General features: G+C 46.8%; 4 protein-coding genes across 8 annotated transcripts; all 4 read right to left on the bottom strand.

Moving 5' to 3' along the window:
* Positions 1-27126: 27126 nt before the first annotated feature.
* On the bottom strand, positions 27127-32201 carry LOC149912902 (uncharacterized). Of its 2 annotated transcripts, XM_090132103.1 has the most exons (4): positions 31786-31928; positions 31316-31444; positions 30130-30993; positions 27127-29789 (listed from the first exon to the last, which is right to left on the bottom strand). In XM_090132103.1, the coding sequence occupies exons 1-4, from the start codon at positions 31855-31857 to the stop codon at positions 29025-29027; spliced, it is 1830 nt and encodes a 609-aa protein (XP_089988229.1). In that variant the 5' UTR covers positions 31858-31928; the 3' UTR covers positions 27127-29024. The 2 variants fall into 2 exon arrangements, with proteins under 2 accessions (XP_089988229.1, XP_089988227.1); XM_090132101.1 differs by having other exon boundaries at positions 31316-32201.
* Positions 32202-35245: 3044 nt separating this feature from the next.
* On the bottom strand, positions 35246-43132 carry LOC149912901 (uncharacterized). Of its 2 annotated transcripts, XM_090131820.1 has the most exons (4): positions 42488-42630; positions 42018-42146; positions 40832-41695; positions 35246-40491 (listed from the first exon to the last, which is right to left on the bottom strand). In XM_090131820.1, exons 1-4 carry the CDS (start codon positions 42557-42559, stop codon positions 39727-39729), a joined length of 1830 nt encoding a protein of 609 aa, XP_089987946.1. In that variant the 5' UTR covers positions 42560-42630; the 3' UTR covers positions 35246-39726. The 2 variants fall into 2 exon arrangements, with proteins under 2 accessions (XP_089987946.1, XP_089987945.1); XM_090131819.1 differs by having other exon boundaries at positions 42018-43132.
* A 3862-nt stretch (positions 43133-46994) lies between these two features.
* LOC149912900 (uncharacterized) lies at positions 46995-54045 on the bottom strand. Of its 2 annotated transcripts, XM_090131985.1 has the most exons (4): positions 53282-53442; positions 52812-52940; positions 51626-52489; positions 46995-51285 (listed from the first exon to the last, which is right to left on the bottom strand). In XM_090131985.1, the coding sequence occupies exons 1-4, from the start codon at positions 53351-53353 to the stop codon at positions 50521-50523; spliced, it is 1830 nt and encodes a 609-aa protein (XP_089988111.1). In that variant the 5' UTR covers positions 53354-53442; the 3' UTR covers positions 46995-50520. The 2 variants fall into 2 exon arrangements, with proteins under 2 accessions (XP_089988111.1, XP_089988110.1); XM_090131984.1 differs by having other exon boundaries at positions 52812-54045.
* Positions 54046-59069: 5024 nt separating this feature from the next.
* On the bottom strand, positions 59070-64514 carry LOC116234647 (uncharacterized). 2 transcript variants are annotated; one of them, XM_090132054.1, is made up of 4 exons: positions 63865-64025; positions 63395-63523; positions 62209-63072; positions 59070-61868 (listed from the first exon to the last, which is right to left on the bottom strand). In XM_090132054.1, the coding sequence occupies exons 1-4, from the start codon at positions 63934-63936 to the stop codon at positions 61104-61106; spliced, it is 1830 nt and encodes a 609-aa protein (XP_089988180.1). In that variant the 5' UTR covers positions 63937-64025; the 3' UTR covers positions 59070-61103. The 2 variants fall into 2 exon arrangements, with proteins under 2 accessions (XP_089988180.1, XP_089988179.1); XM_090132053.1 differs by having other exon boundaries at positions 63395-64514.
* Positions 64515-69336: the final 4822 nt, after the last annotated feature.

The raw sequence follows: 69336 nt of genomic DNA, 5'->3' as shown, positions 1-69336 counted from the left end.
TAGAAGTATGTTTTGTTGAGTTACTGAAAAATAAAAGTGATTTCAAAGAGGAGTTGTGAAACTTTTCTTATGAAAAAAGGCTGAAGCAGCTGGGGATGTTTAGTCTTGAGAAAAGAAGACTTCGGGGAGACCTCATTATTGACTTTCAATGCTCAAGTGCAAGACAGATTTTTTTAGTACCATAGAATCAAAGAATGTTTTGAGTTGGATGTGACCTTTTAAAGGTCATGTAGTCCAGCTCCCCAGCAAAGAACAGGGACACCTCAGCTAGAACAGGGTGCTCAGGGCTTGATCATGTCTGACCTTGAATGTCTCCAGGGATAAGGCAGCTCCATACCTCTGAGGAACCTGTGCCATTGCTTCATGACCCCCATCATAATGAACTTGTTTCTTATATCCAATTAATTTCCCTTCTTCTATTTGAAACCATTTCCCCTTGTCCTAAGACAACAAAGCTAGCTAAAGTGTCCATCCCCTTCTTTTTCTAAGTCTCCCTTTAGATGCTGAAAAGCCACTGTCAGGTCTCCTTGGAGTCCTCTCTAGGCTGAACAGCCCCAGCTCTCTCACCTGACCTCAAAGAGGAGGTGTTCCATCCCCATGATCATTTTTGTGTCCCGCCTCTGGACATGCTACAACAGCATAACTCTTTTGTACTTGAGGACTCTACATCTGGATGCAGTATCCAAGTGAGGTCTCACCAGGGCATAGTAGAGGGGCAGGATCACCTCCCTTACCCTCCTAGGTATGCTGTGTTTGATGCAGCCCAGGATACGGTTGGCTTTTTGGGCTGTAAGAGCAATTGCTGGCCCATGTCCATGACCACCAATACTCCCAACACTTTTGGCAGTGATATGCTTTATCCTTACATCCCCCAGCTTGTACTGATAGTGGGGGTTCCCTCAACCCATGTGCAAGACCACGAGGCTTTGGTAAACCTCAGAGTTTACCAAAATGGGCCCATTGCTTAAGCCTATCCAGGTCTCTCTGGCATCCCATCTCTCAGGCATTCAACCATACCCCACAGGTTGATGTCATATAAAAACTTGCAGAGGGTGCACTTGATAGCAATGACAGTGTCAGTGATGAAGCTCAGTACTGACCCCTGAGAGACACCACTCATCACTGATCTCTAGCCAGACATTGAGCCATTGACCACAACTCTCTGAGTACAATCTTGTAACCAGATTCTTGTTTATCAAACAGTCCACCCATTAAATCTTCTTAAGTCACCTCCACTTCTTCCATGTGCATTACCATAGTTTTCAGAAGGACCTGTTTCATGATCTTCTGTAGAAGTATAGCATAGAGGTGAAGTCTAACAGATTGGTAGTTCCCTGTGTCGTTCTCACTATCCTTCTTATGAAGAGATGTAACATGAGGCAGATAAAACAAGGGGGGAATGGTTTTAAACTAAAACAGGGGATATTCAGATTAAACAAAAAAAATTCACTCAGAGAATGCTGAGGCACTCCAGCAGATTTCCCAGAAAAGCTGCGGATGCCCTGGAGGAGTTCAAGATCAAGATGGTAGGGTCTGGGGCAACCTGATTTTCTGTTGACAACCCTGTCCACAGCAGGAAGACTGAAAGTAGAGGCTCTTTAAGGACCATTCCAAACCAAGCTATTCTATAACCTGAGATGGGATTAACATTATTGCCTGCAGACAGGTCTCCTTCAAAATGGAAGTTCAGACTTGCTTGTCCTCCCACACATTACGGAAAAGGCATGCTCTAGTATAAACTACAAAATTCCCATAGCCTTTTTATTTGTTATCAGTCTTCATCAACGAGAATACCATGGTTTTCATTGTATAAGCATCCACTGTAGAATCCTAGCTGACTACAATATGCTAATTTTAAGCTACTGGGTACTTCTAGCTAACATGGTAGATTTTCCAATGGTTATGAACTGTGAAAGACAAGCAATGAAGATTTCATGGACTGCAGTGGTGCGACCCACACCACAATCTTCTCTGGTGTTACTGGAGATAACTTAGTGTCAGAGGAAGAGCAGAAGGAGATCTAGGAGACTCTGAATATTGTAGTTCTCTCAAAGTTTTCCTTTATGGCAGTTCAACTATCAAAAGCTTTGCTTGAGGCCCACAGAGCTCAATTCAAGCGTGTGTAGTTCAAAGCTTACTAAATTCCAATTATGATATTACACAGCTGTAAACTTATTTAGCATGCATGATACTAACACAGCTGCTTTAGAGTGAAAAACTATAATTAAAACCTCTATCCACTGTCAACGAAAAAAAAAAGAAAAAAAAAGAATCATTTAATATTTTTGGTTTCATCTCAGAAAAAAAAAAAAAAAAAAAAAAAAAAGCCATTGTTCTTCTCCAAGCCACAGCTAATACACAGACTGGGGAAGTCTTTTGTGTTTGGTTTTCTTACAGTTAATAAAAAGGGCAAAAAAAAAACATTTATAAATCAAAATTTCTCTAATACTTTCAGACTCAGAAATGATTACAAGAGGAAATGACATTTTTCATATATACACTACATAAAATCATTGGTCAAATTACTTAAAATCACATTACCTTTACATTCATTTACTGCATCAATGCAGAACTGTCCAAGTGGTTTTGAGGTGGTTTGTGCTTCAGTTGTGATCCCAAATTTTATGCCAATAACACACAAAAAGCTCTGGTGGTAGAAAAATGACAGAATGACAGGCAGATTTCATAATTTAATAGAACTAGTCTGGACCTGACTCAAGCACCAGTTTGATGAGGATAAACAAGCATGGCACAGTCTTATTTGATAACTGTAACAAGGATCAAAACACAGCTTCGTATTTATAGCAATGAGAAAAAGACACTGCCTGCTTCTCTTTGGTTTCTACACTGAGTCCAAGGGCAGTCATAATAGCCAGCTCAAAAATTAATTTGCCATGGTAATTGCTTTGTCACTAATGTTTGATTTACAATAATGCAAGCTCAAAGATTTTAATAGGTATTTTTTGCTATCTCTGTGCTAAACATATATGTTTGTCCTTTTGCTACTCTGTTCAGAAAGTTTGATTTTCTGTGCCTTATCAGCTGGGGAAATCACTATCTGATGTGGGAAAATCTCTTTTCAATTTACAATTAATTATTATCAGTGATCCTTCAAACACATCAGGACACATTCTGTTCTTAGTTTTTCTGGTCTGATCCAGCAGCAATCTGAGCAGAGTGACAGTGGTTCCACACACATGTACCCAAATGCAGAGCACAATGCTTCACAGTCCATCCATCCAAAGAGACTCACCATCATGGTTCAGATGTTTTAATAAACTAAGCTTCAAGAGCAGAACCACATCGCACACAGTATGGATTTTTCCTAAACAGGATAGGAACAGCTTTATGGATTGAGATTTATACTGAAAGACTTTGCTCTGAAATTGTTGTGCTATGAGTTACTAGTGCTACCAGTCTCTCTGGTCCCCTCAGCTCTCCCCTCCCAAATGTGTTACCAGCTCGAGAAAATTTAACTTCATCACTGCAAGCTAAGTGGATTCTGATCTGCCTCTTTTGGGCAAACTTCACTCAGCATTCCTAAACAGCAAGGGTGCCAGGCTGTATTTGAAGGAAGACTTAGGATTCAGAAAATCCTAGAAAGAAAAAGGAGACATATTCCTGAGTACACAGGATGCCATACCTCCTACCTTGTTCTTTTGGATTTCTTTTTATGTTTCTATAATTCTATTTATTTATTCATTCATTTATGTATTTTGGAAAGGCTCCCCCAGACTGTAGCAAATGAATGTTAAGTATTACACTGTGTTTCATTCTAGCTGTAGTGAATATTTCAAAGAAAAATACCTACATCTATTATACCTCAAAATGTCTCTGCTACTTATCTAGCATTTTGTAGGCAATTGTATCTAGCAGTCATTTCCACCTGAGTTATAGTCCTAGTGCTTGTGACACATCACATTAGACCACAGAATAGCCTATTATTGGGAATACAGTGTCTTTCCCTATATTGGAAAACAAAACAAAACAAACTCACAGAAGTATTCAACTTGAAATTAGATTTCAGAATTATTCTAAGTGTTCTTAGCTGGTATTAAGGATCAAAACCGTTTTTGTTTGTTTTTCTTTGCTTCCCTTGTCCAATGTTTTTATAGTAATATTAATATTTCTAATAAAGCATATTCCCTTTTCTTACTGACATTTTATCACTTATTTCCTCGTCACAGCTACAAACATCCACTGTCATATGAAGTATAACCAAAGAAAACTGGTCAATTTTCAGTCCATCACAGCTGTATCAAAGAAACAACAAAACTCATTACCTCTTTTCTGTCAATATGGAGCACCACATCATTGCTGGAGAACTCAGCAAAGAGGCAGAATTACATCAGGTCCCTGGGTTGGGCCAAATAGGGGAGCAGTTCTCTGCTCCCACTTGGAAAGCAAATGTCCCTTTCTGCTAGAGGCAGAGTGACTCTCTTGAGTTTAACACAGCAGATGTAAGTACACCTACAGATCTCAAAACTTTCCCTTTTTTCACTCATATAAAGACTGCCTGTGGCTGCTCACTCTTGAGTTGATGACACTTTATTTCGCCTGGTCTGTTAGAGTAGCTTGTTTACTGTAATACCACAAGAGGTTGACTGAAGCATTACAGAACAGTTACATTACAAGCATTTAACACTGTTATCAGTGCATCATTTCTCCCTTGATGATTATAATCTTCCAGTTATTGAACTTTATTTAACATTGCTAGCAATAAATTTAGGAATGTGAACTGTTTGCTGAGGTTATCATAAAAATAACAGAATATGTCCATTTTAAATGACTCATAAGTGGACACCAATAGCAATGAAAAATAAAGCTAGCAATATGTGAGTTAATAGCACGCACAAGGGAGTATTATGTATTTCATCCTTCCACTGGGTTTTCCCCAGTCCCTTTCAATATTGCAACAAATGTGAAACAGCAATTCTGAATTGTGGAAGACATTTTTTAATCATGTGTGGGAAAATGAAGAAGGGGAAAGGGAAGGAAAAGGGAAAGAGGAGAGGGGAAAGAGAAAAAGGGAAGAGGAAGAGGAAAGACAACGGAAAGGGGAAGGTAAGAGGAAGAGGAAAGGGGAAGGGGAAAGGAAGGGGGAGGGGAGGGAGGCTTTCTGTCCCAAAGAAGCAGCCACAAAAGAAAGAGAAAACAAAGTTTTACAGAAAACTTCTGGACTGAAGAAATGAAAGAAATTAAAGAGTTATTCCTATTTTAAAACTGATTTTAAGGAAGAATTATGGGCAGCTTATTATTATTATGCCTAATAATACAGAAAGTAGGAAATGTGTTTCAACACTGAAAATTAAATTGTATTGACCTGTGCCAATTTCATACCTATCTCAAAATCTCACACAATTTTACTGAGCTGCTGAATAGGATTGTTTTGCTACAATCCATTTGTTTCCATGGATACAATCAAATATGTTGATAGCATCATGTAATCTTCCATTGATGAAATTAACTAAAGTCTGTAAATCAGTTTTGCTTATAAGTGACCTCTAAATAAAAGGAGAAAATTTCTGATATATATGGATATATGGGATACTTGTGTCAGAAAATATTAGTGCGACAATTGTTACTCAAATGCAAAGAGATTTTTCTTGTGCTTACAACTGAAGAGACTAATTTAAAGATTAATAAAAAGAAGAGAGGAGGAGAGGAGAGGAAGAAGGGAGAGGGGACACAAGGATATACGAAGGAAGCATTTTCACTTAAGTACCACATTTCCTCTGACAGTACGCAAGAAGGAACAACAGCATTCATCAAGAGAAGAGTCTGCACATTATACATGCTCCTGATGTATCAGGAACAAGCAGAATGATATATGTGTTAAGAAAGAGACTATCACAGCTTCTTTTGAAGTTTCTTCATCTAAACCTAGAACACTGCTTACGTTTCCAGATAAGAAGACTTGAATTTAAACCAAAAGTATTCTGAAGGTAACTAGACAAACTGCCTGATAATTTTTTCAAATTACATACAGAATAATATATTTTCCCAGCTCTTCTTAATTTATCTTTAATGAAATGTACAGGAGAGAAAGATAAAGATCAAAGTTTTTCCTAGAAATCTTTATTCTTCTTATTTTCATCACTATCTCAAGTTCCATGTAAAAGTGTTTTGGAGGTGTTGCAGTGCAATATATCAACATTGATTCTCTTTCTCTTTGCTTAGTTTAGAAAGAGCAATTATAGCACAAATGCATTCATTAAGACTTCCTCCAAAATACTTGCTAATAATGATAATAACAACAGCAGAAGCAGGTAAAAGCCTTCTGAAATGTAGGAAACTTTCAAGTGTTTTTGACATTACTGGGGAAATATGCTTATTTTTTCAGCCAATCATGTTAAACATTATTCCTAACTACACATTAAATAAAATTTTTCCTCACTTATTCTTGAAAACTGATAAACGTTCTTTCTGCAACTTTGTTTCCTAGATTCCTTGAACATTAATGGCCAATTATAAAAAACAACAGCAAAAAAAATTAAAAAAATCATAATTTAGAAGACAATGTTTCCAAAGATTTCAGATTTTAATATTTTGCAGTAATGAGTCATAATTCCATGGAAACAATTTTGTCTGGGTAAGGAAAATTCTCCTCATATTTTAAATGTTAATTTTACACCCTCTTTTTAAATCCACTGTAGAGAAATGTTTATCAAAACAGATTAGAAAAATACATAGAAAAATATTTAGAAAAATAAATAGAAAAAAATCTGAAATTTTGCTATCTAACTGTGTATTACACTTTTAAAAATAATTTTCTCAAAGTACTATTCAACTTATGCTTATATAAACTAGGTATTGTACACTGCATATTTGAAATAAAAAATAAGATGGAATAGTTTGAGCGAACAGAAAACTTTTTTCCTACCAATTTATTTCCATTTCTACTTATTTCATTTTACTAATGATCAGCTTCAGTGTAATTTTATAAAAGAGCTTTGAAAAAAAACAAACAACCCTGGTTTGTTTATAAAATAACTTTGGAAAATAAACAAACAAAGAAAAACAACTACTAGTATGCCTCTGACACTTATCACATTTATCTAAACAAAAATAAAATACAGCCACCAGAAAAACATAAAGCTTCTCCTACTCTATGACATGGTGGTTTTTGTATGTATTATGCAGAGCTCATGTCTGGCTTGAAAATCTGTAAGATGAGCAGACACCAAAATCATACGTGAATGTTTAGTTCCAGTTCTGCTCTGTGGTTATTTTTTCTCCCCTAAAATTGGCTACAATTTAGTTGTTACTGAATTTTCAGCTGGAAACTTCAATAGCCTTTCCCGGGCTTTTAATTACCATTAAAAAAAACAAACCAACCAACCAACCAAACAAAAAACAACAACAACAAAAAAAACCAACCATGATTTTATTGGAGTTAATTGTAATTTTACTTCAAATCCAGGAGTTTTCTTATTTACATGCATCACAAGCAGGTAAGTTGCACGGCTGTCCACCCAGAACAACACAGAAGTTAACCTGGAATGGCCACAGCATGTTTCAGTGTGTCACATCTGGAAGAGAATACAAATTTTGGCAAGTCGGAGACTAGATATATTTGAATATCCTCACAGGTTATCTTCATTCTCTATATTTGTTTTTTATATATCTGTTTTTTTTTTTTTGCCTCCTATATATGCTTTTTTAAAAATTTCTGTACTCCTTTCCTCAAGGAAGACAATTTTTTTCCCATCAAGCATATTTATATAAAAATTTTTGTTCACCAGACTGCATAACAGGAACATTCTTTGATTGACAATTACATATTTTTTTATCAAAATTGTAATCCAACAGATTGCTAGGGAAGGCTGAAAACCTGAAAACCTGATGCTAAGTAATGCTAATTTGATTCTTTCCAGTCATATAACCACTACAGTGAGAACCTCAAAATTCTGATGATGGACTCCAAGGAATTAATTTATGGAAATAAGAACTCACTTTTCTTTTTGCTTCTCTCATAATTTTGTGGGTTTTGAAAACAATCACTGAGTGTTAGCTTTCTCACATCAGTTCTTTCAAGAAGCCTTACATAATCCTGAAATATAGTGTTGCACTTTTCTTGCGACAGTATTCAAACCTCAGAAACTAGGAAGATCTTTACTTCTTTTCTTTACAAATAAGAGTATTGATTACTCAGTACGACACATTAATCTGGGTATTTCTTCTCTTGCTGGTAATATACTCCCTCCTAAGTATGGAATAAACCATCCATCTGTACCACATTACCTTTTTCAAAGTATGTCTGAGGTATTTCCTTATTGTGTAAACTAGTTATCTAGAAAATTGCCATTATTTTAGCAAAGAGTGATTTTTTTCAAATTATCTAAGGCTTACATGCTCTTAAGGGTACTTTGAAAATGGCAGCTTTTCCAAAATAGTCTTAAAAGCATTTACAGGAGTAAAAAGAAAAAAGAAAAAAAAAGAAAAAAGAAAAAAGAAAAAAGAAAAAAGAAAAAAGAAAAAAAAAAAGCAGAAGGTAGGAATGCTTTCAGTAAGGAAAAAAAAAAAAAAAAAAAAAAAACCCGCTCTCTTTGATAATGTTAAATATGTATCAGAAATTACTGTCTTTACTGCTTCTCTCTGTAACCACATTTTTTGTTGGTCATTTTCATTTCCATTCCCATAAACAACCTTCCTTAGATTGTAGTGTAATTTTGATTGCTATAATTGAGTGTGTTACTAATTAGAAACAGTAAAAGAATGTGTAAAGAGAAAAAGAGAAAACTGTATGGAAAGGAAAAATGGCAGTCTCAATAGGAATTTGAATCAATGATGCCTTTAATAATCTGCTATGATTAAAACATTGCAATCACATTATCTATGAAAGCACCTTCAGAAAAGAGGATAAAATTGCTACATTGCAAAGAGCTAACTGTTTCTATGTGGAAATGAATAGCTTTGCTTTCTCAAACTTTATGTCTGCATCCAAAAACAGATCAGGAAATCCAAGCAAGTACTGACACAGACGGAGTCATAAATGAAAATTAAAAGGTTCTGAAGGTTCCTGTGAGACCTGCAATATGGCTGCCAAATACTAGAAGAGACAAAGCTGATTTTCTCTCCTAAAACCCTTTCAAAATCATATTAATAATTAGGTCTCAGGTCTCAGCAGTGGGTTTGTATGGGTTTGGTTTTTATACCTGGGACTCTTAAAGCAGATGGTGAGCATTAACAATAAACCATGATTTGTTAATCTATTTTATTTTTAAAAATCTGGAGACATTTTAGAAACACTTTGTCATTTTTTTAAACTGCTGCTTTTCATACACAATCTCCACATATAACCCTGCATTACAGCAATTTAGCTAGTTGTTGAATGGGAGTAAAATGATTATTAAACTACTTATTAAATGGAGGAATGTATTTCTGTATCCACAGGGTAAACAGAAAAGTAACCCGTAGCAGGAAAGGGGCTTTGGATAAGTTGTTTTTATCTCAGCTCTGTATTTTACAAATGCTTAAGCAGAAATCACTAATGTATTTTGAGATGAGGATGTAAGAGCTCCATATCATTTTATGTAATGTCTCCAAATGAGTGCCTGCCATAAAATGATGAGTACTGAGTACTTTTAAATTACTATTAAAATTGCCTGAAGGCAGTTTAAACATGGCTGGTGCCAGGAAAGCTATGCCATCCAACTCAGATAATCACTTTTTTTTTTTTTTAAGTGTGCTCATTCCATCATAAATATTTAATCCAGTCTTAGCAAATGTACATATTACTTGAGCTTTTGTTGTTTTTCATTTCTGAGAATCAATTCTCTCCTTTCTCCATCTCCCCCACTGTTTTTATTACAGTCAAATTCTATGTAATCATTTTCCCTCAGAAAATAAGCAATGACGCCAGCCATATTCATGACACAGCTCACAGTAAATTTGTGAGAAAAAACAAGATTTTGATGGTATCCTATGAATTAGATTTAACTAATTAATAAAAAGCCTAAAGTGCCTTGAAATTTTTAAAAATATTGTGCTTAGACATTATAACTCGAAGAGGATGCTTTAAAACAGTAGTGTTTTCAGCTAAATATGGAAGATCAGATTTCTAAATATTTCTGAAGTAAGAGTATTCTAAGACAACATTAGCAGGTTTACTGATTTCTTTTCCCTGGATTAATGTCTTTATTTTGTTCTGTGATCTGCCATTTCAACCTTCAAATAGTATCAGATAGAATACTCATTTAACCATAAATTCTAGAGGGTGAACTCTTCAAAAATCTATTGAAGTAATATGCTATTATGCTAATCTGAGTTAAATATAAATCTATGTTGGTAAGTTTCAACAACTCTTTCTTGTTATTTCAAGAGTCAAGTGCTTGTTTTAACTATTTAGAAAGTAATCTATACACATCACTAAGTGAATCAATATAAGACTAGTATTATTTACTTCTAATCCTTTTAAGTCCATTAATTTCTCCAAGCGTATATTTATGAGAAAGGGCTTTGCATGTAGATAAATGGGTTCTAGATTCAGGTCCATTGTACATGAGCTCTTTAGTAGACTTTCTATCTGCTACACTGCAATAAATAAACAAACAAACAAATAAATAAGTGGGATTATCAGTATTTAAAGACTCAAAATCTTTTGCAGACTTTTAAATATGCTAATATCATAGAATCAAAGAATCATAGAATGGTCCTGGGAAAAGGACCACAATGGTCATCTAGTTCCAACCCCCTGCTATGTGCAGGGTCACCAAACACCAGACCAGGCTGCCCAGAGCCACATCCAGCCTGGCCTTGAATGCCTCCAGGGATGCGGCATCCACAACCTCCTTGGGCAACTGTCACGCTCCAATTTATAGGAGGGAGCTGAGGTTCTTTTAATAGCTGTATACCCGGTGTGAGATTAAGAAACAACGGTTCATATGTTAGTCCAACCAGTTTATTATAAGTCTAATTAGGGAGACGGGGAAGGGAAGGAGTGCGATAGAAAAGCTAGGAAAAAGCAAGAATGCCGTGAAGCGGGGGTAGTCACCACCAGGATCCAGCGGCGGTCCCGTTGCACGACGTTCCGAAGGTCCGAGGCAGAAGCAGCGGGGGGGGGGAGAGCAGCAGCGTGGAAGGCCTGGGGCAGCAGCAGGTAGCAGGAAGAAGTCGCAGAGCCAGTCCAGGAGGAAGCAGCAGCATTCAGGTAGCAGGCCCAGGAGAGTCCGTCAGCATGCAGGAATTCCGTGGTGAGGAATCTGATGGCAGAAAACCTCCACCATCCTCATGGTTTTCGATTCCTCCTTTTATCCTACTTCTTCTCCTGCCTACGTGACATCCCTGGGCGTTTTTGCTGGAGTCCTGCGAGTACTTCCCGAGATGGCCATCTTCCTCGAGATAAGCCCACACAAAAGACCACTTCCCAGCTATTAAGCTGCAACTTATCTCTCTCTCGTTGCCCCCGGCACAGTCCATCTGTCACCCTCGGACAAAAGATTTCGCAATCCTTGCCCAAGACTTGTCCATCAAACTTCTCCAGACAAAAGGTCTCTCAACCCCTGACCAGGACTTGCTTGAACTTGTTCATCTGTGTCCTTCAGACAAAGGATTTCACAACCCTTGCCCAGGACTCGCCTGAACTTGTTCGTCTGTGTCCTCAGCAACCTTTGAGACAATGATGATGCAAAATAATAATCTCTTACAGCAACCTGTTCCAGTGTGTCACCACCCTCTGTGTGAAAAACTTCCTGATGAGCAGCTGTGACTCTTGAGCAACAATAGGAAGACTCTGTCAGGAATAGTGCCCTAAAATAGAAGAAAATGAGATTTCTCAATGACCCAGCTGAAGTAGCTCCTTTTTATGATTCACTAGCAGAAAGTAATGCTGCTCTATTAGTTTGACAGCTAGGGAAACCTTTAGTACTGGTCTCTTTTGTAACTCTTAAATGGAGGTGCATAGCTAACTTTTTGAATTTATGGTAAAGTGTAATCTTTGCTTATGATTATCACTTCCTAAAAATTGAGCAGTGAAATATTGTCTATTGCTGCAGATTTAGTGATCGTGTAACATTCCATAGCACTGGAATCTTACAGATCCAAAATACATTCTACATACTCATTCAACAGTGAAACTTCTTATGTGACTGATGTTTAAACCATTTTACATGGTTCTATGGGAACACATAGTATCTTAAAATCACTGACTTGTGAAACATCAGGATCAATTGCTCAAAAGAAAGTCAAGGTATAATATATAAAAGGAAATCAGGGAATAAAATGATAAACTGTAGAAATATTAAATTTTACAGCACACTTAACTATGTGACATTGGATGTGCCAAAAACAGTCCTTCTACAAGATAAAGATTAGACGTGATAACCAATACTTTACTAATATTTCTGCTATATTACTGAAAGTCTGAATGTGAGGTCATAATAGACTACACCTGTTAAAAAAAAAAAAAAGACTGACAAAACCGATTATATTTCAAGAGAAGCCATAGATACCTCCCTTCTCCATGGAGAATGTGTGAACCCATCCAATTTATTTTTCTTCCAAATTTAAAGCCTTTTAATCCATAGCAGTCACACAGAGTTACATCTAACTTTTTAATTTCCCCCAGTAGTGAGGTTTCCACAGACTCCATAGTAATTCTAGCTTCTCACTTACTGGCAAGACAGAGGGACATAGGTGGAATAAAGTCATCTTCCCTTACAGAGAGGATGCCATGTTTTTAAAAATCAAAGGATGAGTATATAAAAATATATTGAATATATTAACTATTAGCTTCTCGTAGCTGTCTAATAGTCACCCTCCTTCTAACAGAAGTTTCCCAGGCATTAGACCTGGCTTGAAGTTCTACATTCCCTCTGTTCACAAAGCCACTCAAGAGAACTGAGTCTGGCCTCCAGCCACTCTGCTTATTAAGGACATAAATCTGCCTCACCTCTTCTTGGTGCACAAAGTTCAACTCAAACAAATCTAATACTTTACAAATGAGAACAGGAAAAGAAATAACAAATATCCTTTCCATGTCTATCTAAACTTGCTTCTGGTTTCAGAAAGGGTGTCTGGCTTTGATGTCCTATTGTAGTCACCTTTTTCTGACCCACATTCTTCAGACTCCTGTGTTATCAGCCTGAACTGCTTTTCAAGACTGCTTTTCTAGTGAGTGAGACAGAGATCTCTCCCTGACTCGTCTTCTGAGCATTCCTGAGTGTGCTTCTATGTCTATTTTTATTTTTCCCTCTAAACCCACTTAGCAGGTTCCTCTGGAAATCTGAAGGTGAAATGGTATTTCTGTTCTGTAATATGGGCTACTCAGCTTTATGAGAAGTGTCCCTTCTGGAATCATTTCTTTGCTTTCTGCTCATTTTTCTTGCAGTCCTTTTGCTTAAAATCAGCTAGCTTTGATATTCATTTGTAACAAGGTCCCAGAGGTTTTTCAGGACAGATCTTATTCTTTTAGTGTCACTACAGTTTGTTTAGGTTTGTTGTTCCCAAGTTGCCCAAAGTGCTCCCTCTGCCAAGGAGATTTTAGGTGTTTATAGATCCCCCCATCCCTGTCAATACAAGATGTAATGCATGGGATGTACAGGAGTAGCGTGTAATCTTACCTCCATCTCTATTCATAGGTGCTTTTGGCTAGGAAGGTACTGGTAGGATCCAGATTCCCATCAGAGGCTCCGCATCCTCAGGTCCAACCAACAATGAGGCTGAGTATGCATTCCAGTAGGCACACAGACAACTACATGTACAAAGTAGACATATACACATACAGATGCATATGTACACATGAATAAATATGTATACATAACTATCCACGTACACTAACACGAGCAGGCACTATCACAGACTGTCACAGAGCTCTATCACAAATACAAACAGCACCAACAACTTCATCCAATTCCCATCTCTTTCTGAGCAGGATGGATGTCTTCTAGTGGGGCTCATATTAATAAACAGAATCACAGAATCCCCACAGTCCCATCCAGGCTAGCCTTGAATGCTTCCAGGGAGGGAGAATTCGTAAACTCTCTGGGCAACCGGTTCCAATGTCTCACTGCCCTCACAGTAAAGAATTGATTCCTGATATCTAGTTTAAATCAACCCTCTTTCAGTTTAAAGCCATTTTCCCTTGTCCTGTAGCTAAAAAATAAAAAAAATAAAAATAAAAAAATAAAAGGTCTTCAACATAGTTTCCCTGGTGTGCTTTGACTATGGCCACAGTGCACTGTGATTAAGGCTCACAGAGCTTTCCTCTATGAAACCTCAATTTGCTGAATTCATAGAAAAATATTTTTAGAGTAGAGTTTGTTGACATGATGAAATAGCAAATAAATTTCAGACAGGTGTGGACAACCTGTGTTGTACAGCACCTTTCTGAGTGACATACTTTTTAATTTTTTTTTAATTTTTTTTTTTTAATACGATATCAAAGCTAGAATGTTCACAGTTAGATCATTTTGGCACCACTCACGGTGTTCTTTAAAAGAAAAGAAAAATTCTGACTACTGTACTTTAGTTCCTGTCCTATGACACAAACTCTACTGAGCTGAGAAAGTTCAGCCAGATTTGAATTATAAATTTTCACATAAAAATTACTTCACATTAATTTTGTTTTGTTTTTCAGAAACAGCAATATAGTTGATTTCCAGCCTTGTTAGGCAAAACAGTTTCTGTTCAAAAGGCAGGACGTTGTTGTAAATGTTACTTCCATTAAATCAGTAACAAAAACAGTTGGAGTGAGTATAATGATAGGAAATAGCGTCTCAGTTTAGCAGTGAAATAATGTTCTTTAGGAAATTAATGGGTGCCTTTGTAAACTTGCATTAATGCAAAAGCCTTAAAAAAAAAAAAGAAAGAAAGAAAAGAAAAAAAAAGAAAAGAAAAAGAAAAAAGCCAAAACAAAAATGTTGCTCTTAATAAAATGAGGAGGTACTTTCACAGTTAAGATGAGAGAGGGAGGGAAAGTTTTTGCAAGAATGCACACTGTCCTTGAGTTGATGAGTTGTTCATATTCTTCAGTAGAGATTAAGTTTACTCTATAAAGACTGATGAAAGTTATATCAGAGTTAAAAGAATGAGGAAAAAATCAATTCCCTTGTCATATGGTTAATTTAAGGCAAACATTATGGCACATTTTTGTATCATTAATGTGACTGATGACTAAGATGGTGGGTGAATTTTCCTTTATTATTTTATCTCTAAATACCTCACTCTATGCAAACCTGAAATTAAAGGCTAGGGTTGTATTACTATTTTCATGAGATCTACACTGTTTGATTCTAATGGATTGTTCCCTAATTAAGAGACTAGAAAACAGAATTGATTTTTAAATTGTTACCTAATTCAAATCAGAAATAATCATCAACTTCTCTTTCTCTTTCATTAGAGCAATTAATGTTTAGTGGGTTCCTGCTCATGAAACAAGGATACAATTGTTCCCTGATCACAGTCTTTCCCTGCTCTTCCCCCAAGCTACTTCACACATGGCAACACAGAATCTGATGTTGGTTATCTATTTTGTCTTAAGCCTGAAATAATAGTGGTTTAAAAGAATATCCTACATGTTTCCCTTTTCCAGCTCTTCTCACATCTTTGCATTAAGAAATGGTAACTTTCCACTCAGTATACTGAAGAAAAAACGTAAATTCTTTCTTCTTTTCCTGTATTTTTTTTAACTCCATCTCTAGACATCATCCTTCTAGCTCACACTGACAAGGATTTCCAAACTTAAAGTAATGACTGAGTATTTAATCTGCACCTTACATCTAATCAATAGCTTTAACTATAGATATTTTACATTAAGGATGATTTTCAGTGCCCTTCGGGCACATTCTACCTTGAATCTGCTGTTCAAATTTCATTTCTAAATTATAAAAACATGACAAAAAGTAATATTCAAGAAATTTTAATTGTGGAAATAATAAATTATTATTAAAACCATAACTATGCAGTCAAGAGTAATAATCAAATTATGCATTCAGCAACTAATTTAGCTTTGAAGAATTTAACTCTCAGTGAGACGATGTGAGTAAAATAACTAGTCATCACTTTCTTCCCAAATTTCCTGAGGAAGTCTAGTATATCCCAAATTAATTATTTAATTTGTGCTTTGAAGATATTTGAGCAGTTATGATGAGAAGAGGATGAGGAAGTATGCATTTTTCTGCTTGAAATCAGAAAAGTACGTTGTAGTGCTTTATGCTACAGTACAAGAGGTGACAACAGGCAATGGGCTGTTTTATCATGGAGGGTGACTTTACTTTTCCTATCATATGGATCCAACATATACTTATTTCTTTGAATTTTAGAGAATTGTTCTAAAATCTTTTTAAAAAATATATTCAGATCAGTAAATGCCTGAGCTACTAATATTTTTTTTTTATTTGTATAAGAAACTTCTCTGGGCTCGGATGAGAAGACAACTGAGGAGTTATGGGCTAGGTTTAAGAGGGCAAAATCACATGACTGATGTTTCTAGCATCTGCTATACCCCTCAGTGAGGAAGAAAATGAAGTTTTCTTCAGACAACTGGAAGACGCATACTCATTCTTGTCTGTGTTGGATTGGTTCTAGCTCCCCCATATCTTCTGGAGAGACAATACAACAGGGCACAAGACATCAAGGAGTTTTCTGGAAAAGCACTGACGGCAATTCTAAACACAGGTGATGGAAAAATCAATAAATTCTCTACAAAATATGATATCTACAAACAAGAAATGACTGGCAGGTGAAGACTGCAGCCGCAACTGCAGTGATGACAATAGAGCTCAGGATTCTGAGGAAGAATCTTTAAGCAGGCCAAGAAATAGGAACAGAAATCCAGATTTCCGAGGAGCACACTTTGGCTCCTTTAGAGTTGTGCTTAGAAGAATCTCATGGAATATATCCCTGGAGCAAAAAGTGATCAAAATAAACTGTTTTATTTTTTCAAGGATCACCTCCTTCTTCCTTAAGAATCATCCACTTTTAACACAGAAAGAAACAGTACAATTACTAGAAGCAGAATAAATGTGAGCCATCAATGCATGCTTGTAGTAAAGACAGCCAATAAGTGAATTGGATGCATTAGGAGGGGTGCTTCCAGCAGGCTGACAAATGTGATCCTTCCCCTCTACTCACTCCTGGCCGCATCAGAAGTGTTGGGTCCAGTTCTAGGCACCTCAGACATACTGGAGAGTGTTCAGTGAAAGACCACAAAGATGATAAAGGAACTAGAGAACCTCTGATATGAAGAGGGTGGACTGGAAAAGAGGGAGTTCAAGACGACCTTATTCATGAGTACGAATAATAGAAAGGAGGACATACAAAACACAGACACAATCTTCTCAGAGGTTAAGGATCAGAACTAATGGGCACAAATTAAAATACAAGGAATTTCTTTAAAACTTCTTTTCTGTAAGGTTGACTGATGATTAACACAGGCTGATCAGAGATGTTGTACAGTCTCTCTCTTTGGAGGTATTTAGAACCTGACTAGAAAACTGCTGGAAAGCTTCTCATAGTCAACACATCTGGCCTGAAAATTGAAATACATGATTTGTGTAGGTACCTCTTATCCTCAGTTATTCTGCAGTTCTGTGCAGTCATAAATTCTTCATGCGAATCTCACATTACAGCAAGATAAGACCTAATATTTAACTGGAATAGGTTAGCTTCCACTGAAACTTAGATTTTTCAGTTTATTTTAAACATGCATGTAGGTCGAGCCCTATACAGAATTCATGGACAGTCACAACAGAGATGCTGACAACAGAATAGAGGAGCTGATGTTACTGGAGATGTATAGGGGAAGAGAATACAATCTCCTTAAAAACTCTTTCATCCTTAATGAATACAGAGAAGTTGATTTAATCCTAGAAGGATCTGTTTCCAATCTCCAATATTTGAGATTTCTGAAATAGTATTCATCATTAAGTCATGCTGTAAAAGGTATTATTCTTTTTGTTTTATTTTTTTTCTTGTTAGAGATGATGGTGGTTTTGTTATTACTGTTTTTGTTTTCCCTGGGAATTCTCTTCTTTTTTGGCTACTTTCCATCTGCAGATTGCATAAAATTTCAACTTCGGCTTTGCCAGAGCTTGTGTAACCTTTGCATTTGTAGGCCAGATTTTTAAAAATTAAAAGTTCTTTGTGTCTGCTTCCCTGAATTCTACTATAAAATAATGAAAGAACTTAAATGCCAACATAGGAAAAAAAAAAAAAAAAAAAAAAAAAAAAAAGAATGCACTCTCACAATAGTTAGCAAGCTAGAATGACTACAGGTAGAAGACAAGAATCTGAGGTATAATAAACTTTGTCAGACCCTGGTAGTAATATAACATAGGTAAAATAACATAGGTTTTTCAAACTTTTTAATAAAGCATAAATTGATTCAAATTTTCTGATATGTCAAATATCAGGGATTCATTTTGAATTTATTAAGAAAAGTTCCACCTACATCCTTTCTAAATATAGAGATATTAGCTAAGAACACTGGATCTGTTAATTCTGGAACTGATTACTCTGATGCATTAACTAACAATTGGTGACTAGTACTGGAACTAATTAATGTGGCTTTTGATAAAGTTTCTACATCATATTATTCTTATATGAGTCTAATGCATAACAGATTTTTGCAAAAACAGTATTGCAGGGAGGATTCTCTCACTGGCATGAGCTTGTAAATATCAGCTCAATATTTCCCTCTTTCTTTTAATGAATCGTGTAGAATTTTTTACAAAAGGTCACTCTATTCTAAACAGGTAGAAAATATTTTTGCCTCATTAACAAATTTTAGACTGGAAATATCATTCTCCAATCAATGAAAAATATTTCTATTGAGAATATGTGATGTGAATTAGCAATATTAATATACTTGCCTTAGTGAAATTTTTGACATGATACAGGGATGTGTATTTCTTACTATGCAGATAACTCCAAAAGTAATGCCTCCTATTTATTCCCATGGAAGCTACAACAGATAAAAAGAGCACAATAACACTGTTTGATAGAGCAAATCCTCAGCTTAAAAGCACTATTTTTCAGCATAGTAGCCACCATTAACTATATATTTTTGCCAGTGATGAACAACAATGACGTGCCCATAAAAAGTGCATCAGCAGTGGTGATCAACGGTTGCTGTCACCACTGCTGAAATGCACCACCCAGCATCTCACTGTGTTCACATCCACTGTTTGGTCTTCAGTAACACTCAGCAAGCATCGCTGAATGTCAATGGGTGACATTTTTTCCACAGGGAGGAATCATATGACACACTTTTGCTCCATTCACACCTCCATATACCATGCTGTTGCCCCTCTGCTGCCATTTTTTACATGGCAAAAAAATATAATAGGATATGAGTGAGAAGGTTCATCTTCTAATGCCATACCACTGACATCTGTCTCTGACATCCAACATTATAAAATAGAAGGCATTACTTTTGATGCTGCAATCATAGTTCTAATGCAGATATGTTCCGAGAGTATTAAATCACAGTTGCACACCTTAGAGAACACTGAATCATAGTAAAAAATAAGTAAAATTCACACATTGATACTTGTCCCATATTCCCGGCCGAAATTCCTAATGCACCTTATCCCATCAGAGATCTTACACTGTGAAAATGTTAGATGTCCATAAGCATGGGTGATATGAACCAACTGAGAAGACATTTTTAAACTATAGCCTCTTAGAACTCTAAAGAGGAGCATATCTTTTGAATTAATTCTTCTCTCTTTGTAAACTACTTCCTTTCCAAATGAGCATACTCAAAATTTCTGAGTCTCAGACTTGTGTTCTCAGATATCACTAATAGGATCTGAGGACAACTTTGAATTATCTGTCCACCTCAGAAGAATTTCTTTTTCAAGACAGGGGGAAAGATGCAGATGTTTGTTAATTGCCTAGAATCTTAACTGCTGTGCTGTTTTTTGTTTGTTTGTTTTTGTTCTGTTTCCAGTTCTGTTGTTGAGACATCAGCTAATAATTATTTATTATTGAAAAAAAAAAAGGCTATACCTGCATGCTGTGATTACGTCTAGGCTGTGTTGTGTAACTTCTACAGGAAAACACGTAGGAGACAAAGTTTTATGAAATTTAATAAGATATTGTAGCTCACTGCTGTGATTGTTTTCATGATATTGTTCCTATGTGACTAGACACTCTAGCTTATTGAGCAATTGTATGAGAAAAGTGCTGAAAGAAGAGCAAGTCTCAAGTTATTTCTTAGGCACTTAGGATTTAGAAGCAATTAAACCTGGAAATGCTTATGCTTTTTTAAAAAACTAAATGGCAAGGAATGAATTAATTGAAATTATAACTACCAAACGTGAGCTCAGGTAAGAGTAATTCAGGTCTACTGCACTAAGAAAGAAGCAAACATGAATGCATTCTTTTTCAGTGATCAGTGATCTTCCAGTTTTAACTGTTATTATCAAATATGTTTAGCATATTTTTGAAATCAAGGAAGGGAGAAACCCTTTAAGGTATGTGTCAGATATTTGGATAAATGCCAGAGAGAGAGACTAGCTTAGACCTTGCTCTCGCTGAATACCTTGTCTTCCCTTAGCAAGCTGATGGTTCTGACCATGAAACATTTCCACATTTGTCACCTCCAACTCCATGCTCTCACTTCTTTTTTCATAGTGTTGGAGACTGCTGATGTCACTGAGCTTTGACTGAGAACGATCAGATTTGATCCAGCTTGCTAATTCCTGCAGAGCTGCTTCGAATTGTGTACCTCCACAGAGCCATTTTAAAATACTTTACAAAACTCTGCATGCTTTAGAAATGTACTTTATCATAGACTTTGGTAAATGACATTATTTTAAAAATAGCAAAAACATATACTTACATTATTTGAATAGCAAAAACATATACTTACATTATTTGAAAGTTAAAAGGCAGAAATATTTCTATCTGTATATCATTCTTCAAAAGCAAATACTAATGTAATAAACTGATATGAATCTTATCTATCAGCGCAGCATCGGCTTAAGAATCAGACTGTCCTCAGTCCCAGAATAGATTGACAAATGATACTGAGGTTGTTGATATCTCAATTTATCAAACCATATAATGCAAATAATAGGGAAAACAAGCTGCTAAGTCACTGCAATGTAGACTTAGTGTTTTGCTGGTAGTATTGCATAATTGTGCTTTGACAGAGAAACAGAAGTAGCTAGAGTGATCTGGAGGAGGAGTTAGAGTAATTGCCAGTTACTTCGTTTGCCATTAAAATCAGTTTTCTTGAAGAAAAGCAAATATAAAAGTAAACTTTGGTTTAATATGCACTGAATATTTTTTATCAATTAGAAAAAAATGCATATATAAGAATGAGGATTCCTAAAGCAAACATAATGATGTCTGCTGTTTGATTTTTTGTCGTTTTTTTGGGGGGAGGGAGAGGCTGCCATTTCCTTCACTCAAGTAGCAGTCATTCCTAGTCTTTATTTGTGCCATAAAGCTTTTCCATGAATGAGATAAAGATGACTTTTAACTTGAACTGGAAAAATGCAAAGTGACTTGAAGTTTTGGGTTTAAGTACAAGTATTTTCATGCTTGAATTTTCTCTCATGTCATTGAAGAAATCAACAATGAAAATTATAGTTCCCTTCTGAACAAGCCAGTGCCAGCCATGTAGATTTGAACTTTTATTATCAGCTGCATTTAGGACCAACAATGCAGAAATATAGGCACTGTCACATCTAAAAAGACTCAGAAGCTCAAGAGTAAAATTTTCTGTCATACTTTCCTTTATAAATAAGAATGGTGGATGGGCAGTATAAAGAAGCAGGATAAATTCCTTTAGAAATGCACTCTATTGCAAATGATTTTTTTTTTTCTCCAGACCATGCAGTCACACCCCGGTGCCTAGTTTGATTTTCACCAGATATTTATCTCTCTGCTGTCACTGAGATTTTCTCTTGTATGTGAACTTATTTTTTTGCAATGACAAGATAGACAGTTGTCAATCTTCGGGACTTAACATATGTAAGTTAATAAATATTTTAAGAGCACAAAATTATGTCAACAAAAATGATAGGTAAAACTGCCAGGATTTTCTGACCATTAATCACTTCTGACATGAGTTTTACACTTAATTTTCCCTAATATTCCTGTTGGATTGAAAAATATATATAAATAGTATTCATGCTTTGTAATCTGGAGATACATTATTTTGTTTGTTTGTTTGCTTGTTTTTACAAAAACAAAATTGTTGTGACCTAAACAAAAAGCAACTAATAATATGAAACAACCAATGTGACAGTCTTTCAGAATAATCTGTATTTAAACCTAAGCTTGTTAGACCACTTCATTTACAAATCTGCTTTTTGTCTTCTCACTACCACTTTACAAATTAATGAGGCACTTTCAGAAGCACATAAACTTGCCAGGAGATACCTAATTTTTTTAAGTGAAGCAACTGCTTGCGGCAGAATTTTTTTCTAATATGTAGCTGAGATCTTAAAGCTCACCACAGTTCAACTCCTTGAAGTAGACACTGTTGCTGCCCACAAGATCAGACTGCCGTGGCCCCATCCCATCTGGCCTTAAACATCTCCAGGGATGGAGCATCCACAGATTCTCCAGGCAGCCTGTAGCAATGCCTCACTACCCTCTATGAATTTCCTCCTCAAATCTATTGTAACTTTTCCATGTTAGTTTAGAACCATTACCCTTGTCTTATCTGTATAAACAAAAAAACCAACAACAACAACAACAACAACAAAAATACCTGGTCTCTTATCATGTTTCTTAGTTCCCTGCAAGTACTGGAAGGAAAAAAAAAAAAATTAGTAATCTCTTTTCCTTATCTCCTATACATCTTTTTAGTTAAATTATGAGTACTAAAATATTCTTACTGGCTTACTATGTTAAAAAATGATGCAATGTAGCATGAGATCAGCAAGACCTATAACAGAAATAACGCATTTTCTTAATTCATTTCTCACATTGATTTTAACAGTAACTTACATATTTTTTTCTTTTTAAGACTGATATCTTAAGATTTCAAAATATGTTCATGTGCTTGTACAATACCATGCCTGTTTCTTCAAATGTGGACAGGTATATACTTAATAAAATCATTGCTACTTTTCCTGTGTTTCTAGAATGCTGCTCATTATCTCATTAAGCTCTTCTCAGAGAAGGAGGATCTGAAAAGCATTTTCAGAAGTCACCCAGTTCAACGGTAAGCTCTGACAGTACCCTGGAGATCATAAAGAGTCTGTTCATCTTGAAAATGAGGTCAGCAGCTCAGTTTCACTGAAGCACAGTCTATTGCTTTTAAGAACTTCCTTCCAAATGTATTTTGTACTCATTTAAATGCTGTAGTGACCATATGTGATTTCAGAAGAGACTGAAATTTATCAGAAAATAAGAATATATCCTCTAAAGTGAATGCTATATGCTAAAGTTGAATTTCACATTCAAAAAGTGTTGTCATGGCATCTTCATATACTATTTTTAAGTGTTGAAACATTATCTGTCTGTTGATAAACCATTAAAAAGACTCAGGAGACTAATAATGGGAGGAGAAAATGATGTAGTGCATATCCTCACTCCTTTTCAAGTAAATAATTAGCTAAATAGAATTCCTACATTGACATCCTTGTCTATAATTTGAAAAGATATAGGTTTGAAGAATGGACTAGTCAGTGGATATAGAATTGATAAGATTGTCACAGACAGAGAATTGAGGTCAGTAGATATATGTTCAGGTAGAGGCTGATGACAAATGGTGTCCACCAGGGGTTTGTCTTGGGACTGATGCTCTTCAACATCTTTATCAATGAAGTGGAGAGTGGGATTGAGTGCACCTTTATCAAGTTTGCTTATGACAGTAAGCTGACTGGTGCAGTTGATACAGAAGAAGAAAGGAACACCTTCAAACTTGAGAAATGGGCCCATGACAGTTTAATGAGGTTCAGCATGGCCAAATGCAGGGTGTTTTCAATTTCTTCAAGAAGCTTGAAATAATTTTAGTTTATTGACTTCTTGAGATAGATAAACATTTTGGCTGCCCATACTTGTTCAAGAGACACTGAATTTCTGCATTAGACATTGCTTACGTATTTCCGATTGCAGTATTTATAGAGGTTGAGAAAGAAGGGCAAAGTAAGCCACTAAAATAAAATTTTAAAAAATCATAAATTAAAATAGTAATTTTTCATCTCCAAATAGCATCATATCAACATTATCTGCAAAGAGCACACTTGATTCTTCATCATGTGACCATTTTGTGCTGTCATCCACAAATATTCAGACTGTAAACAGAAATACATCAGAATAGACTTTTTTTTACCTGCTCTGAAGCTGGTCTCTGCAAAAACACAGCTTGATGTCATCCACAAACTTGCTGAGGGTACACTCGATCCCACTATCAGTGTCACTGATGACGATATCAAATGGCACAAGTCCCAGTACTGAACCCTGAGGAACACCATTCCTCACTGATCTCCATCCAGACATTAAGCCTTTGACCACCACACTCTGAGTATGATCTCACAACTAGTTTGACTCGCGGAATCAAACTCTGTAACCCAGAGTTAGGTTATAAAGCAGGTATGTTTTATTCAGCATTTGGCGCCAAGCTGGGTCAAGGGGGATAGCTCCTCTGAACTTGCACACCATAAGGAAGAAGCTTGGTACAGATATAGGCCGAACGAACACACAATCAGTGGAATTCACATGCATATTATTACATTCCTGACTTATCAACATATGGTCCCCGCCATGAGCAGTGGGGGTCTCCTTTGCATGGGAGAAGACCCATTGTCTCTGACAGAAGTAATCCAATCCTGACCCATTCCTTGTGTCAACAGAGTTTCCAGATGTCCTTTTCTTATCTGACCACACATCCTGCTTATCTACATTCCTAAACAAGAGTTAATCCTTATCTTGTCCTTTCCTTACTCAAGTTCCTTGACTGTAAAGCAGTCAACCCAGCAAATCCATATCTTTCCAATTTGGAAAGAAGGACACTGTTAGGGACCATGACAAAGGCCTTTCCTCAGCCACTCCTCATAAGACTTGTGCTCCAGTCCCTCCATCAGCTTCATTATCCTTCTTTGGTTATGGTTCCTCAATTGCCTTTCTCGTACTGAGGGACCCAAACTGAACACAGTACTTGAGGCACAACGTCACCAGTGTCAGATACGCTTCCCTAATCCTGCTAGCTGCACTATTTCTGACACAAGCTGGGGTGCAGCTGTTCTTCTTGGCCATCTGGGGAGATTGCTGGCTCATATTCAGATGGCTGTCTACTAACATCCTCACGTCCTTTTCCTCTGTGTGGCTTTCCAGCCACTCTGCCCCAACCCAGCAGTTTTGCATGGTGCTGTAGTGACTGTCTCACTCCAATTTATAGGAGGGAGATGAGGTTCTTTTAATATCTGTATACCCGGTGTGAGATTAAGAAACAACAGTTCATATGTTAGTCCAACTAGTTTATTACAGATCCTAATCAGGGAGACGGGGAACGAAAGGAGGGCAATAGAAAAGGTAGGAAAGAAGCAAGAATCGCGTAAAGCGGAGCTAGTCACTACAAGGATCCAGCAGCGGTCCCGTTGCATGCCGCTTCGAAGGTCTGAGGCAGAAGCAGCAGGGGGGAGAAGCAGCAAGCAGGCAGCAGGAGGCAGTCGCAGAGCCAATCCGGGGGAGGGAAGCAGCAGGACTCGGGCAGCAGGCCAAGGAGAGTCCGGCAGCATGCAGGCATCCCGTAGTGAGGAATCTGATGGCAGACACTTTGTTCTTCTTCAGCATCGTGGTAGAGCGCAGAGCAAGTCCGGGAGGGAGAGAGGCAGGTCATGAGGCTTCTTCATGGCAGAAACCTCTTCTTCTTCATGAGGAATCTGTTGCCAGAAAACCTGCATTCTTCTTCATGAGGAATCTGTTGCCAGAAAACCTCACCTCATGATTGTAGGTCCCCATTTTATCCTTCTTTTCCTGCCTATGTGACATCTCTGGGTGCTTGAGCAAGGGTCACGTGAGTACCCCGAGATGGCCGTCTTCCTCAAGATAAGCCCACACAAAAGACCGCTTCACGGCCATTAAGCTGCAGCTCATCTCTCATTGCCTCTGGCCTTGTCCATCTGTGCCCCTCAGACAAAGGATTTCACAACCTTGCCCAGGACTTGTCCATCAAAGTTCTCCAGACAAAGGATTTCTCAACCCCTGCACAGGACTTGCCTGAACTTGTTCATCTGTGTCCTCAGCAATCTTTGAGACAATGATGTAAAAGAATAATCTCTTACAGTGACCAAAGTGCAGGACCTAACATTTAGACTTGCTGATCCTCATATAATTGGCCTGTTGATGAGTCTATCCAAATCCCACATAGGACCTTCTGTTATAAACACAGAGAAGATATCCTCTCAGCCTTTTCCAGGCTAAACAGCCTCAGGTCTCTCAGCTTCTCCTCATAAGGAAGATGCACCAGGCCCCTAATGATCACTTTTGTGTTCTTCCACTGCACTCCCTCCAGCAGTTTCCTGCTTTCTGTGAACTGGGGAGCTCAGAAACACACAGTTCTCCATGTGTGTGGCCTCACCAGGGCAGACTAGAAGGGAAGATCACCTCCCTCAACCTGCTGGCTACGCACTTCTAATGCACTCCAAGATACCATTCACCTTCTGAGACACAGGGGCAATCTGCTGGGTTTTGGTCAACCTGTTGTACACAGAGGCACCCAGGACCTTCTCGTCACAGATTATTTCCAGCAGGTCAGCCCCTAACCTGCACCAGTGTGTCTGATTACTTCTCCCCAGTTATAAGACTCCATACTTGCCCTTGTAGAGCTCCTGCACTCCAGCCTGTACAGTCTTACTCAATGGTAAGCCTTCCTCCAGCTTCATATCATTAACAATCTTGCTGAGGATGCATTCTCTCCCTTCATCCAGGTTACTGATGAAGATGTTGAACGAGATGTTCCTGTTAACTTTGGGGAATTTCATTTTGTCAACCTCTTATGTTAAGCAATTTCCCCATGACTGGAATTGTTGAGCTATATCTACGTCCTGATCTTATGAGTTTTTCATTAGATTTTCTCTCCTTATCCTTTTGAGGAGGGGGATATTGGGATATCCACCTCGTGCTCTGATGCCCTTAGCTGCAGTCAGAGCCGAAACACACATGAGCACATGATCAGACACACTCAGCGAGCACAGAATTAAGAAAAGGTTTATTTAGAACATTTCATCCTCAGGTTGGGAGCTGTTGTCTGCAGGGAGCAGGTTGCTGCTGGCAACCTCGTGCCTCTGCTTTCTTTGTCCGACGATGCAGCTACAGGTGAAAGCCCTGTGCAGCACAGAGCTCAAAGCACCATCCTCACAAGGGTAGGACACAAGTGGCCTTGGCACCCAGCACGTCCAGAGAAGTGCCAGAAGCTTTGGCACCATCATCTGCTGACTGCTCTGCTGCCACGTAATGTGACATAGAGCAGCTCCCAGCATAGAGGGCCAGCATCTGGGCCGTTCCTGTTAGAGTTCCCAGATTACTGACGGGTGCTCATCATCTTGGACTTGCCATTTTCTAAATTTGCACAGGTCTTGCAAACAAAAAGTGTGACTCCATCAATCAATCTCCCTCTCACAATCCCAAATGCCTCTCAATCTTTCCACTTAGAATCATGGAATCATAGAATACCAAGGTTGGAAAGGACCTACAAGATCATCTAGTCCAACCATCCTTCCATTATCATTACTAATACAAGCCTCTAAACTATATCTCATATCGCCTCATCCAGACGCCTCTTGAACACTAGAGGAACAGCGACTCCACCACCTCCCTGAGCTGCCATTCCAGTGCCTGACCACACTCTGAGACAAAAGGTTTTCATTATATCCAATCTAAAACTCGTCCAGTAAAACTTCTGGCCACTTCCTTGGGTCCTGTCCTTCCTCCTTAATCTCTACTACCATTCTGAGCAGACCACCCACCAGCTAAGATTACACAACTGGTGTCTGCTGCTTTCATGTATTCTCCGCAGCCTGGGACCCAAACTGCAGAATGGACATACACGCTTTCAGTCAAAGTCTCCACATCCTTTTCAGCAGCAATTCACCATCGTGGAAAGACCACGGTTGCATCTCAGTGCATTCAGAGAGCAACAACATGGTAAGTGACATCCAACATTCCTCACTAAACACACACACATCAGAACCGCCACACTGCAGAAGAGGGGGGTGGGGAGGAGGGGAAGGGTTGCTTCTCTTGCCCCCAGTTTCATATGACTTCTTGTAGGTTCTTAGTTTTATGCCAGGATTTCCCACACAAATAGGAAACGACAGCAATACTTAGATGCATTCATTTGAAATCTAGTGAGGAGGACAAGCCATGTGCTGCTGTTATAAAAACGCTGACGCTTTTGAAAAAGGCAAAAAGTTTATCACATCAGACGGAAGAAGTAAAATGGAATTTAATAGTTTTATTATATTTTTTCTTTAGTTCCAAATTAAAAAGCCAGATTGAGCCAAATGAGGAATCCGTGTACAAAATGGTCATGTACATGCTAGGTGAGAAGCAATTTGTACACAAACAGGAAAGCCAAGCTTCTCATCAAGTGCCAGTACCTTTCCTACGATCTTGCTAAATGTAAAGGCGATGAAGTGATGCTGCGGTGAAGAAGGAAGAGCTGCTTGGCAGAACTGGCACCTGAGACGATAAGCAGTTGTGTAGAACAGGAAATGTGCACGGGTATTGAATCATGAGAACAGCTCTTCTGCATCATGAGAACAGCCTCTCGCACGAAGGACGGAGGCTTGCATAAATGTGAGCTCAAGAACAGAGAGCAGAAGAAGGGGCGGATCTTGTTGCCTCTGGTGTCGGAGTGACCAGGGTGTTTCATTTGCAGACCGGAGAGGGAGTGCAGGGAGGGACATGCAGGGCTGGCCCACAGGTTGGCAGAGGCTGTCTCGACCTGCCAGGTTTCCCCCCACTGAGCACAGTCCAGAGCCAGTCTTCTTTTTGTGCCTGGTGCCTTGCTCGCCTCATGCTGAGGGCACATAGCCACACCAGAAGCTGAAGACTTGACTTCTGCTTCACCAGAGGGGGGGGACTCGAGACAGTCACCGCGGTGTTGGCTGCTTCTATGTATTCCTTTGCTCAGGCTTGGCTGCCCAGTGGTCCCGCAGAAAAAAGCCTTCGGTGTCCCAAGAAAGATCATCCTTTGGTGACAAGGTGTGGGTAGGTACGGATTGCCCCTCAAGCCTGGGACCTGCAGACACAGCAGAGGCTGGAGGCAAGGATTGTGCCTGCCCAGATGGTGTGCTCGCCGGGCCTTTAGCAGCCTCTGCCACAGTGCTGTCTTCCCCGTCTTCCTGCTCATCCATCAGAACATCACTGCAGATAGAAGTGCAAAGACAGCACGGCAGGAACATGGCTCTTCTTCTGCTGGACCGTGGCCTTCCTTCAGCATCCATGGCACCCAGCACAGCCTGAGAAGTGCCAGCAGCTTTGGCGCCATCGTCTGCTGCCTGCTCTGCTGCCAGGGAACGTGACGAAGAGACCCTATCAGCATCTCTGGTGCCCTCCTCAGCACCGGGAGCAGGTCGTGTCTCATCCTTGGGGTGCTTCCCAGCTTTGGGGGCCGGCACCTGGGTTGTTTGTGCCGGTGTTCTCACAGTGCTGGTGGATGCAGGTTGCCTTGGACCCTCAAGTTTCTGCCAACGTCCTGGTCTTGCGGCTACCGGACGCCTTTGGTATGCCAAATTGAGGGACTTGCGTGTGGGATATGCAGGCTTGACAGGGGGTGCAGGGACATGCAGGGATGGTCCACTGCTGGGCAGAGGCTGTGTCCCTTCCCCAGGGGCTCTGCTGTGGGTGGATGCGTCCTTGAGCTCCAGCCTGTCCACCTGCAAGAGAAGCAGAGGGGAAATGCTAAGTCAGTGTCATGCTTTCCCCTCACGACCCACTCATCTGTGCTGAAATGTGTCCCACAAGGCGCTGCAAGGAGCCCGAGGGCAGCACTCAGTTCACCAATTGCTGCAGCCCTGTTCCCTTTGCACCAGTGTCAGAGAGCTGCCCGCCGTGAGGCACCCTCATGCCCCAGCTGTCCCCTGCAACAGTCCCTGACACACTCCGGCAGCCATCTGACCGTGGCAGGGCTCAACCTTCCAGACTTCCCCGCAGTGTGCACACTCCTGACCCTGCCTCCACTTCATGCCTGCTGACAACCACTCGCATCTTGCTCACCCCGTGCTGAAGCTTCCCAGGCACTGGAGATGCTGGAGGTCGGGCCTGTGCCTCACCAAATGATGTGCTCACAGGGTCTTTGGCTGCCACTGCCACAGCGTCTCTCTCAGCGGTGCCTTTCCCCTCTTCCTGCTCATCCATCAGTACATCACTGCAGATAGAAGTGCAAAGACAGCAGGGCAGGAAAATGCCCCTTCTCTTGACGGACCGCGGCCTTTCCTCAGCAACCTTGGCACCCAGCACGGCCTGAGAAGCGCCAGCAGCTTTGGCGCCATCGTCTGCTGTCTGCTCTGCTGCCAGGGAACATGACGAAGAGACCCTATCAGCATCTCTGGTGCCCTCCTCAGCACCGGGAGCAGGTCGAGTCTCTTCCTTGGGGCGCTTCCCAGCCTTGGGGGCCGGCACCTGGGTTGTTTGTGCCGGTGTTCTCACAGTGGTGGTGGGTGCACGTTGCGTAGGCCATGCTGGTTTCTGCCAACGTCCCGGTCTTGTGGCTATCGGACGCCTGCGGTACGCCAACCTGAGGGACTTGGGCGTTTTCCTTGCAGGCTCCACAGGCAGTTGAGGGAGACACAGATCTGTCTGTGAGCCCTCATCCCTCGCTGCTGTATCGTGGTGCTGAGGGTTGCCCCGTAGAGATAGGACAGGCAGCCCGCCACTGGTAGCTCCCACAGCACCTGCTCTGCCTGTTGGAGAATTCCTGGGGGCTGCTGCTGGCAGTGTGGACAATGTGGGTGCATTCTGGGGTGCAGCTGTCAGTGGCATTGCCTGCCGCCGGAGAGGCGGCAAGGCTGGCAGAGGCTGCCTCCCTACTCCAGAGCCACTGCTGCGGGGCACTGCCTGCCTGAGCTCTGGTCTGTCCGCCTGCAAGAGAAGCCGAGGGAAAGCATAAGTTAGCGGGGTCCCTTCCTCTCACACTCCACCGGTCCCTGTTGGAACAGGCTCCCACAAGGCCCTGAGGAGCACCCAAAGGGCAGCACCCAGCTCACGGCCACTGCCACCCCGTTCCCTAAAGCAAAACTGTCACAGTACGGCTCCACCCCCAGCAGTCCCCAACACACCCCAGCAGGCTAGCCGCTGCAGCAGGCTCATCCTGCTAGGAGCAGTCCCCACCAGCAGCTGCCACCTGCTCGTTGGCTGCTCCCCGCACTCGGGAAGCCGTTCCCACTTCCCTTGGGCTCCCTACCTGTGCACGGCGGCTCCCAGAGGCTTGCGCGCTCTCCAGGTGGGCTAGTGGTGGCAGATGGATTTCACGGAGGGACACATCCCGGCTCCGGCTGCCTGGCTGCACAGCTTGCTGCGGCCTGCGGCCTACCTGTGTAGGGAGAAGGAGGCATGGGATGAAAGTGGCTGCGTTACCACCAGTGTCCCTGGCAAAGCCCCCATTAGGAGGCTGCTCCTGCACACGGACGGCCCGGCTGAGCTCAGTCCTACTGCTCTCTGCCTCTGGGCGCAGAGCTGCTGGGCCCGCCGCGTGGGCCTGGGCTGGCCTGGGAGTTGGCGCATCCCCAGGAAATGCCCCGGGGCACGAGGAGCGGTGCCCTGGCCAGAGGCGCTCTGGACCCGCCATGGCACCCCAGCCTCTGACGTGCCCTGAAGGATGCCTCTGTGCTTCGGGTGCCGTGGCATCCTTCTCCCTCCCACCACATCCCGCACCTGGCGCTGTTCCTGCACGCTCAGCAGCCCTTTGTTGGGCTGGGAGCGGGCCTTCTCCTGCTCCTTGGGCATCTCTGTATCTTCTCACGGAGACAAAGCTGCAGGTACCCAGGGGAGCCGCTACCTCCTCACGGAGCTGCTCTCCTGAAAGTGAGCAGCACGGGGACTCTGGCTCCTGAAGGCACCGGAACACCCCCGTGTCACAGTGGCCTTTGGGTGTGGTTGCCCCGCGCATCACAAAGTCCTGGCAGTTGCCATGGAGGCCCCGTGCCCCTCTCCTGGCAGCCCCCCCCTTGGCCAACATGTCGAGGTGCCCCTCCTCACACAATCACAGAATCATTAGGGTTGGAAGGGACCTCTGGAGACCATCGAGTCCAACCCTTCTGCCAAAGCACTGTGATGAAGAAGGAAGAACTGCTTGGCAGAACTGGTACCTCTAATGATAAACAGTTGTGCAGAACAGGAATTCTACATGGGTACGGAAGATTTTATTTGGTTTAACTTTCAACGTTCAGAGTATGCATATCTTGTCTAGGTGCAGCAATGCAGTCACATCTCTAGTCGTTAACTGAACAAAAAACAAAAGCACTATGATTTAGAAATCTGGGGTACTTCTCGTTTTTATTTCCTATGGAAGGAAGGAGGGAGGGAGGGAGGGAGGGAAGGAAGGAAGGAAGGAAGGAAGGAAGGAAGGAAGGAAGGAAGGAAGGAAGGAAGGAAGGAAGGAAGGAAGGAAGGAAGGAAGGAAGGAAGGAAGGAAGGAAGGAAGGAAGGAAGGAAGGAAGGATGAAGGAAGGAAGGAAGGAAGGAGGGAGGGAGGGAGGGAGGGAGGAAGCGAGGAAGGAAGGAAGGAAGGAAGGAAGGAAGGAAGGAAGGAAGGAAGGAAGGAAGGAAGGAAGGAAGGAAGGAAGGAAGGAAGGAGGAAGGAAGGAAGGAAGGAAGGAAGGAAGGAAGGAAGGAAGGAAGGAAGGAAGGAAGGAAGGGAGGGAGGGAGGGAGGGAGGGAGGGGGAGGGAGGGAGGGAGGGGGAGGGAGGGAGGGAGGGAGGGGGAGGGAGGGGGAGGGAGGGAGGGAGGAAGGGAGGGAGGAAGGGAGGAAGGGAGGAAGGAAGGAAGGAAGGAAGGAAGGAAGGAAGGAAGGAAGGAAGGAAGGAAGGAAGGAAGGAAGGAAGGAAGGAAGGAAGGAAGGAGGAAGGAGGGAGGGAGGGAGGGAGGGAGGGAGGGAGGAAGGAAGGAAGGAAGGAAGGAAGGAAGGAAGGAAGGAAGGAAGGAAGGAAGGAAGGAAGGAAGGAAGGAAGGAAGGAAGGAGGGAGGGAGGGAGGGAGGAAGGGAGGGAGGAAGGGCGGGAGGGAGGGAGGGAGGGCGGGAGGAAGGGAGGGAGGGAGGGGGGGAGGGGGGGAGGGGGGGAGGGGGGGAGGGGGGAAAGGGGGGAGGGGAGCGGAGGGGAGGGGAGGGGAGGGGAGGGGAGGGGAGGGGAGGGGAGGGGAGGGGAGGGGAGGGGAGGGGAGGAAGTGATGGTGGAAAGGTAGGAGGAAGACTCCACTGTGTGTTCTGATAGTTCAGATAGCTACGGATAAGCAGCCTGCACCCAGCTAAATCCCCTCATAGCTACATTGCCCTCCTCACACAGTCACAGAAACACTGGGCTTGGAAGGTACCTCTGGAGACCATTGAATTCAACTCTGCTGCCAAAGCAGTGTGCTGCCATCAGCAAACTTGCTGAGGGTGCACTGTATCCCATCATTTATGTCACACACAAAGACATTTAAGTGCACCAGACCCAAGACTGTGCCTTGGGGGACACTGCTCGTTACTGATCTCCACCTGGACACAGAGCCATTGACCACAGCCCTCTGGCTGTGACCTTCCAACCCATTCCTCACCAATGAATAGTCCACCCTTCAAGTCCCCGTCTTTCCAACTGAGAGAGAAGGATGTGGTGGGAGACCATGCCAACGGCCTTGCAGTTGCCTTCCCTTTGTCCACTTGTGGGAATCAAATGTTGTTTCTGCATTCAAATTAGGTAATTTTTTATTTCACTGTCTCCGCTGCCATAGTTCTTTTTGGGAGTCTTTCTACTTTACTTGGGGCGGGGCTGCTGATAGTTTTCATCACTTATTCTCTAGACGAACCTTCCCCATGAATGCACGCTCAGTGTATAGGTGTATAAATGTATATTTTATCAAACACCTTGCGAGAATGTCCTGCAAGAGATTTACCAAACCAGAGAACAGGTCATGACATGCGCAGGGAAGCGCCTGCAGAGACACTGGGAAGGCCTGGTATCCTCACCCCCCCATCTCTTTTTTTAACAAAGACTTTGAAGAAAATCACCACATCAGTACGACTGAGACAACTTGGAAACAACAGGATGGCTACTGAGTGACACCAGATAACACACACATTACCAAAAGTAAACCTTGGATAAGACTGTGAACCCGGTGTACCCAGACAATGGGGAAAGAGGGGAGGGGGACAGGCAAAGGGGGAAACATGGTACAAACTGTCATTGTATCCTTAGGGGTGCTCCTGCTTGTGGGACGCCCGCCATTGCAATCACGAATCAAATCTGCTTTTATCAGAGATATCGTCCTGGCAAAATCATTTGGATATTTCCCACAATTTGGGGGCTCGTCTGGGATTATTATTGCCTCTCTGGGGGTCCCCCTACTGCTCTGGACTGGATAGGTGCACTGCACTGATTTTAGGGGTCCTGTCTGGGTGGTGCGGTGACTCCTTGGGATGGCCGATAAGAAACCAAGACTGTTACATAAAGGACGGGCTCTGTGAAAGCCAAGGGGCAGGTAGGCACGTGCATTGACCCCCACAGACCTGGTAACTTGGTGCACGGACCAAGGTAAGGGAATTTCATTCTTGCCTTCAGGGTCGGGGGAGACTCGGGTGAGTCTCCGGAGGGGGCTGCTGGCGTGCTGTGTGCTTGAAGAAGTGCCAGCAGTACACCCCTACTGAATCCGAGAATTGGAGCGAGGTACTCCGGAGGGATTGGCCCTAAATCTGAGAATTGGAGTGTGGTAACCTGTGAGCTGGGGAGTTCACAGCAGCGTTCCAGAGGCATGGGGAATAGGAACTCCCAAGAACAGGGAAAAAGGGTTCCCAGAACTGTGCCTAAAGGGAGCCCCTTGGGAAATAAGCTTCAGAATTGGAAAATAATCCCAAAACTAGGGACAAGAACAGGAAAAAGATGCTTAAATACTGTATACAGACATAGGCTCGAGAACCACTACAAGGAAAATCATTATTTTGACCAAAATAAGGGTCTGACAAAGATGGGGCCTGTCAGACTTTGAATTCATATGTAAACAGCAAGACTCCTTTTTTGAAAGAGAATTGGCTTATGCCTCGTAACGGTGCAAGAAGTAAAACAGTTCCTCACAAGGAGGAGTCGAAGCTCAAAAGAAAAAGCAAAGAGAAGCAGAAAGATCATAAATGGGATCCCTTAGATAACTGCCCCACCCCCCACCCCTCCACCCCTTCAGTTTCTAAAGCAATGCAAGCTGCAGTGACCTCCCTCTCCAGAGAGGGAGTGGCTGTGCTGCTGATCCCATGCAGGGTCCTAGAGAGAGGATGCACTCTCGGTTACTGAGGGAATTGGAGCAATGTGAATGAGACCTGGAGAGTTTTTCTTTCTCGAACACTAACCTCACTAATACTTCACTATACTTCCCTCACGGGAAAGTCTCCTTAGGTCAAAGGGAAATAGGCTATGCTAATGCCTGATGTTTTTACTAGCAGAAAGGTTAGGAGTTTCAAGAAGGAAATGAATTCCTTAATTGAGGATCCTATAGGAGTAGCAGAATAATTAGATCAATTTCTAGGGCCTAATTTCTGCTCATGGATGGAAATGATGTTTATGATAGATATCTTGTTCACCGGAGAAGAAAGAGGCGTGATCAGGTGGGCAGCTATGCAGCTGTGGGAAAGGAATACAGAGGGAAGTTTGAGGCCTGGAGGGGGGCAGAGAGAGGAAGGATCCTGAGGATAAATTGTACTGATTGCTGTCACTGTCTTTGTGATGGTTAAGGATCTGTTTTGTGAAAGTGCTACCTACGAAGCTGTTATGGGAAAAGGGGTGTCTAAAGAGATACTGAGAAGACCCCTTGGGTTGTGTTTTGGCTCACTGGAGAAACACTGCTGGTGAGACAGGGGGAAACCAGGAACATAAATGGACTAATGGGACCAGTTTTATAACTGGGTACCCCAATCATGAGACCAAGTGCTGGGTGTTTGTGGAAGCTGAAGAACCATATTGTTTGATTTGTGGATTTTGAAGGGAGTGGGAGAAACTCTTATAATTGGCACAGGGAAGAGCAATTGTTAATGGTATATGAAAGTGTAATTGTGAATGCTACGTGGAAGTGCACTTGTTCTCGGTACATGGAAGTGTAGTTGAGGGCACAACTGGTGGAATTATGGGGGGAAAAAAATACAGCAAAAGGATTAAGGAAAATAGTGAGTTTGGAATATTAGAGTTTGTGCCGGCACAAGAACACATTTCCAAAACACTGATGCTGTCACTCCATCGTAGAAGGCTGCCAGACTGGAGAGGCAAGATCTGCCTTGGTGAAGCCGTGTTGGCCGTCTCAGATCACCTCTTTGTCTCGTACGTGCCTCGACATAGCTGCTACAAGGACCTGCTCCATGATCTTCCCAGGCTCAGAGGGGAGGCTCACTGGCCTGTAGTTCCCCAGGTCCTCTTTTCTCCCTTTCTTACAAATGGGAGTAACGTCTCCCTTTTTCCAGTCACCGGGGACTTCACCAGACAGCCGTTATTTTTCAGATAGGATGGAGTACGGCTCGGCAACCCATCAGCCATCTCTCTCAGAGCCCTAGGATAGATATCATCCAAACCCATGAACTGATAGACATTCCGTTTCATGAGAAAGTCTCAGACACGTTCTACTGGTACAGTGGGACGGAATCCACTCCCCACAGCCTCACCTAGAGGTTCAGAGTCCTGCCAGACATGGGAAGCCAGCCCACCAGTGAAGACTGAGGCAAAGCACTCATCGAGTACCTCAGCTTCTTCTCCATTGAGGAAGCCAGCTCTCCATTGCCTTTCATCAGAGGGTCTCTCCTTGGCCTGTCTCCTCCAGCCTATGTATCTATGTATCTATGTATATAGAACCCCTTCTTGTTATCTTTCACATCCCTTACCGAGTTCAGCCGCTGCAAGCTCCCTCTGTGCCTTGGCTTTCCTAATCCTATCTCTACACACACGGGCAACAACCCTCTATTCCTCCCAGGACACACAACCCTGCTTCCACTTCCTGTACATTTCCTTTTTCCTTTCAGTTTAAGCTGCAGGTCCTTGCTCAGCCACGTCGCTCGTCTGCCTCCCCTGCTCGACTTCTTGTGCTGGACAATGGAGAGCTCTTGTGCTCTCAGAAGGGTTTCCTTACAGAGCTGCCAGCTTTGTTCTGTGCCTGTGCCCTTAAAGACAGTTTCCCAGGGGATCCCATCCAGCAATTCCTTGAGCAGCCGGAAGCTTGCCCTCCAGAAGCTCAGGGTACTGACTCTGCTTTTTGCCAGGCCTGCGTTCTTCAAGATCACAAACTTCGCCAGGGCACGGTCACTACAGCCCGGGCTGCCCCCAGTCCTAACCTCTCCAATGCTCTCGTCCGCACTGGTGAGCACCAGGTCCAGTAAGGCTTCACCTCTGGTCGATCCACCTAATGCCTGGCCTAGGAAGTTATCATCAGCGGACTCCAGGAATCTCCTGGATTGTCTGATCAGGTGGCGTGTAGCAGACCCCATCCACTAGATGCCCTTTGCTGGACTGATCCTTGATTTTATCCCACAGTCTCTCAACCTGATCATGGCTGTTCCTCAGACACAGCGCGTTGCAATCTCTCCACTACCTAACACGGAGGACAACTCCCCCACCCCTCCTACCCTGTCTATCCCTTCTGAAAAGCCCGTAGCCCTCAGTCACAGTATTCCAATGGTGGGTTTCGTCCCACCACGTTTCCGTGATAGCAATTAGGTCATGCTTTCCCCATTACGTCACGGTTTCTCATTCCTCCTGTTTATTTCCCATGCTGCATGCGTTGGTATAAAGGCACTTCAGCTTGGCTATTGACCTTGCTGCTTTCTCGGAGGAGCCGTCCCTAACACCTCCAGGACAAGTCTGGGGTTTTCTCCTAACGCCTCCCACGGTGTCAGCGTTCCCACACTCTTCTCTGTCACCAGTACACTCCTTTCCCCCATCATATCTAGTTTAAAGCCCTGCTAACCAGCCCAGCCAGCTTGCTCCCCAGAATGTTTGCGGCCCTTCTAGTCAGTCGACTTCCGTTCGCCATCCGCATTCCCCCTTTCTCAAGGCTGCATCCCAAACCATAGTACCCAAATCCCTGAGTACAACACCATTCGCAAAGCCATTCCTTCAGCATGTCCATCCTCCTCCTTTCACACAGATCCCAGTCACCAACTGAGAGGGCAGAGGAGAACACTACCTGTGCTCCTGATCCCTTCAGCACTCTTCCCTGAAGTCCCTTTACATCGCCCAAGAACTTCTTGTGCCTGCCTCATCATTTCCAATGCGGAAAACTTGTAAAGAACAACAATCAGAGGGTTGGACCAGGCGAGTGATGTTCTTAGTAATGTCTGTCTCCCAGGCTTCAGGCAGGCAACACACCTCCTCATGGGATGGTTCCGAGCAGCTTTGTCTGGCCCTCGGTTTCTCATCAGAAGGGAGTCCCCTATGATGACAGCCCTTCTTTTTTTCATAACTGATGTTGTAGTGATATGGGGAGCAGTCTGACTAGCCCCGGGCAACCTCTCTTACAGGGTGGACCTTCAGCCACATCCACATCCCCCTCTTCCTCCAGCTCCACAGCCTCATACGTGCTATGTAAGGGCGCCAGGGAAGGTTGGACAGGCTGAAGAGCAGTTCGCTTGCTGCCCCGAACAGGGATTTGTTTTCATCCCTCGCTGTGTCCAAGGTCACCCCCTCAGGCATTCTCCGCAGCCCAGTTTCACCCGGTTCTGTGACTAATGGGGCAGGGGACCCACCGCCCCAGAACACAAGAGGAGGGGGGGGTGGGAAGGGGCGGTAACCACATTGATCATTGAAATAATCAGAGGATGTTTTCCCACACAAATTGCACACAAATAGGAAACGACAGCAATACTTAGATGCATTCATTTGAAATCTAGTGAGGAGGACAAGCCATGTGCTGCTGTTATAAAAACGCTGACGCTTTTGAAAAAGGCAAAAAGTTTATCACATCAGACGGAAGAAGTAAAATGGAATTTAATAGTTTTATTATATTTTTTCTTTAGTTCCAAATTAAAAAGCCAGATTGAGCCAAATGAGGAATCCGTGTACAAAATGGTCATGTACATGCTAGGTGAGAAGCAATTTGTACACAAACAGGAAAGCCAAGCTTCTCATCAAGTGCCAGTACCTTTCCTACGATCTTGCTAAATGTAAAGGCGATGAAGTGATGCTGCGGTGAAGAAGGAAGAGCTGCTTGGCAGAACTGGCACCTGAGACGATAAGCAGTTGTGTAGAACAGGAAATGTGCACGGGTATTGAATCATGAGAACAGCTCTTCTGCATCATGAGAACAGCCTCTCGCACGAAGGACGGAGGCTTGCATAAATGTGAGCTCAAGAACAGAGAGCAGAAGAAGGGGCAAATCTTGTTGCCTCTGGTGTCGGAGTGACCAGGGTGTTTCATTTGCAGACCGGAGAGGGAGTGCAGGGAGGGACATGCAGGGCTGGCCCACAGGTTGGCAGAGGCTGTCTCGACCTGCCAGGTTTCCCCCCACTGAGCACAGTCCAGAGCCAGTCTTCTTTTTGTGCCTGGTGCCTTGCTCGCCTCATGCTGAGGGCACACAGCCACACCAGAAGCTGAAGACTTGACTTCTGCTTCACCAGAGGGGGGGGACTCGAGACAGTCACCGCGGTGTTGGCTGCTTCTATGTATTCCTTTGCTCAGGCTTGGCTGCCCAGTGGTCCCGCAGAAAAAAGCCTTCGGTGTCCCAAGAAAGATCATCCTTTGGTGACAAGGTGTGGGTAGGTACGGATTGCCCCTCAAGCCTGGGACCTGCAGACACAGCAGAGGCTGGAGGCAAGGATTGTGCCTGCCCAGATGGTGTGCTCGCCGGGCCTTTAGCAGCCTCTGCCACAGTGCTGTCTTCCCCGTCTTCCTGCTCATCCATCAGAACATCACTGCAGATAGAAGTGCAAAGACAGCACGGCAGGAACATGGCTCTTCTTCTGCTGGACCGTGGCCTTCCTTCAGCATCCATGGCACCCAGCACAGCCTGAGAAGTGCCAGCAGCTTTGGCGCCATCGTCTGCTGCCTGCTCTGCTGCCAGGGAACGTGACGAAGAGACCCTATCAGCATCTCTGGTGCCCTCCTCAGCACCGGGAGCAGGTCGTGTCTCATCCTTGGGGTGCTTCCCAGCCTTGGGGGCCGGCACCTGGGTTGTTTGTGCCGGTGTTCTCACAGTGCTGGTGGATGCAGGTTGCCTTGGACCCTCAAGTTTCTGCCAACGTCCTGGTCTTGCGGCTACCGGACGCCTTTGGTATGCCAAATTGAGGGACTTGCGTGTGGGATATGCAGGCTTGACAGGGGGTGCAGGGACATGCAGGGATGGTCCACTGCTGGGCAGAGGCTGTGTCCCTTCCCCAGGGGCTCTGCTGTGGGTGGATGCGTCCTTGAGCTCCAGCCTGTCCACCTGCAAGAGAAGCAGAGGAGAAATGCTAAGTCAGTGTCATGCTTTCCCCTCACGACCCACTCATCTGTGCTGAAATGTGTCCCACAAGGCGCTGCAAGGAGCCCGAGGGCAGCACTCAGTTCACCAATTGCTGCAGCCCTGTTCCCTTTGCACCAGTGTCAGGGAGCTGCCTGCCGTGAGGCACCCTCATGCCCCAGCTGTCCCCTGCAACAGTCCCTGACACACTCCGGCAGCCATCTGACCGTGGCAGGGCTCAACCTTCCAGACTTCCCCGCAGTGTGCACACTCCTGACCCTGCCTCCACTTCATGCCTGCTGACAACCACTCGCATCTTGCTCACCCCGTGCTGAAGCTTCCCAGGCACTGGAGATGCTGGAGGTCGGGCCTGTGCCTCACCAAATGATGTGCTCACAGGGTCTTTGGCTGCCACTGCCACAGCATCTCTCTCAGCGGTGCCTTTCCCCTCTTCCTGCTCATCCATCAGTACATCACTGCAGATAGAAGTGCAAAGACAGCAGGGCAGGAAAATGCCCCTTCTCTTGACGGACCGCGGCCTTTCCTCAGCAACCTTGGCACCCAGCACGGCCTGAGAAGCGCCAGCAGCTTTGGCGCCATCGTCTGCTGTCTGCTCTGCTGCCAGGGAACATGACGAAGAGACCCTATCAGCATCTCTGGTGCCCTCCTCAGCACCGGGAGCAGGTCGAGTCTCTTCCTTGGGGCGCTTCCCAGCCTTGGGGGCCGGCACCTGGGTTGTTTGTGCCGGTGTTCTCACAGTGCTGGTGGGTGCACGTTGCGTAGGCCATGCTGGTTTCTGCCAACGTCCTGGTCTTGTGGCTATCGGACGCCTGCGGTACGCCAACCTGAGGGACTTGGGCGTTTTCCTTGCAGGCTCCACAGGCAGTTGAGGGAGACACAGATCTGTCTGCGAGCCCTCATCCCTCGCTGCTGTATCGTGGTGCTGAGGGTTGCCCCGTAGAGATAGGACAGGCAGCCCGCCACTGGTAGCTCCCACAGCACCTGCTCTGCCTGTTGGAGAATTCCTGGGGGCTGCTGCTGGCAGTGTGGACAATGTGGGTGCATTCTGGGGTGCAGCTGTCAGTGGCATTGCCTGCCGCCGGAGAGGCGGCAAGGCTGGCAGAGGCTGCCTCCCTACTCCAGAGCCACTGCTGCGGGGCACTGCCTGCCTGAGCTCTGGTCTGTCCGCCTGCAAGAGAAGCCGAGGGAAAGCATAAGTTAGCGGGGTCCCTTCCTCTCACACTCCACCGGTCCCTGTTGGAACAGGCTCCCACAAGGCCCTGAGGAGCACCCAAAGGGCAGCACCCAGCTCACGGCCACTGCCACCCCGTTCCCTAAAGCAAAACTGTCACAGTACGGCTCCACCCCCAGCAGTCCCCAACACACCCCAGCAGGCTAGCCGCTGCAGCAGGCTCATCCTGCTAGGAGCAGTCCCCACCAGCAGCTGCCACCTGCTCGTTGGCTGCTCCCCGCACTCGGGAAGCCGTTCCCACTTCCCTTGGGCTCCCTACCTGTGCACGGCGGCTCCCAGAGGCTTGCGCGCTCTCCAGGTGGGCTAGTGGTGGCAGATGGATTTCACGGAGGGACACATCCCGGCTCCGGCTGCCTGGCTGCACAGCTTGCTGCGGCCTGCGGCCTACCTGTGTAGGGAGAAGGAGGCATGGGATGAAAGTGGCTGCGTTACCACCAGTGTCCCTGGCAAAGCCCCCATTAGGAGGCTGCTCCTGCACACGGACGGCCCGGCTGAGCTCAGTCCTACTGCTCTCTGCCTCTGGGCGCAGAGCTGCTGGGCCCGCCGCGTGGGCCTGGGCTGGCCTGGGAGTTGGCGCATCCCCAGGAAATGCCCCGGGGCACGAGGAGCGGTGCCCTGGCCAGAGGCGCTCTGGACCCGCCATGGCACCCCAGCCTCTGACGTGCCCTGAAGGATGCCTCTGTGCTTCGGGTGCCGTGGCATCCTTCTCCCTCCCACCACATCCCGCACCTGGCGCTGTTCCTGCACGCTCAGCAGCCCTTTGTTGGGCTGGGAGCGGGCCTTCTCCTGCTCCTTGGGCATCTCTGTATCTTCTCACGGAGACAAAGCTGCAGGTACCCAGGGGAGCCGCTACCTCCTCACGGAGCTGCTCTCCTGAAAGTGAGCAGCACGGGGACTCTGGCTCCTGAAGGCACCGGAACACCCCCGTGTCACAGTGGCCTTTGGGTGTGGTTGCCCCGCGCATCACAAAGTCCTGGCAGTTGCCATGGAGGCCCCGTGCCCCTCTCCTGGCAGCCCCCCCCTTGGCCAACATGTCGAGGTGCCCCTCCTCACACAATCACAGAATCATTAGGGTTGGAAGGGACCTCTGGAGACCATCGAGTCCAACCCTTCTGCCAAAGCACTGTGATGAAGAAGGAAGAACTGCTTGGCGGAACTGGTACCTCTAATGATAAACAGTTGTGCAGAACAGGAATTCTACATGGGTACGGAAGATTTTATTTGGTTTAACTTTCAACGTTCAGAGTATGCATATCTTGTCTAGGTGCAGCAATGCAGTCACATCTCTAGTCGTTAACTGAACAAAAAACAAAAGCACTATGATTTAGAAATCTGGGGTACTTCTCGTTTTTATTTCCTATGGAAGGAAGGAGGGAGGGAGGGAGGGAGGGAGGTAGGGAAGGAAGGAAGGAAGGAAGGAAGGAAGGAAGGAAGGAAGGAAGGAAGGAAGGAAGGAAGGAAGGAAGGAAGGAAGGAAGGAAGGAAGGAAGGAAGGAAGGAAGGATGAAGGAAGGAAGGAAGGAAGGAGGGAGGGAGGGAGGGAGGGAGGGAGGGAGGGAGGAAGGGAGGAAGGAAGGAAGGAAGGAAGGAAGGAAGGAAGGAAGGATGGAAGGAAGGAAGGAAGGAAGGAAGGAAGGAAGGAAGGAAGGAAGGAAGGAAGGAAGGAAGGAAGGAGGAAGGAAGGAAGGAAGGAAGGAAGGAAGGAAGGAAGGAAGGAAGGAAGGAAGGAAGGAAGGAAGGAAGGAAGGAAGGAAGGAAGGAAGGGAGGGAGGGAGGGAGGGAGGGAGGGGGAGGGAGGGAGGGAGGGGGAGGGAGGGAGGGAGGGAGGGGGAGGGAGGGGGAGGGAGGGAGGGAGGAAGGGAGGGAGGAAGGGAGGAAGGGAGGAAGGAAGGAAGGAAGGAAGGAAGGAAGGAAGGAAGGAAGGAAGGAAGGAAGGAAGGAAGGAAGGAAGGAAGGAAGGAAGGAAGGAGGAAGGAGGGAGGGAGGGAGGGAGGGAGGGAGGGAGGGAGGAAGGAAGGAAGGAAGGAAGGAAGGAAGGAAGGAAGGAAGGAAGGAAGGAAGGAAGGAAGGAAGGAAGGAAGGAAGGAGGGAGGGAGGGAGGAAGGGAGGGAGGGAGGAAGGGCGGGAGGGAGGGAGGGAGGGCGGGAGGAAGGGAGGGAGGGAGGGGGGGAGGGGGGGAGGGGGGGAGGGGGGGAGGGGGGAAAGGGGGGAGGGGAGCGGAGGGGAGGGGAGGGGAGGGGAGGGGAGGGGAGGGGAGGGGAGGGGAGGGGAGGGGAGGGGAGGGGAGGGGAGGGGAGGGGAGGGGAGGGGAGGGGAGGGGAGGGGAGGAAGTGATGGTGGAAAGGTAGGAGGAAGACTCCACTGTGTGTTCTGATAGTTCAGATAGCTACGGATAAGCAGCCTGCACCCAGCTAAATCCCCTCATAGCTACATTGCCCTCCTCACACAGTCACAGAAACACTGGGCTTGGAAGGTACCTCTGGAGACCATTGAATTCAACTCTGCTGCCAAAGCAGTGTGCTGCCATCAGCAAACTTGCTGAGGGTGCACTGTATCCCATCATTTATGTCACACACAAAGACATTTAAGTGCACCAGACCCAAGACTGTGCCTTGGGGGACACTGCTCGTTACTGATCTCCACCTGGACACAGAGCCATTGACCACAGCCCTCTGGCTGTGACCTTCCAACCCATTCCTCACCAATGAATAGTCCACCCTTCAAGTCCCCGTCTTTCCAACTGAGAGAGAAGGATGTGGTGGGAGACCATGCCAACGGCCTTGCAGTTGCCTTCCCTTTGTCCACTTGTGGGAATCAAATGTTGTTTCTGCATTCAAATTAGGTAATTTTTTATTTCACTGTCTCCGCTGCCATAGTTCTTTTTGGGAGTCTTTCTACTTTACTTGGGGCGGGGCTGCTGATAGTTTTCATCACTTATTCTCTAGACGAACCTTCCCCATGAATGCACGCTCAGTGTATAGGTGTATAAATGTATATTTTATCAAACACCTTGCGAGAATGTCCTGCAAGAGATTTACCAAACCAGAGAACAGGTCATGACATGCGCAGGGAAGCGCCTGCAGAGACACTGGGAAGGCCTGGTATCCTCACCCCCCCATCTCTTTTTTTAACAAAGACTTTGAAGAAAATCACCACATCAGTACGACTGAGACAACTTGGAAACAACAGGATGGCTACTGAGTGACACCAGATAACACACACATTACCAAAAGTAAACCTTGGATAAGACTGTGAACCCGGTGTACCCAGACAATGGGGAAAGAGGGGAGGGGGACAGGCAAAGGGGGAAACATGGTACAAACTGTCATTGTATCCTTAGGGGTGCTCCTGCTTGTGGGACGCCCGCCATTGCAATCACGAATCAAATCTGCTTTTATCAGAGATATCGTCCTGGCAAAATCATTTGGATATTTCCCACAATTTGGGGGCTCGTCTGGGATTATTATTGCCTCTCTGGGGGTCCCCCTACTGCTCTGGACTGGATAGGTGCACTGCACTGATTTTAGGGGTCCTGTCTGGGTGGTGCGGTGACTCCTTGGGATGGCCGATAAGAAACCAAGACTGTTACATAAAGGACGGGCTCTGTGAAAGCCAAGGGGCAGGTAGGCACGTGCATTGACCCCCACAGACCTGGTAACTTGGTGCACGGACCAAGGTAAGGGAATTTCATTCTTGCCTTCAGGGTCGGGGGAGACTCGGGTGAGTCTCCGGAGGGGGCTGCTGGCGTGCTGTGTGCTTGAAGAAGTGCCAGCAGTACACCCCTACTGAATCCGAGAATTGGAGCGAGGTACTCCGGAGGGATTGGCCCTAAATCTGAGAATTGGAGTGTGGTAACCTGTGAGCTGGGGAGTTCACAGCAGCGTTCCAGAGGCATGGGGAATAGGAACTCCCAAGAACAGGGAAAAAGGGTTCCCAGAACTGTGCCTAAAGGGAGCCCCTTGGGAAATAAGCTTCAGAATTGGAAAATAATCCCAAAACTAGGGACAAGAACAGGAAAAAGATGCTTAAATACTGTATACAGACATAGGCTCGAGAACCACTACAAGGAAAATCATTATTTTGACCAAAATAAGGGTCTGACAAAGATGGGGCCTGTCAGACTTTGAATTCATATGTAAACAGCAAGACTCCTTTTTTGAAAGAGAATTGGCTTATGCCTCGTAACGGTGCAAGAAGTAAAACAGTTCCTCACAAGGAGGAGTCGAAGCTCAAAAGAAAAAGCAAAGAGAAGCAGAAAGATCATAAATGGGATCCCTTAGATAACTGCCCCACCCCCCACCCCTCCACCCCTTCAGTTTCTAAAGCAATGCAAGCTGCAGTGACCTCCCTCTCCAGAGAGGGAGTGGCTGTGCTGCTGATCCCATGCAGGGTCCTAGAGAGAGGATGCACTCTCGGTTACTGAGGGAATTGGAGCAATGTGAATGAGACCTGGAGAGTTTTTCTTTCTCGAACACTAACCTCACTAATACTTCACTATACTTCCCTCACGGGAAAGTCTCCTTAGGTCAAAGGGAAATAGGCTATGCTAATGCCTGATGTTTTTACTAGCAGAAAGGTTAGGAGTTTCAAGAAGGAAATGAATTCCTTAATTGAGGATCCTATAGGAGTAGCAGAATAATTAGATCAATTTCTAGGGCCTAATTTCTGCTCATGGATGGAAATGATGTTTATGATAGATATCTTGTTCACCGGAGAAGAAAGAGGCGTGATCAGGTGGGCAGCTATGCAGCTGTGGGAAAGGAATACAGAGGGAAGTTTGAGGCCTGGAGGGGGGCAGAGAGAGGAAGGATCCTGAGGATAAATTGTACTGATTGCTGTCACTGTCTTTGTGATGGTTAAGGATCTGTTTTGTGAAAGTGCTACCTACGAAGCTGTTATGGGAAAAGGGGTGTCTAAAGAGATACTGAGAAGACCCCTTGGGTTGTGTTTTGGCTCACTGGAGAAACACTGCTGGTGAGACAGGGGGAAACCAGGAACATAAATGGACTAATGGGACCAGTTTTATAACTGGGTACCCCAATCATGAGACCAAGTGCTGGGTGTTTGTGGAAGCTGAAGAACCATATTGTTTGATTTGTGGATTTTGAAGGGAGTGGGAGAAACTCTTATAATTGGCACAGGGAAGAGCAATTGTTAATGGTATATGAAAGTGTAATTGTGAATGCTACGTGGAAGTGCACTTGTTCTCAGTACATGGAAGTGTAGTTGAGGGCACAACTGGTGGAATTATGGGGGGAAAAAAATACAGCAAAAGGATTAAGGAAAATAGTGAGTTTGGAATATTAGAGTTTGTGCCGGCACAAGAACACATTTCCAAAACACTGATGCTGTCACTCCATCGTAGAAGGCTGCCAGACTGGAGAGGCAAGATCTGCCTTGGTGAAGCCGTGTTGGCCGTCTCAGATCACCTCTTTGTCTCGTACGTGCCTCGACATAGCTGCTACAAGGACCTGCTCCATGATCTTCCCAGGCTCAGAGGGGAGGCTCACTGGCCTGTAGTTCCCCAGGTCCTCTTTTCTCCCTTTCTTACAAATGGGAGTAACGTCTCCCTTTTTCCAGTCACCGGGGACTTCACCAGACAGCCGTTATTTTTCAGATAGGATGGAGTACGGCTCGGCAACCCATCAGCCATCTCTCTCAGAGCCCTAGGATAGATATCATCCAAACCCATGAACTGATAGACATTCCGTTTCATGAGAAAGTCTCAGACACGTTCTACTGGTACAGTGGGACGGAATCCACTCCCCACAGCCTCACCTAGAGGTTCAGAGTCCTGCCAGACATGGGAAGCCAGCCCACCAGTGAAGACTGAGGCAAAGCACTCATCGAGTACCTCAGCTTCTTCTCCATTGAGGAAGCCAGCTCTCCATTGCCTTTCATCAGAGGGTCTCTCCTTGGCCTGTCTCCTCCAGCCTATGTATCTATGTATCTATGTATATAGAACCCCTTCTTGTTATCTTTCACATCCCTTACCGAGTTCAGCCGCTGCAAGCTCCCTCTGTGCCTTGGCTTTCCTAATCCTATCTCTACACACACGGGCAACAACCCTCTATTCCTCCCAGGACACACAACCCTGCTTCCACTTCCTGTACATTTCCTTTTTCCTTTCAGTTTAAGCTGCAGGTCCTTGCTCAGCCACGTCGCTCGTCTGCCTCCCCTGCTCGACTTCTTGTGCTGGACAATGGAGAGCTCTTGTGCTCTCAGAAGGGTTTCCTTACAGAGCTGCCAGCTTTGTTCTGTGCCTGTGCCCTTAAAGACAGTTTCCCAGGGGATCCCATCCAGCAATTCCTTGAGCAGCCGGAAGCTTGCCCTCCAGAAGCTCAGGGTACTGACTCTGCTTTTTGCCAGGCCTGCGTTCTTCAAGATCACAAACTTCGCCAGGGCACGGTCACTACAGCCCGGGCTGCCCCCAGTCCTAACCTCTCCAATGCTCTCGTCCGCACTGGTGAGCACCAGGTCCAGTAAGGCTTCACCTCTGGTCGATCCACCTAATGCCTGGCCTAGGAAGTTATCATCAGCGGACTCCAGGAATCTCCTGGATTGTCTGATCAGGTGGCGTGTAGCAGACCCCATCCACTAGATGCCCTTTGCTGGACTGATCCTTGATTTTATCCCACAGTCTCTCAACCTGATCATGGCTGTTCCTCAGACACAGCGCGTTGCAATCTCTCCACTACCTAACACGGAGGACAACTCCCCCACCCCTCCTACCCTGTCTATCCCTTCTGAAAAGCCCGTAGCCCTCAGTCACAGTATTCCAATGGTGGGTTTCGTCCCACCACGTTTCCGTGATAGCAATTAGGTCATGCTTTCCCCATTACGTCACGGTTTCTCATTCCTCCTGTTTATTTCCCATGCTGCATGCGTTGGTATAAAGGCACTTCAGCTTGGCTATTGACCTTGCTGCTTTCTCGGAGGAGCCGTCCCTAACACCTCCAGGACAAGTCTGGGGTTTTCTCCTAACGCCTCCCACGGTGTCAGCGTTCCCACACTCTTCTCTGTCACCAGTACACTCCTTTCCCCCATCATATCTAGTTTAAAGCCCTGCTAACCAGCCCAGCCAGCTTGCTCCCCAGAATGTTTGCGGCCCTTCTAGTCAGTCGACTTCCGTTCGCCATCCGCATTCCCCCTTTCTCAAGGCTGCATCCCAAACCATAGTACCCAAATCCCTGAGTACAACACCATTCGCAAAGCCATTCCTTCAGCATGTCCATCCTCCTCCTTTCACACAGATCCCAGTCACCAACTGAGAGGGCAGAGGAGAACACTACCTGTGCTCCTGATCCCTTCAGCACTCTTCCCTGAAGTCCCTTTACATCGCCCAAGAACTTCTTGTGCCTGCCTCATCATTTCCAATGCGGAAAACTTGTAAAGAACAACAATCAGAGGGTTGGACCAGGCGAGTGATGTTCTTAGTAATGTCTGTCTCCCAGGCTTCAGGCAGGCAACACACCTCCTCATGGGATGGTTCCGAGCAGCTTTGTCTGGCCCTCGGTTTCTCATCAGAAGGGAGTCCCCTATGATGACAGCCCTTCTTTTTTTCATAACTGATGTTGTAGTGATATGGGGAGCAGTCTGACTAGCCCCGGGCAACCTCTCTTACAGGGTGGACCTTCAGCCACATCCACATCCCCCTCTTCCTCCAGCTCCACAGCCTCATACGTGCTATGTAAGGGCGCCAGGGAAGGTTGGACAGGCTGAAGAGCAGTTCGCTTGCTGCCCCGAACAGGGATTTGTTTTCATCCCTCGCTGTGTCCAAGGTCACCCCCTCAGGCATTCTCCGCAGCCCAGTTTCACCCGGTTCTGTGACTAATGGGGCAGGGGACCCACCGCCCCAGAACACAAGAGGAGGGGGGGGTGGGAAGGGGCGGTAACCACATTGATCATTGAAATAATCAGAGGATGTTTTCCCACACAAATTGCACACAAATAGGAAACGACAGCAATACTTAGATGCATTCATTTGAAATCTAGTGAGGAGGACAAGCCATGTGCTGCTGTTATAAAAACGCTGACGCTTTTGAAAAAGGCAAAAAGTTTATCACATCAGACGGAAGAAGTAAAATGGAATTTAATAGTTTTATTATATTTTTTCTTTAGTTCCAAATTAAAAAGCCAGATTGAGCCAAATGAGGAATCCGTGTACAAAATGGTCATGTACATGCTAGGTGAGAAGCAATTTGTACACAAACAGGAAAGCCAAGCTTCTCATCAAGTGCCAGTACCTTTCCTACGATCTTGCTAAATGTAAAGGCGATGAAGTGATGCTGCGGTGAAGAAGGAAGAGCTGCTTGGCAGAACTGGCACCTGAGACGATAAGCAGTTGTGTAGAACAGGAAATGTGCACGGGTATTGAATCATGAGAACAGCTCTTCTGCATCATGAGAACAGCCTCTCGCACGAAGGACGGAGGCTTGCATAAATGTGAGCTCAAGAACAGAGAGCAGAAGAAGGGGCAAATCTTGTTGCCTCTGGTGTCGGAGTGACCAGGGTGTTTCATTTGCAGACCGGAGAGGGAGTGCAGGGAGGGACATGCAGGGCTGGCCCACAGGTTGGCAGAGGCTGTCTCGACCTGCCAGGTTTCCCCCCACTGAGCACAGTCCAGAGCCAGTCTTCTTTTTGTGCCTGGTGCCTTGCTCGCCTCATGCTGAGGGCACACAGCCACACCAGAAGCTGAAGACTTGACTTCTGCTTCACCAGAGGGGGGGGACTCGAGACAGTCACCGCGGTGTTGGCTGCTTCTATGTATTCCTTTGCTCAGGCTTGGCTGCCCAGTGGTCCCGCAGAAAAAAGCCTTCGGTGTCCCAAGAAAGATCATCCTTTGGTGACAAGGTGTGGGTAGGTACGGATTGCCCCTCAAGCCTGGGACCTGCAGACACAGCAGAGGCTGGAGGTAAGGATTGTGCCTGCCCAGATGGTGTGCTCGCCGGGCCTTTAGCAGCCTCTGCCACAGTGCTGTCTTCCCCGTCTTCCTGCTCATCCATCAGAACATCACTGCAGATAGAAGTGCAAAGACAGCACGGCAGGAACATGGCTCTTCTTCTGCTGGACCGTGGCCTTCCTTCAGCATCCATGGCACCCAGCACAGCCTGAGAAGTGCCAGCAGCTTTGGCGCCATCGTCTGCTGCCTGCTCTGCTGCCAGGGAACGTGACGAAGAGACCCTATCAGCATCTCTGGTGCCCTCCTCAGCACCGGGAGCAGGTCGTGTCTCATCCTTGGGGTGCTTCCCAGCCTTGGGGGCCGGCACCTGGGTTGTTTGTGCCGGTGTTCTCACAGTGCTGGTGGATGCAGGTTGCCTTGGACCCTCAAGTTTCTGCCAACGTCCTGGTCTTGCGGCTACCGGACGCCTTTGGTATGCCAAATTGAGGGACTTGCGTGTGGGATATGCAGGCTTGACAGGGGGTGCAGGGACATGCAGGGATGGTCCACTGCTGGGCAGAGGCTGTGTCCCTTCCCCAGGGGCTCTGCTGTGGGTGGATGCGTCCTTGAGCTCCAGCCTGTCCACCTGCAAGAGAAGCAGAGGAGAAATGCTAAGTCAGTGTCATGCTTTCCCCTCACGACCCACTCATCTGTGCTGAAATTTGTCCCACAAGGCGCTGCAAGGAGCCCGAGGGCAGCACTCAGTTCACCAATTGCTGCAGCCCTGTTCCCTTTGCGCCAGTGTCAGAGAGCTGCCCGCCGTGAGGCACCCTCATGCCCCAGCTGTCCCCTGCAACAGTCCCTGACACACTCCGGCAGCCATCTGACCGTGGCAGGGCTCAACCTTCCAGACTTCCCCGCAGTGTGCACACTCCTGACCCTGCCTCCACTTCATGCCTGCTGACAACCACTCGCATCTTGCTCACCCCGTGCTGAAGCTTCCCAGGCACTGGAGATGCTGGAGGTCGGGCCTGTGCCTCACCAAATGATGTGCTCACAGGGTCTTTGGCTGCCACTGCCACAGCGTCTCTCTCAGCGGTGCCTTTCCCCTCTTCCTGCTCATCCATCAGTACATCACTGCAGATAGAAGTGCAAAGACAGCAGGGCAGGAAAATGCCCCTTCTCTTGACGGACCGCGGCCTTTCCTCAGCAACCTTGGCACCCAGCACGGCCTGAGAAGCGCCAGCAGCTTTGGCGCCATCGTCTGCTGTCTGCTCTGCTGCCAGGGAACATGACGAAGAGACCCTATCAGCATCTCTGGTGCCCTCCTCAGCACCGGGAGCAGGTCGAGTCTCTTCCTTGGGGCGCTTCCCAGCCTTGGGGGCCGGCACCTGGGTTGTTTGTGCCGGTGTTCTCACAGTGCTGGTGGGTGCACGTTGCGTAGGCCATGCTGGTTTCTGCCAACGTCCCGGTCTTGTGGCTATCGGACGCCTGCGGTACGCCAACCTGAGGGACTTGGGCGTTTTCCTTGCAGGCTCCACAGGCAGTTGAGGGAGACACAGATCTGTCTGCGAGCCCTCATCCCTCGCTGCTGTATCGTGGTGCTGAGGGTTGCCCCGTAGAGATAGGACAGGCAGCCCGCCACTGGTAGCTCCCACAGCACCTGCTCTGCCTGTTGGAGAATTCCTGGGGGCTGCTGCTGGCAGTGTGGACAATGTGGGTGCATTCTGGGGTGCAGCTGTCAGTGGCATTGCCTGCCGCCGGAGAGGCGGCAAGGCTGGCAGAGGCTGCCTCCCTACTCCAGAGCCACTGCTGCGGGGCACTGCCTGCCTGAGCTCTGGTCTGTCCGCCTGCAAGAGAAGCCGAGGGAAAGCATAAGTTAGCGGGGTCCCTTCCTCTCACACTCCACCGGTCCCTGTTGGAACAGGCTCCCACAAGGCCCTGAGGAGCACCCAAAGGGCAGCACCCAGCTCACGGCCACTGCCACCCCGTTCCCTAAAGCAAAACTGTCACAGTACGGCTCCACCCCCAGCAGTCCCCAACACACCCCAGCAGGCTAGCCGCTGCAGCAGGCTCATCCTGCTAGGAGCAGTCCCCACCAGCAGCTGCCACCTGCTCGTTGGCTGCTCCCCGCACTCGGGAAGCCGTTCCCACTTCCCTTGGGCTCCCTACCTGTGCACGGCGGCTCCCAGAGGCTTGCGCGCTCTCCAGGTGGGCTAGTGGTGGCAGATGGATTTCACGGAGGGACACATCCCGGCTCCGGCTGCCTGGCTGCACAGCTTGCTGCGGCCTGCGGCCTACCTGTGTAGGGAGAAGGAGGCATGGGATGAAAGTGGCTGCGTTACCACCAGTGTCCCTGGCAAAGCCCCCATTAGGAGGCTGCTCCTGCACACGGACGGCCCGGCTGAGCTCAGTCCTACTGCTCTCTGCCTCTGGGCGCAGAGCTGCTGGGCCCGCCGCGTGGGCCTGGGCTGGCCTGGGAGTTGGCGCATCCCCAGGAAATGCCCCGGGGCACGAGGAGCGGTGCCCTGGCCAGAGGCGCTCTGGACCCGCCATGGCACCCCAGCCTCTGACGTGCCCTGAAGGATGCCTCTGTGCTTCGGGTGCCGTGGCATCCTTCTCCCTCCCACCACATCCCGCACCTGGCGCTGTTCCTGCACGCTCAGCAGCCCTTTGTTGGGCTGGGAGCGGGCCTTCTCCTGCTCCTTGGGCATCTCTGTATCCTCTCACGGAGACAAAGCTGCAGGTACCCAGGGGAGCCGCTACCTCCTCACGGAGCTGCTCTCCTGAAAGTGAGCAGCACGGGGACTCTGGCTCCTGAAGGCACCGGAACACCCCCGTGTCACAGTGGCCTTTGGGTGTGGTTGCCCCGCGCATCACAAAGTCCTGGCAGTTGCCATGGAGGCCCCGTGCCCCTCTCCTGGCAGCCCCCCCCTTGGCCAACATGTCGAGGTGCCCCTCCTCACACAATCACAGAATCATTAGGGTTGGAAGGGACCTCTGGAGACCATCGAGTCCAACCCTTCTGCCAAAGCACTGTGATGAAGAAGGAAGAACTGCTTGGCGGAACTGGTACCTCTAATGATAAACAGTTGTGCAGAACAGGAATTCTACATGGGTACGGAAGATTTTATTTGGTTTAACTTTCAACGTTCAGAGTATGCATATCTTGTCTAGGTGCAGCAATGCAGTCACATCTCTAGTCGTTAACTGAACAAAAAACAAAAGCACTATGATTTAGAAATCTGGGGTACTTCTCGTTTTTATTTCCTATGGAAGGAAGGAGGGAGGGAGGGAGGGAGGGAGGGAGGGAGGGAAGGAAGGAAGGAAGGAAGGAAGGAAGGAAGGAAGGAAGGAAGGAAGGAAGGAAGGAAGGAAGGAAGGAAGGAAGGAAGGAGGGAGGGGGGGAGGGAGGGAGGGAGGGAGGGAGGGAGGAAGGAAGGAAGGAAGGAAGGAAGGAAGGAAGGAAGGAAGGAAGGAAGGAAGGAAGGAAGGAAGGAAGGAGGGAGGGAGGGAGGGAGGGAGGGAGGAAGGAAGGAAGGAAGGAGGGAGGGAGGGAGGGAGGGAGGGAGGGAGGGAGGAAGGGAGGAAGGAAGGAAGGAAGGAAGGAAGGAAGGAAGGAAGGAAGGAAGGAAGGAAGGAAGGAAGGAAGGAAGGAAGGAAGGAAGGAAGGAAGGAAGGAAGGAAGGAAGGAAGGAAAGGAAGGAAGGAAGGAGGGAGGGAGGGGGAGGGAGGAAGGGAGGGAGGGAGGAAGGGCGAGAGGGAGGGCGGGAGGGGATGAGGGGAGGGGAGGGGAGGGGAGGGGAGGGGAGGGGAGGGGAGGGGAGGGGAGGGGAGGGGAGGGGAGGGGAGGGGAGGGGAGGGGAGGGGAGGGGAGGGGAGGGGAGGGGAGGGGAGGGGAGGGGAGGGGGGGAGGGGAGGGGAGGGGAGGGGAGGGGAGGGGAGGGGAGGGGAGGGGAGGGGAGGGGAGGGGAGGGGAGGGGGGGGGAGGGGAGGGGGGGGGGGAGGGGGGGGGGGAGGGGAGGGGAGGAAGTGATGGTGGAAAGGTAGGAGGAAGACTCCACTGTGTGTTCTGATAGTTCAGATAGCTACGGATAAGCAGCCTGCACCCAGCTAAATCCCCTCATAGCTACATTGCCCTCCTCACACAGTCACAGAAACACTGGGCTTGGAAGGTACCTCTGGAGACCATTGAATTCAACTCTGCTGCCAAAGCAGTGTGCTGCCATCAGCAAACTTGCTGAGGGTGCACTGTATCCCATCATTTATGTCACACACAAAGACATTTAAGTGCACCAGACCCAAGACTGTGCCTTGGGGGACACTGCTCGTTACTGATCTCCACCTGGACACAGAGCCATTGACCACAGCCCTCTGGCTGTGACCTTCCAACCCATTCCTCACCAATGAATAGTCCACCCTTCAAGTCCCCGTCTTTCCAACTGAGAGAGAAGGATGTGGTGGGAGACCATGCCAACGGCCTTGCAGTTGCCTTCCCTTTGTCCACTTGTGGGAATCAAATGTTGTTTCTGCATTCAAATTAGGTAATTTTTTATTTCACTGTCTCCGCTGCCATAGTTCTTTTTGGGAGTCTTTCTACTTTACTTGGGGCGGGGCTGCTGATAGTTTTCATCACTTATTCTCTAGACGAACCTTCCCCATGAATGCACGCTCAGTGTATAGGTGTATAAATGTATATTTTATCAAACACCTTGCGAGAATGTCCTGCAAGAGATTTACCAAACCAGAGAACAGGTCATGACATGCGCAGGGAAGCGCCTGCAGAGACACTGGGAAGGCCTGGTATCCTCACCCCCCCATCTCTTTTTTTAACAAAGACTTTGAAGAAAATCACCACATCAGTACGACTGAGACAACTTGGAAACAACAGGATGGCTACTGAGTGACACCAGATAACACACACATTACCAAAAGTAAACCTTGGATAAGACTGTGAACCCGGTGTACCCAGACAATGGGGAAAGAGGGGAGGGGGACAGGCAAAGGGGGAAACATGGTACAAACTGTCATTGTATCCTTAGGGGTGCTCCTGCTTGTGGGACGCCCGCCATTGCAATCACGAATCAAATCTGCTTTTATCAGAGATATCGTCCTGGCAAAATCATTTGGATATTTCCCACAATTTGGGGGCTCGTCTGGGATTATTATTGCCTCTCTGGGGGTCCCCCTACTGCTCTGGACTGGATAGGTGCACTGCACTGATTTTAGGGGTCCTGTCTGGGTGGTGCGGTGACTCCTTGGGATGGCCGATAAGAAACCAAGACTGTTACATAAAGGACGGGCTCTGTGAAAGCCAAGGGGCAGGTAGGCACGTGCATTGACCCCCACAGACCTGGTAACTTGGTGCACGGACCAAGGTAAGGGAATTTCATTCTTGCCTTCAGGGTCGGGGGAGACTCGGGTGAGTCTCCGGAGGGGGCTGCTGGCGTGCTGTGTGCTTGAAGAAGTGCCAGCAGTACACCCCTACTGAATCCGAGAATTGGAGCGAGGTACTCCGGAGGGATTGGCCCTAAATCTGAGAATTGGAGTGTGGTAACCTGTGAGCTGGGGAGTTCACAGCAGCGTTCCAGAGGCATGGGGAATAGGAACTCCCAAGAACAGGGAAAAAGGGTTCCCAGAACTGTGCCTAAAGGGAGCCCCTTGGGAAATAAGCTTCAGAATTGGAAAATAATCCCAAAACTAGGGACAAGAACAGGAAAAAGATGCTTAAATACTGTATACAGACATAGGCTCGAGAACCACTACAAGGAAAATCATTATTTTGACCAAAATAAGGGTCTGACAAAGATGGGGCCTGTCAGACTTTGAATTCATATGTAAACAGCAAGACTCCTTTTTTGAAAGAGAATTGGCTTATGCCTCGTAACGGTGCAAGAAGTAAAACAGTTCCTCACAAGGAGGAGTCGAAGCTCAAAAGAAAAAGCAAAGAGAAGCAGAAAGATCATAAATGGGATCCCTTAGATAACTGCCCCACCCCCCACCCCTCCACCCCTTCAGTTTCTAAAGCAATGCAAGCTGCAGTGACCTCCCTCTCCAGAGAGGGAGTGGCTGTGCTGCTGATCCCATGCAGGGTCCTAGAGAGAGGATGCACTCTCGGTTACTGAGGGAATTGGAGCAATGTGAATGAGACCTGGAGAGTTTTTCTTTCTCGAACACTAACCTCACTAATACTTCACTATACTTCCCTCACGGGAAAGTCTCCTTAGGTCAAAGGGAAATAGGCTATGCTAATGCCTGATGTTTTTACTAGCAGAAAGGTTAGGAGTTTCAAGAAGGAAATGAATTCCTTAATTGAGGATCCTATAGGAGTAGCAGAATAATTAGATCAATTTCTAGGGCCTAATTTCTGCTCATGGATGGAAATGATGTTTATGATAGATATCTTGTTCACCGGAGAAGAAAGAGGCGTGATCAGGTGGGCAGCTATGCAGCTGTGGGAAAGGAATACAGAGGGAAGTTTGAGGCCTGGAGGGGGGCAGAGAGAGGAAGGATCCTGAGGATAAATTGTACTGATTGCTGTCACTGTCTTTGTGATGGTTAAGGATCTGTTTTGTGAAAGTGCTACCTACGAAGCTGTTATGGGAAAAGGGGTGTCTAAAGAGATACTGAGAAGACCCCTTGGGTTGTGTTTTGGCTCACTGGAGAAACACTGCTGGTGAGACAGGGGGAAACCAGGAACATAAATGGACTAATGGGACCAGTTTTATAACTGGGTACCCCAATCATGAGACCAAGTGCTGGGTGTTTGTGGAAGCTGAAGAACCATATTGTTTGATTTGTGGATTTTGAAGGGAGTGGGAGAAACTCTTATAATTGGCACAGGGAAGAGCAATTGTTAATGGTATATGAAAGTGTAATTGTGAATGCTACGTGGAAGTGCACTTGTTCTCGGTACATGGAAGTGTAGTTGAGGGCACAACTGGTGGAATTATGGGGGGAAAAAAATACAGCAAAAGGATTAAGGAAAATAGTGAGTTTGGAATATTAGAGTTTGTGCCGGCACAAGAACACATTTCCAAAACACTGATGCTGTCACTCCATCGTAGAAGGCTGCCAGACTGGAGAGGCAAGATCTGCCTTGGTGAAGCCGTGTTGGCCGTCTCAGATCACCTCTTTGTCTCGTACGTGCCTCGACATAGCTGCTACAAGGACCTGCTCCATGATCTTCCCAGGCTCAGAGGGGAGGCTCACTGGCCTGTAGTTCCCCAGGTCCTCTTTTCTCCCTTTCTTACAAATGGGAGTAACGTCTCCCTTTTTCCAGTCACCGGGGACTTCACCAGACAGCCGTTATTTTTCAGATAGGATGGAGTACGGCTCGGCAACCCATCAGCCATCTCTCTCAGAGCCCTAGGATAGATATCATCCAAACCCATGAACTGATAGACATTCCGTTTCATGAGAAAGTCTCAGACACGTTCTACTGGTACAGTGGGACGGAATCCACTCCCCACAGCCTCACCTAGAGGTTCAGAGTCCTGCCAGACATGGGAAGCCAGCCCACCAGTGAAGACTGAGGCAAAGCACTCATCGAGTACCTCAGCTTCTTCTCCATTGAGGAAGCCAGCTCTCCATTGCCTTTCATCAGAGGGTCTCTCCTTGGCCTGTCTCCTCCAGCCTATGTATCTATGTATCTATGTATATAGAACCCCTTCTTGTTATCTTTCACATCCCTTACCGAGTTCAGCCGCTGCAAGCTCCCTCTGTGCCTTGGCTTTCCTAATCCTATCTCTACACACACGGGCAACAACCCTCTATTCCTCCCAGGACACACAACCCTGCTTCCACTTCCTGTACATTTCCTTTTTCCTTTCAGTTTAAGCTGCAGGTCCTTGCTCAGCCACGTCGCTCGTCTGCCTCCCCTGCTCGACTTCTTGTGCTGGACAATGGAGAGCTCTTGTGCTCTCAGAAGGGTTTCCTTACAGAGCTGCCAGCTTTGTTCTGTGCCTGTGCCCTTAAAGACAGTTTCCCAGGGGATCCCATCCAGCAATTCCTTGAGCAGCCGGAAGCTTGCCCTCCAGAAGCTCAGGGTACTGACTCTGCTTTTTGCCAGGCCTGCGTTCTTCAAGATCACAAACTTCGCCAGGGCACGGTCACTACAGCCCGGGCTGCCCCCAGTCCTAACCTCTCCAATGCTCTCGTCCGCACTGGTGAGCACCAGGTCCAGTAAGGCTTCACCTCTGGTCGATCCACCTAATGCCTGGCCTAGGAAGTTATCATCAGCGGACTCCAGGAATCTCCTGGATTGTCTGATCAGGTGGCGTGTAGCAGACCCCATCCACTAGATGCCCTTTGCTGGACTGATCCTTGATTTTATCCCACAGTCTCTCAACCTGATCATGGCTGTTCCTCAGACACAGCGCGTTGCAATCTCTCCACTACCTAACACAGAGGACAACTCCCCCACCCCTCCTACCCTGTCTATCCCTTCTGAAAAGCCCGTAGCCCTCAGTCACAGTATTCCAATGGTGGGTTTCGTCCCACCACGTTTCCGTGATAGCAATTAGGTCATGCTTTCCCCATTACGTCACGGTTTCTCATTCCTCCTGTTTATTTCCCATGCTGCATGCGTTGGTATAAAGGCACTTCAGCTTGGCTATTGACCTTGCTGCTTTCTCGGAGGAGCCGTCCCTAACACCTCCAGGACAAGTCTGGGGTTTTCTCCTAACGCCTCCCACGGTGTCAGCGTTCCCACACTCTTCTCTGTCACCAGTACACTCCTTTCCCCCATCATATCTAGTTTAAAGCCCTGCTAACCAGCCCAGCCAGCTTGCTCCCCAGAATGTTTGCGGCCCTTCTAGTCAGTCGACTTCCGTTCGCCATCCGCATTCCCCCTTTCTCAAGGCTGCATCCCAAACCATAGTACCCAAATCCCTGAGTACAACACCATTCGCAAAGCCATTCCTTCAGCATGTCCATCCTCCTCCTTTCACACAGATCCCAGTCACCAACTGAGAGGGCAGAGGAGAACACTACCTGTGCTCCTGATCCCTTCAGCACTCTTCCCTGAAGTCCCTTTACATCGCCCAAGAACTTCTTGTGCCTGCCTCATCATTTCCAATGCGGAAAACTTGTAAAGAACAACAATCAGAGGGTTGGACCAGGCGAGTGATGTTCTTAGTAATGTCTGTCTCCCAGGCTTCAGGCAGGCAACACACCTCCTCATGGGATGGTTCCGAGCAGCTTTGTCTGGCCCTCGGTTTCTCATCAGAAGGGAGTCCCCTATGATGACAGCCCTTCTTTTTTTCATAACTGATGTTGTAGTGATATGGGGAGCAGTCTGACTAGCCCCGGGCAACCTCTCTTACAGGGTGGACCTTCAGCCACATCCACATCCCCCTCTTCCTCCAGCTCCACAGCCTCATACGTGCTATGTAAGGGCGCCAGGGAAGGTTGGACAGGCTGAAGAGCAGTTCGCTTGCTGCCCCGAACAGGGATTTGTTTTCATCCCTCGCTGTGTCCAAGGTCACCCCCTCAGGCATTCTCCGCAGCCCAGTTTCACCCGGTTCTGTGACTAATGGGGCAGGGGACCCACCGCCCCAGAACACAAGAGGAGGGGGGGGTGGGAAGGGGCGGTAACCACATTGATCATTGAAATAATCAGAGGATGTTTTCCCACACAAATTGCACACAAATAGGAAACGACAGCAATACTTAGATGCATTCATTTGAAATCTAGTGAGGAGGACAAGCCATGTGCTGCTGTTATAAAAACGCTGACGCTTTTGAAAAAGGCAAAAAGTTTATCACATCAGACGGAAGAAGTAAAATGGAATTTAATAGTTTTATTATATTTTTTCTTTAGTTCCAAATTAAAAAGCCAGATTGAGCCAAATGAGGAATCCGTGTACAAAATGGTCATGTACATGCTAGGTGAGAAGCAATTTGTACACAAACAGGAAAGCCAAGCTTCTCATCAAGTGCCAGTACCTTTCCTACGATCTTGCTAAATGTAAAGGCGATGAAGTGATGCTGCGGTGAAGAAGGAAGAGCTGCTTGGCAGAACTGGCACCTGAGACGATAAGCAGTTGTGTAGAACAGGAAATGTGCACGGGTATTGAATCATGAGAACAGCTCTTCTGCATCATGAGAACAGCCTCTCGCACGAAGGACGGAGGCTTGCATAAATGTGAGCTCAAGAACAGAGAGCAGAAGAAGGGGCGGATCTTGTTGCCTCTGGTGTCGGAGTGACCAGGGTGTTTCATTTGCAGACCGGAGAGGGAGTGCAGGGAGGGACATGCAGGGCTGGCCCACAGGTTGGCAGAGGCTGTCTCGACCTGCCAGGTTTCCCCCCACTGAGCACAGTCCAGAGCCAGTCTTCTTTTTGTGCCTGGTGCCTTGCTCGCCTCATGCTGAGGGCACATAGCCACACCAGAAGCTGAAGACTTGACTTCTGCTTCACCAGAGGGGGGGGACTCGAGACAGTCACCGCGGTGTTGGCTGCTTCTATGTATTCCTTTGCTCAGGCTTGGCTGCCCAGTGGTCCCGCAGAAAAAAGCCTTCGGTGTCCCAAGAAAGATCATCCTTTGGTGACAAGGTGTGGGTAGGTACGGATTGCCCCTCAAGCCTGGGACCTGCAGACACAGCAGAGGCTGGAGGCAAGGATTGTGCCTGCCCAGATGGTGTGCTCGCCGGGCCTTTAGCAGCCTCTGCCACAGTGCTGTCTTCCCCGTCTTCCTGCTCATCCATCAGAACATCACTGCAGATAGAAGTGCAAAGACAGCACGGCAGGAACATGGCTCTTCTTCTGCTGGACCGTGGCCTTCCTTCAGCATCCATGGCACCCAGCACAGCCTGAGAAGTGCCAGCAGCTTTGGCGCCATCGTCTGCTGCCTGCTCTGCTGCCAGGGAACGTGACGAAGAGACCCTATCAGCATCTCTGGTGCCCTCCTCAGCACCGGGAGCAGGTCGTGTCTCATCCTTGGGGTGCTTCCCAGCCTTGGGGGCCGGCACCTGGGTTGTTTGTGCCGGTGTTCTCACAGTGCTGGTGGATGCAGGTTGCCTTGGACCCTCAAGTTTCTGCCAACGTCCTGGTCTTGCGGCTACCGGACGCCTTTGGTATGCCAAATTGAGGGACTTGCGTGTGGGATATGCAGGCTTGACAGGGGGTGCAGGGACATGCAGGGATGGTCCACTGCTGGGCAGAGGCTGTGTCCCTTCCCCAGGGGCTCTGCTGTGGGTGGATGCGTCCTTGAGCTCCAGCCTGTCCACCTGCAAGAGAAGCAGAGGAGAAATGCTAAGTCAGTGTCATGCTTTCCCCTCACGACCCACTCATCTGTGCTGAAATGTGTCCCACAAGGCGCTGCAAGGAGCCCGAGGGCAGCACTCAGTTCACCAATTGCTGCAGCCCTGTTCCCTTTGCGCCAGTGTCAGAGAGCTGCCCGCCGTGAGGCACCCTCATGCCCCAGCTGTCCCCTGCAACAGTCCCTGACACACTCCGGCAGCCATCTGACCGTGGCAGGGCTCAACCTTCCAGACTTCCCCGCAGTGTGCACACTCCTGACCCTGCCTCCACTTCATGCCTGCTGACAACCACTCGCATCTTGCTCACCCCGTGCTGAAGCTTCCCAGGCACTGGAGATGCTGGAGGTCGGGCCTGTGCCTCACCAAATGATGTGCTCACAGGGTCTTTGGCTGCCACTGCCACAGCGTCTCTCTCAGCGGTGCCTTTCCCCTCTTCCTGCTCATCCATCAGTACATCACTGCAGATAGAAGTGCAAAGACAGCAGGGCAGGAAAATGCCCCTTCTCTTGACGGACCGCGGCCTTTCCTCAGCAACCTTGGCACCCAGCACGGCCTGAGAAGCGCCAGCAGCTTTGGCGCCATCGTCTGCTGTCTGCTCTGCTGCCAGGGAACATGACGAAGAGACCCTATCAGCATCTCTGGTGCCCTCCTCAGCACCGGGAGCAGGTCGAGTCTCTTCCTTGGGGCGCTTCCCAGCCTTGGGGGCCGGCACCTGGGTTGTTTGTGCCGGTGTTCTCACAGTGCTGGTGGGTGCACGTTGCGTAGGCCATGCTGGTTTCTGCCAACGTCCCGGTCTTGTGGCTATCGGACGCCTGCGGTACGCCAACCTGAGGGACTTGGGCGTTTTCCTTGCAGGCTCCACAGGCAGTTGAGGGAGACACAGATCTGTCTGCGAGCCCTCATCCCTCGCTGCTGTATCGTGGTGCTGAGGGTTGCCCCGTAGAGATAGGACAGGCAGCCCGCCACTGGTAGCTCCCACAGCACCTGCTCTGCCTGTTGGAGAATTCCTGGGGGCTGCTGCTGGCAGTGTGGACAATGTGGGTGCATTCTGGGGTGCAGCTGTCAGTGGCATTGCCTGCCGCCGGAGAGGCGGCAAGGCTGGCAGAGGCTGCCTCCCTACTCCAGAGCCACTGCTGCGGGGCACTGCCTGCCTGAGCTCTGGTCTGTCCGCCTGCAAGAGAAGCCGAGGGAAAGCATAAGTTAGCGGGGTCCCTTCCTCTCACACTCCACCGGTCCCTGTTGGAACAGGCTCCCACAAGGCCCTGAGGAGCACCCAAAGGGCAGCACCCAGCTCACGGCCACTGCCACCCCGTTCCCTAAAGCAAAACTGTCACAGTACGGCTCCACCCCCAGCAGTCCCCAACACACCCCAGCAGGCTAGCCGCTGCAGCAGGCTCATCCTGCTAGGAGCAGTCCCCACCAGCAGCTGCCACCTGCTCGTTGGCTGCTCCCCGCACTCGGGAAGCCGTTCCCACTTCCCTTGGGCTCCCTACCTGTGCACGGCGGCTCCCAGAGGCTTGCGCGCTCTCCAGGTGGGCTAGTGGTGGCAGATGGATTTCACGGAGGGACACATCCCGGCTCCGGCTGCCTGGCTGCACAGCTTGCTGCGGCCTGCGGCCTACCTGTGTAGGGAGAAGGAGGCATGGGATGAAAGTGGCTGCGTTACCACCAGTGTCCCTGGCAAAGCCCCCATTAGGAGGCTGCTCCTGCACACGGACGGCCCGGCTGAGCTCAGTCCTACTGCTCTCTGCCTCTGGGCGCAGAGCTGCTGGGCCCGCCGCGTGGGCCTGGGCTGGCCTGGGAGTTGGCGCATCCCCAGGAAATGCCCCGGGGCACGAGGAGCGGTGCCCTGGCCAGAGGCGCTCTGGACCCGCCATGGCACCCCAGCCTCTGACGTGCCCTGAAGGATGCCTCTGTGCTTCGGGTGCCGTGGCATCCTTCTCCCTCCCACCACATCCCGCACCTGGCGCTGTTCCTGCACGCTCAGCAGCCCTTTGTTGGGCTGGGAGCGGGCCTTCTCCTGCTCCTTGGGCATCTCTGTATCCTCTCACGGAGACAAAGCTGCAGGTACCCAGGGGAGCCGCTACCTCCTCACGGAGCTGCTCTCCTGAAAGTGAGCAGCACGGGGACTCTGGCTCCTGAAGGCACCGGAACACCCCCGTGTCACAGTGGCCTTTGGGTGTGGTTGCCCCGCGCATCACAAAGTCCTGGCAGTTGCCATGGAGGCCCCGTGCCCCTCTCCTGGCAGCCCCCCCCTTGGCCAACATGTCGAGGTGCCCCTCCTCACACAATCACAGAATCATTAGGGTTGGAAGGGACCTCTGGAGACCATCGAGTCCAACCCTTCTGCCAAAGCACTGTGATGAAGAAGGAAGAACTGCTTGGCGGAACTGGTACCTCTAATGATAAACAGTTGTGCAGAACAGGAATTCTACATGGGTACGGAAGATTTTATTTGGTTTAACTTTCAACGTTCAGAGTATGCATATCTTGTCTAGGTGCAGCAATGCAGTCACATCTCTAGTCGTTAACTGAACAAAAAACAAAAGCACTATGATTTAGAAATCTGGGGTACTTCTCGTTTTTATTTCCTATGGAAGGAAGGAGGGAGGGAGGGAGGGAGGGAGGGAGGGAGGGAGGGAGGGAGGGAGGGAGGGAAGGAAGGAAGGAAGGAAGGAAGGAGGGACGGAAGGAAGGAAGGAAGGAAGGAAGGAAGGAAGGAAGGAAGGAAGGAAGGAAGGAAGGAAGGAAGGAAGGAAGGAAGGAAGGAAGGAAGGAAGGAAGGAAGGAAGGAAGGAAGGGAGGGAAGGAAGGAAGGAAGGGAGGGAGGAAGGAAGGAAGGAAGGAAGGAAGGAAGGAAGGGGGGAGGGGGGGAGGGAGGGAGGGAGGGAGGGAGGGAGGGAGGGAGGGGGGGAGGGGGGGAGGGGGGGAGGAAGGGAGGGAGGGAGGGAGGGAGGAAGGAAGGGGGGAGGGGGGGAGGGAGGGAGGGAGGGAGGGAGGGAGGGAGGGAGGGGGGGAGGGGGGGAGGGGGGGAGGGAGGGAGGGAAGGGGAGGGACGGGGGGAAGGGGAGGGGAGGGGAGGGGAGGGGAGGGGAGGGGAGGGGAGGGGAGGGGAGGGGAGGGGAGGGGAGGGGAGGGGAGGGGAGGGGAGGAAGTGATGGTGGAAAGGTAGGAGGAAGACTCCACTGTGTGTTCTGATAGTTCAGATAGCTACGGATAAGCAGCCTGCACCCAGCTAAATCCCCTCATAGCTACATTTTTATTTCCTATGGAAGGAAGGAGGGAAGGAAGGAAGGAAGGAAGGAAGGAAGGAAGGAAGGCAGGGAGGGAGGGAGGAAGGAATCAAGTATATAAATTATTTTTCTGTTGCACATAATGAGGTCTACAATTAAGTAGCCATCTTGTTAGAAATATTTGGAATTTTTTCATGACATAGAAAGAAATGTATGTGTTATGTTTTCTGGTGAAATGTCAATGTTGTCCACAAAACAGAGATTTCTGTTTTTATTAATTTGCTGATTGGTACATCTTATCTTAATTTGTCTTCTATTTCTATTTTAAATAACTAAATAAGTGATGACTTACTTATCTACCAAAATTTTAGATAGCCTAATAACAATTTTTCATAGTGTTCATAAATCTTTCATTCTTAGGAAATCATATTCTGCAATCTGCTGATTGCTTTTTCTTTCTTTCATTTGTATTACTTCTCCCTGGAATAAAATCTACTTATCAGAGCACCAAACAAAAAATCGACAGTCATTAAGAATCAAAATGGTCAATTCAAACCCATTTTAGCCAAAAAAAAACAATCAATTCAAACCCATTCCTTGCCACAAAAGGAATAATTAACTAATCAGTATAAGCAAATTAAGTTATTTACTACTGACAGACTGATAATTGTAATAGAATTCGACTTTTACAATATATTTACTGCATTAATCATTACCCAAGTATTACATCCATTCCTTATAATCATGAATTTTCTTCCATGTGAAATGCAGTTTTTCCACTGAATGAGCAGTGGAGATTGCAAACCTCATCACAATCCACAGCTATGACAGAAGAGCTTCTCAATGGTGCTAAGCATGATTATCCTCATTTCTGTTTTTAGTATATTCTCTGTTTATACCATTCAAGATCCTGTGAGGCAGTGTCCCTTGGAATTCAGTTTCGAAAGGTAAAGGAGATCCAGGAGGCTGAACACTCTTCATGAAGGAAGTCTTAAAATTGTAGGAGCAGATTATCTCCTGTGCCATAGGATGAGCTAGTAGGAAAGACTGGTGTGGATAAACAGGAAATATTTCCCGAAACTCCAGGAGAAAAAGATAGACTACATCCTCTGGAAGAAGGGACAGACAACTAGGAAAGAGTGCAAGAATGCTGCTAGGATACGCAGTGAGAAAATTAGAAAGGCAAAAACCCAGCTTGAACTCACATGAGCCACTGGAGTGTAAGAGAAAAAAACATTTTTACTAATACATTAACAGTAAGAGAAGGACCAAGGAGTATCTCCATATTTTGCTGCATGTGGCAGGGAGTGTGACCACTGTAAGGAAAAGGCTGAGGTTCCCAATGCCTTCCTTACCTCTGTTATTAAATTCAGACCAGTTATCCTCGGAGTACTCTGTGTCTGACCTGGAAGTCTTTGACAGAGAGCAGAAAAAGCTTCCCACAATTCAAGTGGAAACAGAGATGTACAACTGCACCTGGACTTCCACAAGTCCATGGCCTGGATGGGATCCATTTGAGAATGCTGAGGAAGCCAGCAGAGGTGACTACCAAGCCACTTTCCATCATTTATCAGTGTTCCTGGTCAGCTGGAGAGTCCAAGAGGATTGAGGACTTGCCAGTGTGACTCCAGTATACAAGAAGGGTTGTGAAGGGGATCTACAGGTTTGTCAGCCTGACCTCAGTGCCAGGTAAGATTATGGAGCTGATAATCGTGGGAGAGATCACACAGCATGTGTGAGACAAATTACAAGATCAGGCTCAGCAAGCATAGGTTATGAAGGGCAGGTCCTGCTTGACCAACTTGATCTTCTTCTATAACAGTGAACCACTGAGTAGATGAGGGAAAGGATGCCAACATAGTCTTCAGCAAGCCTTTGACACTGTGTCCCACAGTATCCTGGAGAAGTTGGCAGACTGTGGCACGGACTCATACTCTCTCTTCTGGGTAAAGAATTCGTTGTCCCCAGTGGGTGAACTGTGAGGTTACATCCTGAGCCAGTGTTTGAGCACCTGGTGAAGAGGTGTAGCCAGCTCTGTGAGCACAGGTGGAAGGAATTCACCTTTGCAACCATAAGGGTGTTCACTTGTCCCTGACCTCATGTAAGGGCTGGCAGCCACCAGGAAGTTTCTCTACTTGGAGACTGCTTTCTTTGGAGTGTTTGATGAGCCCTGATCCTTGGAAAAGGGTTTGCAATTCCTTTTTTATTATTGGTTTGTGCTTGATGCCTTTCTTGGGTTTAAATCAATTGTATATGCTACTGTCTATCCTTACATTTGGCAAGCCAGGTAGAAGCACCTATAAAAGGCAATATTAATTCTGAAATGGCTTTGTTAAAGTCTGTAGCAAGTTGTTTTGTATGGGGAAAAACCATTTTCTTGGAAGAGGAGTTACTTGGGCACATTCTGGGATTTCCTGGATGCCCTTGCTATGGGCTTGCATCCATAGCAGAGATCCCATTACAGAATGGGGAGAACATTGCAGTTCCCCAGCCTGAATGAAAGCATATTTTGAGGGCCCTAGATAGGATATTTTGATTAAGAAAGAAAGCCTGCTGCATCCATTACAACCTGGCCCCTGTTAATGGCTTTAAATCATTTAAATAGCTTAAAACAATATATTGAGGATGAAAATTGGCTATTGTGCAATCGAGTTAAACAGCTAGAATGTAAGACTGCTGTAGTTAATAGATAAACCTACCCAAACTATTATGTTACAGCAAGTCAAGGCCTTGTCTCTCACAAACGAAGGACACCCCAAGCAACTGGACCCCTATGGCCCTGACAAGATTGGCGAGGAGAATTCTAAAAATCCTGAACTAGACACTTTGGCGGAACTGGAATTTCTAGAAATCTGGCCAAGAGTCACTCAAAAAAAAGCAAGAAAATCCAAGAAAGACGTATGGGAGTGCCACCCGAAGAATGGCTTTGTCTCCCAAGCTACAAAGCATGTTACTGCACGCCGTATATGGCCACTGAATTGATGGACTTAGACTAGTCATTCCAGCGAAGCCCGAGGGAGATTGTCCCAGCCTGGTTTTTGAGACTGGAATAGAGGAGCTGAAAGTGTCGTGGTAAATAACCCAGAAATTTTCAAACTAGCCCCTATCATGACACAGCCAGCACTGACGCAAAAGTTATGCCTACATGTACAAGTGTTCAGTTTTGGGCCCCTCACTGCAAGAAAGACATTGAGGCCCTGGAGCATGTCCAGAGAAAGGCAATGAAACTGATGAGGGGTCTGGAGCGCAAGTCTTATGAGGAGTGGCTGAGGGAGGTGGTATTCTTTCCTCTGGAGAAGAGGAGGTTCAGGGGAGATCTTATCAATCTCTACAGTTCCCTGAAAGGAGGCTGTGGTGAAGTGGCTGGCAGTGTCTTCTCTCATGTAACTAGTAAAAGGATGAGGGGGACTGGCCTCAAGTTGCACTAAGGGATGTTCAGGCTGCATGTTACGAAAAATTTCTTCTCTGGAAGAGTAGTCAAGTGTTTAACAGGCTACCTCGGAAGGTAGTTGTGTCACTGTCCCTGGCAGTGTTCAGGAAACATTCAATTGTTGTACTAGGGGACATAGTTTAGTGGGGAAATATTGTCGGTAGGTGGATGGTTGGATTGGATTATCTCAAAGGTTTTTCCAAACTTGGTGATTCTAATCCTCTCTCTGTTTACTTGTAAACCTTTCTGTTTACTTGTAGCTTTTGCAAGCAACTTACGGAAACTAACAGGTTTACTTGAGGAAAACCCTTTATATGCACCCTCAAAAGAAAAAAAAAAAAGAAAGTAAATCACCAGAACAATTCAGTTTTTCCCCTTTATTTACTATCAAATTTAAGGTAGCCTTGAATCCATGTCTCTGCATGTAGGTCTACTCCAATAAAAATTACAGATACGATTTCTACTATGTTACATAAGTCATTTCCCATCCTTTGTGTGAAGAAAATTGAGTAACAAGTAATATTTAATGAAAACATGAGAGACTAGCTTATTAGGAAATTATGCATGGCATTCATATGCACAGATGTGAGTACAAGACAGGGTTCTTCACATTATCAGTGAATCACTTTGGCAGTTTCCTCAGTTATCACAACACCTTTGTCTTTTAAAACAAGATCCCTCATTTTGCAGGTGATTAAATCCTAAAAACCTATGGTCTAAAACATAAATAGCCCTAAACACTAAGTCTATAAAACAAGAACACTTCGACTCT

This window comes from Phasianus colchicus, chromosome Z (assembly GCF_987193195.1).
Source record: "Phasianus colchicus chromosome Z, bPhaCol1.hap1.1, whole genome shotgun sequence".
In the NCBI taxonomy this organism is placed as follows: Eukaryota; Metazoa; Chordata; class Aves; order Galliformes; family Phasianidae; genus Phasianus; species Phasianus colchicus.
Note: the sequence above shows the minus strand (reverse complement) of the source record. Positions and strands in the feature narration are given on the sequence as shown.

What these genes read in the sequence shown, in the direction of transcription:
- LOC149912902 (XM_090132101.1), bottom strand. Translation starts at nt 32,089, where the DNA reads ATGTTGGCCAAGGGGGGGGCTGCCAGGAGAGGGGCACGGGGCCTCCAT. An exon ending in CTGGGAGCCGCCGTGCACAG is followed by an intron (nt 30,994 to 31,315) that starts GTAGGGAGCCCA and finishes CTTCTCTTGCAG; the next exon opens with GCGGACAGACCAGAGCTCAG. An exon ending in CTGGGAAGCTTCAGCACGGG is followed by an intron (nt 29,790 to 30,129) that starts GTGAGCAAGATG and finishes CTTCTCTTGCAG; the next exon opens with GTGGACAGGCTGGAGCTCAA.
- LOC149912901 (XM_090131819.1), bottom strand. Translation starts at nt 42,791, where the DNA reads ATGTTGGCCAAGGGGGGGGCTGCCAGGAGAGGGGCACGGGGCCTCCAT. An exon ending in CTGGGAGCCGCCGTGCACAG is followed by an intron (nt 41,696 to 42,017) that starts GTAGGGAGCCCA and finishes CTTCTCTTGCAG; the next exon opens with GCGGACAGACCAGAGCTCAG. An exon ending in CTGGGAAGCTTCAGCACGGG is followed by an intron (nt 40,492 to 40,831) that starts GTGAGCAAGATG and finishes CTTCTCTTGCAG; the next exon opens with GTGGACAGGCTGGAGCTCAA.
- LOC149912900 (XM_090131984.1), bottom strand. Translation starts at nt 53,585, where the DNA reads ATGTTGGCCAAGGGGGGGGCTGCCAGGAGAGGGGCACGGGGCCTCCAT. An exon ending in CTGGGAGCCGCCGTGCACAG is followed by an intron (nt 52,490 to 52,811) that starts GTAGGGAGCCCA and finishes CTTCTCTTGCAG; the next exon opens with GCGGACAGACCAGAGCTCAG. An exon ending in CTGGGAAGCTTCAGCACGGG is followed by an intron (nt 51,286 to 51,625) that starts GTGAGCAAGATG and finishes CTTCTCTTGCAG; the next exon opens with GTGGACAGGCTGGAGCTCAA.
- LOC116234647 (XM_090132053.1), bottom strand. Translation starts at nt 64,168, where the DNA reads ATGTTGGCCAAGGGGGGGGCTGCCAGGAGAGGGGCACGGGGCCTCCAT. An exon ending in CTGGGAGCCGCCGTGCACAG is followed by an intron (nt 63,073 to 63,394) that starts GTAGGGAGCCCA and finishes CTTCTCTTGCAG; the next exon opens with GCGGACAGACCAGAGCTCAG. An exon ending in CTGGGAAGCTTCAGCACGGG is followed by an intron (nt 61,869 to 62,208) that starts GTGAGCAAGATG and finishes CTTCTCTTGCAG; the next exon opens with GTGGACAGGCTGGAGCTCAA.